At 37.6% G+C, this 72,089-nt stretch overlaps 3 pseudogenes; 1 reads left to right on the forward strand and 2 right to left on the reverse strand.

Annotated features, from left to right (window-relative positions):
* Positions 1-15,827: 15,827 nt before the first annotated feature.
* Positions 15,828-38,058, reverse strand: LOC124964135 (trafficking kinesin-binding protein 2-like; annotated as a pseudogene).
* A 1,383-nt stretch (positions 38,059-39,441) lies between these two features.
* Positions 39,442-39,889, reverse strand: LOC124964903 (stathmin-like; annotated as a pseudogene).
* A 30,569-nt stretch (positions 39,890-70,458) lies between these two features.
* LOC124964136 (transformer-2 protein homolog beta-like) lies at positions 70,459-71,190 on the forward strand (annotated as a pseudogene).
* Positions 71,191-72,089: the final 899 nt, after the last annotated feature.

Below are 72,089 nucleotides of genomic sequence, written 5' to 3' on the forward strand. Positions count from 1 at the left end.
CCCTTACCTAGGTACAAACTAAAGAATGGTTACTAATATCCACACAATTACTGTTCACATGGTACATTGTTTAGGAGCAACAGGAATCAAAAGAGAGCGATTCTTCTTTACATAGGAATAATCATTCTGTATTGTTAAACATGTCACACTAAGTAACTGATGATGGGTACAGAGGTGGGGTGTTCCCATGGGAGAAGTTTATTTCTTACATAACATGGAGACTCAGAGCAAAATGGAGTCTGTTTAGTCATTTCCCTTATAGTTTGACCTATAACATTCTCATGGAGCCAGTTCTGTCAGCCCATCACAATTAATGTTGTAGATATCATAGTAGGAACTATTTGGTTTAATACTGTATATTGTTTGCATTGGTTGCTATTATTTGTCTCTCTAAATGGTGAGGTACTAGAATGTCGGGGTTTCCGGGACCCCCAGCCTTGAGCACGCTCAAGATGGCGCCTGGCACTGAGCCAAAAGCGGCCAGCTATACAGTAAACAACCAACGAATTCCAATGATTGGCTAGTTAACAATGTGATTAGAGCATGCCCCCCTCGTTTACCTATTCTATGCCTGCAGCTGTCCGCGCGTTTACCTCGTGTACTCTCCCCTGATTGGTTGAAGTGTATATAAACTTGGTGGGTGGGGGAGTAAGAGGCTGAAGCACGGAAGCTGGGAGTAAGAAGAAGCTGGGAGTAGGAGCAGAAGCTGAGAGCAGAAGCTGAGGGCAGAAGCTGAGGGCAGAAGCTGAGGGCAGAAGCTGAGAGAAGAAGCTGAGAGCAGAAGCTGAGAGCAGAAGCTGAGAGAAGAGGCTGAGAGTAGGGGTAGAAGCGGAGAAGCGGAACGACCGGCGCAGGCGAGAGTTAAGCGGAGGGAAAGAGAGCAAGACAGAGAAAAGAGAGAAGAAACTGAGAGTAGGAGTAGAAGCTGGGAGTAGAGGCGTGCAAGCGGGCGTGAGCCGAGCGGGAGAAACGAAGCGGCCGGAACAGGCGAGAGCCGAGCGGGAGAAGAGTGAAGTGCAGGAGAGGGAAAGAGAACGAGAGAAAGGGATAGATAAGAAGGAAAGAAAGGAAGACTGTACGCAATAAACTTCCAAAGCTTCAGACGTTTGTCGTGTCTCTCTCTGCGGGCAGAGGGAACGCGATACTAGAAACCTTTAGGGACATTATAAGTCCACCAGATAGAAATTCTACCACCTCAGATCCATAATATCCATACTGTTAGATGGTAAGACACACAGAGAACAAATTGCCCCAAACAAACAAAGATACTCCAATAATAGAATTCATCGACACCACATTGGAAGAAATGTCAGAGAAAGAGTTTAGAATTTACATAGTTAAACTGATCTGTGAAGCAAAGGACAGTATAAGGAATGAAATGAGAGAGAAAATACAGGAAGTGAAAGATCACTTCAGTAAAGAGATAGAGATTCTGTTAAAAAAAAAAAAAAAGCTAAGCAGAAATCCTCAAATGAAGAAAACAATAAACCAAATTAAAAACACAATGGAAAGCATTAGCAACAGACCACACCACTTGGAAGACAAAACCTCAGGCAATGAAGACAAAATATATAATGTTGAAAATAGAGTTGATCACAGAGAAAATATGTTAAGAAACCATGAACAGAACTTCCAAGAATTATGGGATAATTTGAAAAGAACAAATTTAAGACCTATTGGAGATGATGAAGTGAAGAAAAAAACAAAGGAACACACAATCTTTACAGTGAAATGACATCAGAAAATTTCCCAAACTTAAAAAATGAAATGGAAAATAAAATACAACAGGCTTACAGGACCCAAAATATACAAAATTACAACAGCCACACACCAAGATACATTATTATGAAAGTGCCTAACATACAGAATAAGGATAGAATTTTAAAGGCTCTGAGAGAAAAATATCAGATTATATATATATAACATATATAATACAATCAGTATTTTTATATATAATACAATCAATAATTTAGACTAAACAGACGTAGGTAGAATATTTCACCCATCAGATCTCAGCTGATTTCTATCAATTGAGACCCTCAGAGCTAGGAGGTTTGGAATAACATATACCAAGGTGTGAAAGAAAATGGATGCCAAACAAAATTCTGTATCTAGCAAAATTAAAATTTATATTTGAAGATTAAATAAAAATATTCCATGATTTAAAAAAAAGTTAAAGCATTCACAATTAGAAAGCCTGCAATATAGAACATTCTCAACAAAATATTCCATGAAGATAAAATGAAAAAAAAAGTGAAAACCAGGAACTACACTAAAGGAATAGCTAATCAAAGGAGAAACTAATTCAAGTTAAAAACTAGAAATAAACCAAAATGACCAGGAATACAAATCATATCTCAACAATAATGTTGAACATTAATGGCCTAAACTCATCAATCAAAAGACATAGACTGGCAGATCAATTAAAAGAGATCAATTAAAAGACAAGACCCAACAATATGCTGTTTCCAAGAGACTCACCTCATAGGCAAAGACATCCACAGACTGTGAAAAGGTGGGAAAAACATATCACTCACATAGATCTCTTAAACAAGCAGGGGTTTCTATCTTCAAATCAGACAAACTGGACTTCAAGTTGAAGTTAATAATAATGGACAAAGAAGGACATTTCATACTGCTTAAGGGAAATTATTCACCAAAAAGGCATAACAATCATAAATATTTATACTCCAAACAATGGAGCATCCATGTACATCAAACAAACCCTTCTTAGTTTCAAGAATCAGATAGACCATACAGGATAATACTGGATGACTTTAACATACCTCTCTCACTACTGAATAGATCCTCCAAACAAAAACTAAACAAACTAACTACAGAGCTAAATAATACAATCAATAATTTAGACTTAACAGATATAGGTAGAATATTTCATCCATCAGTGAGCAAATACAATTTTTTACCCCAGCAGCACAGATCCTTCTCTAAAATAGACAAAGCAACTCTTAGCAACAAAAGAATAGAGATAATACCCTGCATAGTATCAGATCATAATGGAATGAAATGAGAAATCAATGACAGAATAAAAAATAGAAGCTACTCTAAAACCTGGGGACTAAATAATATGCTTTTGAGTGACAAATTGATAGCAGAAAAAATAGCAGGGATGAAATTTAAAAAACAGGTAAATGAGAATAGCAATACAGTGTATCAAAATCTCTGGGACACTATGAGGGCAGTGATAAGAGGAAAGTTCATTGTTTGGATCATTTATTGAAATAGTACAAAGTCAATTAATAAATGACCTAGGTTCTCAAGATGGCAGACTAGAGGGAGGCTGCATTTCATGTTGCTCCAGGACTCAGGATTCAAAAGAGTAGATATTGAGAGACTTGGGACCAACTCAAAGCCGCCGGGTGAGTCTCTCCCGTTGGGGAGGTGTCCGGATGGGGCGATAGTCCCGGAACACAGGGAACTTTGAGAAGTAGAGTTGCCCGGCGAGACACCCCTCCCCCCGCTGGAGCAGTGAACACGGACAGCTGGGAGCATCCTAGAGGAGGCCGCTTAGCACAGCGCTTGGACTCGGAGCAACCCCTGGGGCTCCGGGCGGCTGCCCAGAGGAGGAGCTGTGCAGCGAGCTGTTTGGACTCAGGGCAACTGCTCCTGAACACCAGGGGGCTGCCTGGAGGAGGAGGAGGAGGAGGAGGAGCGCGGCGGGTCGCTTGGACTCGGAGTGACTGCACCAGGGCTACGGGCGGCTGTCGGGAGGAGGAGGTGCGCAGTGAGTTGTTTGGACTAGTGATGACTGCTCCTGAACACCGGGGGGCTGCCTGGAGGAGGGGGAGGAGAGTGGCGGGTTGCTTGGTCTTGGAGCGGCCGCACCAGAGTTCCGGGAGGCTGCCCAGAGGAGGAGGTGAGCAGTGAGTTGTTTGGACTCAGAGCGACTGCTCCTGAACACCGGGGGCTGCCCGGAGGAGGAGGAGGAGCGTGTCGAGTCACTTGGACTCGGAGTGACTGCACCAGGGCTATGGGCAGGAGGAAGTGCTCAGGGAGTTGCTTGGACTCGTAGCGACCGCACCGGAACTCGGGGCAGCTGCCTGGAGGAAGAGGCGAGCGGCAGGTCACTGGGGCTCAGAGCGTCTGTACGGGGCTCCAGGTGGCTGCTCAGAGAAGGGGCCACACAGTCAGGCGAGGCGATTAGGTGCCGAGCAGGGTCACAGGACCTAGGCGGCTTCTTGGTGGAAGAGATGCACAGAGACAAGCTAAGGGGCGTAGTGAAGGTTCCAGGACTGCAGGCAGCTTCTCTGAGGAGAGGCCTTCTGTGAAGGGCGAGGCTCCCAGGCCCAGGAGGTAGGTCTGGGTCCCTGGGAACGTTGCAGAGGAAGGCAGCCCAGGCGAGGCGGTAGTTGTGGATTGAGGAGAACCTCTAGGAGGGGAACTGACCAGTGAGACCTCCCCACTGGGTGAGTCTTCCCCGCCGGGTGAGGTTTTCCCACAAGGTCAGTAAAACAAGAGACACAGGAACAAACAGGCCATGCCTCAGCCCGCAGCCTAGTTCCTCTTTGGATGACCATTGGTCAACAAGTGGAGGCACCTCTACCCACTAGCAGGGAATATACCCCACCTGAAGGCCACCACCCCTAGAGAGGCAGCTTCCTTGTGGAGCACTGCATTATCAACTTCCTCCAAGACTTCAGGCTACTGAAGGATAAGAGGGGATACACTAGCAATCTTCAGGGACATTATAAGTAAATAGAGGAAATCTGCAATATCTCAATGATCCACTGAGTCCTGAAGAATATAAGAAAACAAAGGAAGAAAATGCCCCAAACAAACCTAGATGTTACATCAATAAAATCCAATGACAGCATGGCAGAAGAAATGACAGAAAGGGAATTCAGAATGTACATAATTAAAATGATCAGGGAAGCAAACGATGAGATGAAAGAGCAAATGCAGGCATTGAATGATGAGATGAAAGAGCAAATGCAGGCATTGAATGATTGTACCAATCGACAATTAAAAGAGCAAATACAGAAAGCAAAAGATCATTTCAATAAAGAGTTAGAGATATTGAAAAAAAAAAACAAACAGAAATCCTTGAAATGAAGGAAACAATAAACCAAGTTAAAAACTCCATAGAAAGCATAACCAATAAGATAGAACAGCTGGAAGACAGAACCTCAGATATTGAAGAAAAAATATTTAATCTTGAAAATAAAGTTGACCAAACAGAGAAGATGGTAAGAACTCATGAACAGAATCTCCAAGAACTACGGGATATCATGAAAAGGTCAAATTTAAGAATTATTGGGATTGAGGAAGGCTTAGAGAAACAAACCAAAGGAATGAACAATCTATTCAATGAAATAATATGAGAAAATTTCCCAAAACTGAAGAATGAAATGGAAAATCAAGTTCAAGAGGCTTATAGGACTCCAAATACACAAAATTACAACAGACCTACACCAAGGCACATTATAATGAAAATACCTAACATACAAAATAAAGACAGAATTTTAAAGGCTATGACAGAAGAGCACCAAATTACATTCAGGGGGAAACCAATATGGATATCAGCAGATTTTTCAATCCAGACCCTAAAAGCTAGAAGGGCCTAGAAAAACATTTTTCAAGCTCTGAAAGAAAATGGATGCCAACCAAGAATCTTATACCCAGAAAAACTTACCTTCAAATTTGATGATGAAATAAAATCCTTCCATGATAAATAAAAGCTAAAAGAATCAACAAAAAGAAAGCCAGCATTACAGAACATTCTCAGCAAAATATTTCATGAGGAAGAGATGAAAAACAAAGAAGCAAATCAGCAAAGGGAGGAACTATCTTAAAGGAATTGTCAAATAAAGGAGGAACCAAGTTGTGTCAAAAATAAATAAATAAATAAATAAATAAAATGAGCCAAATGACTGGGAATACAAATCATATCTAAATAATAACCCTGAATATTAATGGCCTGAACTCATCAATCAAAAGACATAGACTGGCAGATTGGATTAAAAAGAAAGATTCAACAATATGTTGCCTGCAAGAGACTCACCTCATAGAAAGAGATACCCATAGACTAAAGGTGAAAGGATGGGGAAAAACATACCATGCACATGGACTCAGTAAAAAAGCTGGGGTATCCAGCCTCATTTCAGATAATGTTAGTCAGAAGGGATAAAGAAGGACATTCCATACTGCTTAAGGGAAGCATAAATCACCAAGACATAACAATCATAAATATCTATGCCCCAAGCAGTGGCGTATCCATGTATGTCAAACGAATCCTTCTCAGTCTCAGAAACCAAATAGACCCTAACACAATAATATTAGGTGATTTTAACACCACTGGACAGATCTTCCAAACAGAAACTGAACAAAGAAACCATAGATCTCAATAACACAATCAATAATTTAGACTTAAGGGACATTTATAGAATATACCATCCAACGAAGTGCGAATACACTTTCTTCTCAGCAGCACATGGATCCTTCTCTAAAAAGACCACATTTTATGCCACAAAGCTAATGTTAGCAAATACAAGAAGATAGGGACACTACCTTGTATTCTATCAGATCATAATGGATTGAAGTTAGAAATAAATGAAAGAGTAAAAAACAGAAACTACTCCAACACCTGGAGATTAAACAATATGCTATTATATGATGAATGGATAACAGAAGATATTAGGAAGGCAATTAAAAAATTCTTAGAGGTAAATGAGAACAAAGACACATCATATCAAAATCTCTGGGACACTATGAAAGCAGTACTTAGAGGAAAATTTATTTCATGGAGCACATTCAATAAAAGAGGTAAAACTCAACAAATAAATGACCTAACACTATAGCTCAAAACCCTAGAAAAAGAAGAACAGACCAACACCAAAAGTAGTAGAATACAGGAAATAGTTAAACTCAGAGCCGAAATCAACGAAATTGAAACAAAAGAAACAATACAAAAAATTGACAATATAAATAATTGGTTCTTCGAAAAAATAAACAAAATTGATAAACCCTTAGCCACACTAACAAAGAGAAGACGAGAGAAAACCCACATCACTAAAATTTGAAATGAACAAGGAAATATCACAACAGACACGATTGAAATACAAAACATAATTGGAAGCTATTTTGAAAATTTATACTCCAACAAAATAGAAAATTTCGAAGACATCAACAGGTTTCTAGAGATATATGAATTGCCTAAACTGAACAAGGAGGACATACACAATTTAAATAGGCCAATTTCAAGTAATGAAATAGAAGAAGTCATCAAAAGCCTACCAACAAAGAAAAGTCTGGGACCAGATGGGTTCTCAGCCGAGTTCTACAAAACATTTAAAGAAGAGCTCATTCCAATACCCCTCAAAGTATTCCATGAAATAGAAGAGGAGGGAACCCTCCCAAACTCATACTATGAAGTCAATATCACCCTGATACCTAAACCAGACAGAGACACATCGAGGAAAGAAAATTTCAGACCAATATCCTTAATGAACATCGATACAAAAATTCTCAACAAAATTTTAGCAAATCGCATACAAAAGCATATTAAAAAGATAGTGCACCATGATCAAGTGGGTTTCATCCCAGGGATGTAAGGTTGGTTCAACATCAGGAAATCAAGAAATGTCATTCACCATATCAATAGACTTAAAGTCAAGAATAACATGATTATTTCAATAGATGCAGAAAAAGCATTTGATAAGATACAGCACCCCTTCATGATCAAAACACTAGAAAAAATAGAGATAGTGGGAACATTCCTTAACATTGTAAAGGCCATCTATGCTAAGCCCATGGCTAATATCATTCTAAATGGTGAAAAACTGAAAGCATTCCCCCTAAAAACTGGAACAAGGCAGGGATGCACCCTTTTACCACTTCTATTCAATATTGTCCTTGAAACTCTAGTCAGAGCAATTAGACAGACTAAAGAAATTAATGGGATATGTATAGGAAAAGAAGAACTCAAACTATCCCTTTTTGCTGATGATATGATTATATTCTTAGAGGAACCCAGAAATTCCACCAGAAAACTTTTAGAACTCATAAGTGAATTCAGTAAAGTAGCAGGATATAAGATCAATGCTCATAAATCTAATGCATTTTTATACATAAGTGATGAATCTCTGGAAAGAAAATTTAGGAAAACTACCCCATTCACAATAGCTTTGAAAAAAATAAAATACTTGGGAATCAATCTCACAAAAGAGGTGAAAGACCTCTACAAAGAGAACTACAGAACACTAAAGAAAGAAATTTAAAAATACCTTAGAAGATGGAAATATCTCCCATGTTCTTAGATAGGCAGAATTAATATTGTCAAAATGGCCATACTAACAAAAGTGCTATACAGATTCGATGCAATTCCAATTAAAATCCCAATGACATACCTTATAGAAATAGATCAAGCAATCATGAAATTCATCTGGAAGAAAAAGAAACCCAGAATAGCTAAAGCAATCCTTCGCAGGAAAAATGAAGCTGGGGTATGGCAATACCAGAACTTCAACTATACTACAAAGCAATAGTAACAAAAATGGCATGGTATTGGTACCAAAATAGACAGGTAGATCAATGGTACAGAATAGAGGACACGGACACAAACCCAAATAAATACAATTTTCTCATACTAGACAAAGGGGCCAAACACATGCAATGGAGAAAAGATAGCCTCTTTAACAAATGGTGCTGGGAGAATTGGAAATCAATATGCAACAGAATGAAACTAAACCCGTATCTCTCACCATGCACAAAACTAAACTCAAAATGGATTAAGAACCTCGGAATCAGACCAGAGACCCTTCATCTTATAGAAGAAAAAGTAGGTCCAGATCTTCAACATGTCAGCTTAGGACCAGACTTCCTTAACAGGACTCCCATAGCACAAGAAATAAAAGCAAGAATCAATAACTGGGATAGATTCAAACTAAAAAGCTTTCTCTCAGCAAAGGAAACTATCAGCAATGCGAAGAAAGTACCTACAGAGTGGGAGAAAATCTTGGCAATCATACTTCAGATAGAGCACTAATCTGCAGAATCTATAAAGAACTCAAAAAACTCAACACCAAGAATACAAATAACTCAATTGACAAATGGGCTAAGGAAGTGAATAGACACTTCACAGAAGAAGATCTACAAGCAATCAACAAACATATAAAAAAATATTCAACATCTCTAGTAATAAGAGAAATGCAAATCAAAAGTACCCTAAGATTCCATCTCACCCCAATTAAAATGGCAATTATCAAGAATACAAGCAACAACAGGTGTTGAAGAGGATGTGGGGAAAAGGGTACACTCATACATTGCTGGTGGGGTTACAAATGAGTGCAGCCACTCTGGAAAGCAGTGTGGAGATTCCTTAGAAAACTTGGAATGGACCCACCATTTGACCCAGCTATCCCACTCCTTGGCCTATACCCAAAGGACTTAAAATCAGCATATTACAGAGATACAGCCACATCAATGTTCATAGCTGCTCAGTTCACAATAGCCAGATTGTGGAACCAACCTAGATGTCCTTCAATTGATGAATGGATAAAGAAAATGTGGTATATATATACAATGGAATATTACTCAGCCATAAAGAACGATAAAATTATGGCATTTGCAGGCAAATGGATGAAACTGGAGAATATCATGCTGAATGAGATAAGCCAATCTCAAAAAACCAAAGGACGAATGATCTCGCTGATATGTGGATGATGACACATAATGGGGGGTGGGAGTGGTTAGTGTTAGGGTTAGAGTTAGGGTTATGGAGGGGGACAAGAATGGAGGAAGAAAGGACTGTATAGAGGGAAAAGAGGGTTGGGAGGGGTGGGGGAAGGGAGAAAATAATAGAATGACTCAAACAACATTACCCTATGTAAATTTATGATTACACAAATGGTATGTCTTCACTCCATATACAAACAGAGAAACAACATGTATCCCATTTGTTTACAATAAAAAAAGATGACCTAAAATTACATCTCGTAGCCCTAGGTAAAAAACGAATCAATACCAAAAGCAGTAGAAGATAGGAAATAATTAAAATCAGAGTTGAAGTCAATGAATTAGAAACAAAAGAAGCTATTCAAAAAATTAACAGAATAAAAAGTTGGCTGTTGGAAAAAATAAATAAAATTGATATACCAGTAGACACACTAAGGAAGAGAAAGAGAGACAAAACTCGAATTACTAAAATTCATGTGAAAAAGAAAATATAACAATGGACAATACTGAAATACAGATGATAATCAGAGGCTATTGTGAAAATGTATGTTATAATGAAATAGAAAATCTTGAAGACATTGACAAATTTCAAGAGACATATGACCTACCCAAACTGAATCAGTAGGATATACACAATTTAAACACAGCAATTTCCAGCATGAAATACACACCACCATCAAAAGCTTACCAATTAAGGAAAGCCCAGTACTAGATGGAGTCTCAGCCAAATTCTAGAAGAACTTCAGGGAAATATTAACAGCAATAGTCCTCAAATATTCCATGAAATAAAAAAGGAAGGAACCAATGAATCAAAATGCAGTCTGAAAAAATTAAAATAAAAAATAAAAAAAAGAAAAAGAAAAGAAGGGAACACTTCCAAACTCATTCTATGAAACTAGTATCACTCTGATTCCAAAACCAAGGACATGTCAAGAAAGAAAACTTTAGGCCAATATCCCAGGTGAGCATAGACGAAAAATTCTGAATAAAATTTTGGCAAATTGCATACAAAAACATATTAAAAAGATAGTGCATCATGATCAAGTGGGGTTCATCCCAGGGATGCAAGGTTAGTTGAACATATGGGTATCAATAAATGTAATTCATCACATCAATAGGCTTAAAGACAAGAATCATATGATCACCTGAATAGATGCAGAAAAAGTTTATGACAAAATATAGCACCTATTCATGTGCAAAACACCATAAAAACCAGGGATAGTAGGAACATACATCAACATTGTAAAAACTACATATGCTAAACTCAATGCCAACATCATTCTAAATGGAGAAAATTTAAAAGCATTTCCTCTGAGAACTAGATTAAGAAAAAGATGCCCTCTTTCACCACTTTTATTCAACATCATCCTTGAAACTGTAGCCAGAGTAACTAGACAGAAGAAAGAATTTAAAGGGATATGAATAGTAAAAGAAGAACTCAAACAATCACTATTTACCAATGATATTATTTTATACTTAGAAGATGTAATGAACTTCACCAAAAAACTTTCAGAGATCATAAATGAATTCATTCTATGAGGATATAAAATCAACACCTATAAATCAATAATGCTCCTCTGGTTCAGTGACTAAAAGAGAAATTAGGAAAACTACCCCATTCACAATAGCCTCAAACAAAACGAAACAAAACAAACAAACCAAAAAAAGCAAAAACAAAAACAAACAAACAAAAAAACTTGGGAATCAATCTAACAAAGAAGTGAAAGACCTCTACCATGATATCTACAGAACACTAAAGAAAGAAATTGAAGAACTCTTTAGAAGATGGAAAGATTTTCCATGTTTTTGGATAAGCAGAATTAAAATTGTCAAAATGGCTATATTACCAAAAATGTTATGCAGATTTAATGCAATTCCTATTAAAACCCCCAATGACATTCTTCATAGAACTAGAGAAAGCAATCATGAAATTCATCTGGAAAAATAAGAGACCCAGAATAGCCAAAGCAATTCTTAGCAAGAAAAGTGAAGCAAGAGGCATCACAATACCAGACGTTAAATTATACTACAGAGCCAGAGAAACAAATATGGCATGGTATTGGCACCAAAACAGATATGTAGACCAATGCTACAGAATAGAAGACACAGAGACAAACCCACACAAAATACAGTTATCTCATTCTAGACAAAGGCACCATAAACATACATTTTAGAAAAGATAGCCTCTTCAACAAATGGTGCTGGGAAAACTGGAAATCTATATGTAGCAGAATGAAATTGAACCATATCTCTCACCCTGCACAAAACTCAACTCAAAGTGGATCAAGGACCTACACACTAGACCAGATACTCTGCACCTACTGGAAGAAAATTTAGTCACAACTCATTATCATGTTGGCTTAGGAACCAATTTCTCAGTAGGACTCCTAAAGCCCAAGAAGTAAAATCAGGACTAAATAAATGGAATGGTATTAAACTGAAAAGTTTCTTCTCAGCAAAGGAAACAAGAATAGGAACAGAGAGTCTACATAATGGCAGAAAATCTTTACCACATGCACCTCAGATAGAACATTAACCCTTAATTAAATTCAAGATATATAAAGGACTCAAAAAACTTAACACCACAAAAACAAATAACCCAATCAGTAAATGGGCTAAGGAATTGAACAGACACTTTGCAGAAGAAGAAATACAATTGATCAACACATATATGAAAAAAAATGTTCAACATCTCTAGCAATTATAGAAATGAGATTTCATCTCATTCCAGTCAGAATGGCAATTATCAAGAATACAAGCAACAATAAATGTTGGTGAGAATGTGGGGAAAAAGGTACACTCATTCATTGCTGGTGGGACTGCAAATCAGTGTAACCACTCTGGCAAGCCATACGGCAATTCCTCAGAAAACCTGGAATGGAACCACCATTTGACCCAGTTATCCCACTCCTTAGTTTATACCCAAAGGACTTAAAATTAGCATACTACACAGCCACATCAATGTTTATAGCAGCTCAATTCACAATAGCTAAACTATGGAACCAACCTAGGTGCCCTTCACCAAATGAATGGATAAAGAAAATGTTGTATAAATACACAATGGAATATTACTCAGAATTAAGGAAAATAAAATTTTGGCATTTGCTGGTAAATGAATAGAGATGGAGAATATCATGCTAAGTGAAATAAGCCAATCCCAAAGAACAAAAGGCCAAGTGTTTTCTCTGATATGCAGATGCTAATTCCCATTGAGGGTGGATAGGAATAATAGAGGTACTTTGGATTAGTCAGAGGGGAGTGAAGGGAGGTAAGGGGTATGGAGTTAGGAAGGATAGAAGAATGAAATGGACATTATTATCCTATGTACATATATGATTACATGACTGGTGTAACTCTACATCACACACAACCAGAAGAATGAGAATTTATACTCCATTTAAGTATAATATGTCAAAATGCATTCTACTGTCATGTATAACTATTTACGATAAAATTTTAAAATTGGGATAAAAAAGAATATTGAAATGTTTCTCTGTATTTTCTTCAAGTTTATTGAGTTTCTTTAGAACAGCAACTGTAAACTCAAGAGTTTTCCCATAGTGATCGCTGCTTGCTCAGTTTTGGTAGCTTATTTTGAGTAGTAGTTGAGGTTATGGCTTCCTGAAAGGTCTTGATTATTATTGACATAAGATATCATCTGGGCTTCTAAGTGTCAGGTATTTATTCCAATTTTCCTAATCAGTTTGTTTTCCCCTATCATTCCATTCATTCTAAGCAGTCTGCTTATTTTCTGTGATGCTATAGTCACTTCCACTAATTCAGCGCTTGGTGAAGCGCAGGTTCAGCTTGGCCTGGAGTCTGCTGTTAAAATGTTGTCATTGTTTCAGTTCTGGAGGACAATATAAGCTTGGGTTTGTTCCATATATACCATTGATGTATTATTCAGAAAGAAATAAGGGAGCACCTAGAAAAGTAGTCTGTCCCTACAGTCCTCTCATGGGGGCCAGGGTAGGCCCAGATACCTTTCAACCACAGTTACCAGTATGTGATCAGATGGTGCAAAATTCTGCTCTTCCCTGAGCAGAGTTACTGTGGATGGACCAGTTCCAGCCTCCTACATCAAAGTCACGAAGCTGCATCAAACTCTGAGCCCATAGCCCCAGAGACCAACAAAACACTGGGGTAGGACCAAGGCCCACTTAGGAAGATTGCAGGTCCTTTCCAACACCACTGCCACCAGGCATAGGTGATGCTACCTGGAATTGGCAGAGGAATGAAAGGAAAGTAAGAAATTGGTAGGAAGTAATTGCATGGAATTTCCCACCACTGTAGAAGGACCTCCAATCAGTGTTTCCCTAAGACTGTCCCGGAAACCATCAGGTCCCCTGGGCCTTCTCATCCTATCAGGAGCTCTGGAAATCAGATGTAAGTATAGACCCATTCTGTAGTTTCTCTTCATTATGTTTCTTGTGTCCTTTGCTATGCAGAAGCTTTTTAGTTAGACATAATCCCATCTGCCAGTTCTTGTTTTTGTTTCCTGTACTTTTGGGTCCCATCCAGAAAAATCACTGCCTCTCCCAGTGTCTTCAAGTTTTTCCTTTATGTTTTCTTCTAATAGTTCCAGGTCTTACATTTAGGCCTTTGATCCATTTTGAGTTGATTTGAGGGGTGTTACTTCAGTTTATGATAATTTAATGTGCCTGAGAATTTTTGTAAAAGTTCATGTCATCTTTCATTGTAAATACACATAGCACACTTTGGAAAAAGTTAGTTGTGACCAACTTTCCTTACAAGAAAATTTTTATATTTATAAGTACACAGCATAACTTATTTTCTGTTCATTGCACTTTTTGATGAATCCCTTCCAGACTCCAAGGAAATTTGAAAGACATGCAATCAACGTTGTCTTCCTTGGCCACTATGTTATCTAGAAAATATATTCTAAAAACTAGTTTCCTTGATTCCAATTTACCCATAATTTCATTCTTAAATTTTTCCCATCCCAAACTACATTTTGTTTTTCATTTTGATTTGTTTTTGAATGTTACCTACAAATACAAATTTTAAAATGAACTCTCAGTAATCATAAATACAAAGGAATTTGAATGATGTTTCAGTTTACAGTGGGTCAAAGGCCTGAAAAAAGAAAGGAAGAAGGGAGTCTAACCTTATGATATGAGGAAAAAGCTAAAATTCCTTGTTTTGCCAATGCTGTGAGCACACCATTAGGTGGACACATAATTTAACCAGACATTTGCAGGCAAACATTTAAGCATCTCACTCTTGTCTGAATAACAGACTGAGCTCACTATACCAACACTTTTGCAACAAGTTTGTCAGAGCAACAAAATTGCTTCTTTTCTCTTCCCATTCTTCAAACCAGGTTCTTCCTGCTTATGCTCTCCAGAAGTAAAACTTGTCAGTGAATTCTGTTTTCTGGTGTATTTTAATATTACTAAATTTATTTTTTATTTTCTTTTTATTTTCACTACAAGAAAACTCAACTGAAGGAGTGTGTTAAACCTCTTTTCCTTTTCTGACTCCAAACACTCATGGCCCACTCATTTGTCTTTTCAATTACCAGACTTCAATCATGAGGACTTCATCCATAAGGAATTCGTCCCAATTTTATTTGCATCCCTCCACTTTCTCCTTTCCATATTCACAACCCTTCTGAAGCATTCCTGGTCAGACCAGGAAATTTATATGAGTACATGTTATGTTTTAGATATGAAGGTCCCTCAAATTCATGTGTAAGATAATGCAAGAAGTTTAGAAGTGAATGATTGGGTTATGAGAGCCTTAACCTACTTGTTGCATTAATCCACTTAAATGAATTAACTGGGTGGTAACCGTAGATAGGTAGGTTATGGGTGGAAACAGGTAGGTCTCTAGTAGTGTGACATTGGGTAAATATTTTTTCCCTAGTGAACTTAGTCTCTCTATCTTCTTGTTGCCATGTCCCGAGCTGCTTTTCTCCTCCACATTCTTCTGCCATCATATTCTGCCTTAACTCATGGACTGAGACTGCTGAAACCATGAGCACCAAATAAATTTTTCCTCTTCTAAAATTTTCTTGTCAGGTCCTTGGTAACAGTGGCAAAAAAGCTGACTAAAACAGTGCATACCTATTCTTCATTTGCTAGTTTGTACAAAAGACCAAATAATGCTGAGCTTCAGTCCTCCTTCAGGATACTCATTTTGGGTGAGAATAACCAACTGTGTCACTAAAGCTGCCCATCATGATTGGAAATCTCTGATTCCTCCTCATTTACCCAATGAATGGCTACGTGGACTTAAATAGCAGAGTCTGTTTGTGCAGACTGATTTCTGCCTCTTGACTCTTTCCATTCTCCTTGGTGTCAGGGATCTTGACTGCTCTGACTATCCCCAGTTGCTTCAGCCTGTCCACTGAGTTCATCTTCAACTGGCCAACAAGAGGGTTCCAGGAAGGTCTCAAGGCATACATCTCCTGGAAGAATGTTTCAACTATTTGGGAGGCTTAACAATTTTAGAGATGCACTTGGGGCTCAAAGGGCAAGGGAGAAGGGCACAGTGAGTAACATAGGAAATTTGGTGGTGTGGAAGGGATAGCCAGGACTTTAAGGAAAGGCCAAAGAAGTGGGTTTTCTGAAATTGGGCTGTGGTACACTTTAGCAGAGATGCCACACTCACTCTTATAGAAATTTGGCCAAACTCATCATGCTACTGAAGTAACAGATTCTTGTCAGTTTGTGATGGATCCACCAATGCTTAGTCTATAGGACATGGCAGGAGAATTCACAGCCATGGTTGATGGCATGATCACATCACTTCCACAGGAAAGTAAAGTGAACTCAGAGATAGGGGTAACCTGAGATGAAATCAGAGGTGTGATATCATACCGGTTGGTGAAGGTAGATGTCAATTACATGCATGACAGACACATTCCTGGGCTTGAGGTTGAAGGTATAATTGATCCACCTGTTGAAATAATGGGTGGTTGGAAGATCCCTGTTACTAGGTGGTTGGAAGATGCTGTATGCTTCTGCTCCACATGAAGAGAACCTGAAAAGTGATACTTTCCTCTCTCTTCTCCTCTAAACTGGATTAAACCTTTAGTAATGACACCAGTATGGTTCCCAAGATTTGTTCAGCTAGTTGTTGCCAGTGATATAGAGTCTGATGTTTCAAGGGCCTTGACTATTTGTAATTTTTCTGGCATAAAGTCTCAAGGACAACTGGCACTTCTGAGATCTGTGATCTCTGATTGATCAAGTGCAAACAGAGGCAAGGCTCTCTGCAGGTGTCATAGCTACTAACAACCTCTCTTTGTTCAGCTAGAACTTGAATCTTCTCTTATCACTGTTCAATAAAATCTTGCTTTTCACTGAAGTAGCTCTTTCAATGCAGACCAAGGTAAAACAGTGTTGTAACCAAATCACTATCTTTGGAGTATTCTGGTTGGCTCACTGACAGAGCTCTCTGGAATCTCCTCCATGTTGCTTCCTGGGTTCAGGAGTATTTTGTTCTCTGTTTGCTGTACATCAGACTCAAAATGTTTTGCTATCATGATGATCCTTGAATGGTGCCTGGGATGGGTAGCCCAGCTGGAAATGGGACAGAGCAGCCTCATGTGTTATTGGCAATCTTGACAGTAGCAAATACTCTCTCTCTCTCTCTCTCTCTCTCTCTCTCTCTATATATATATATATATATATATATATATATGGTTTTTGTTTTTTTGTTTGTTTGTTTGTTTGTTTTGTCTGAAGAGCAAAGATACCTCATCCAAACTTAACTTTTTACACATGGCCCCTTCAATGTCAGCTGCCAAAGATTCCCCAGTAAAATCACCATAAGACTGAGAGAAGTAGAGATGAACCTCAGTGCCAGACCTGCTAAAAAGTTCCTTTATTTAATCTTGTGATTCATGTAACATTCCCAGACATTCCATATTCCTGTCTCTTAAATTGCGTAGCTCCATTATCAGTTGTCCCTGTGCAACTTTGGAAGCTTGTTGGTAAAGTCTTAGATTTTCCTTCTCAATCACACCTTCGTTAAGTTTGTGCTTCAGATCTACAATCTGAGATAAGAGTAGGGAGATTTCTTCTTGGTATTGAAGCAGTTCATCACTCTTCTCTGACAATTCTTCGATCATTTGGACATCTGAGACTTTGTTTCATGACGTTCTTTAACATTGTCATTGGCAAGCTGTTGTTTCTTCTCTTTGTAAATAAAAGTTTCTGTCTTTTTGTGATAAGCCTTGGATGGAAGGATCATATTCTCTTCTTCCAGTTCCTTGAGCTTTTCTTGCAGCATGTTCATCTGAAGCAAACCTTGAGATAAACTAAAGGGCTCATTGAACCTAAGAAGTTTAGAACAGCTGGAATTAGTCTCACTCTTTTTGGAAGCAATGGAGACTATGTGAGGTCCCTCATCTTTCTTGGATAGCTCATGTTGAAACTGATTAAATTGATCAAAGCCTTGTCTCCAAGGCTTCATACTTCATGTTCAGATAAAACATGGTTTCACATTAAGAGAGTTTGTCCAATTCAAGAAGTTAACTCGAGATTATGATTCCTCTCTGCCGGGAGATCATAATCAACTATGTTGATATCATTGTGTGTTTTGGTCATCTGCTCTACCCTGTCTGTGTAAAATCATGTAAAAGCAAGTCTGTTCAGTAACGACTGAAGAGAGGCATCAGAAGCATGCTGCTGCTGGTGTGGTGACTGTGCCCAGACTTGATTTTCACGTAGAAAGAGAGTCTACTCTTAGCTTTTACTGTTGTAGCTGTTCTTCTAGCAGATTCACCAGTTCAACTTCAGAGAGAGGCTCATTGGAGCAAGCATCAGGGATGCTCTCCAAGTGTCTGTGATTGTTGCTCATGAGGTTTTCTTCACCTGTTGGTAATGTAAAAAAGGCATTCTGGGTTGGACTTATTCATAGAAGTTCTCCACAAAGAAAAAGAGAGTAGGAGGAATGGTAGCTTAGAAAAAGGAGCTTAACCTCAGAAGATCAAGGACGGTAAGTTTTCTCTCATATGTGAAAGCTAGAGAGAAAAAGGAAAAGAAAGATGGGGTGGATCTCATGAAAATTAAAGGAAGAGCAGTAGAACAAAGGGACCAAGCAGGGAAGTTGTGAGGAGTGGGGAAGTGCTAGGGAGTGATATCAGCCAAATTATACTTAAATTATGTTGCATGTATGAATAAGTAACAACAAATTTGAACATTATGTACAACTACAATGCAACTATTAAAAATGTTGGAAAAAAAGAAAAAGTAGTTTGAACAAAGACAGGACCATGTGTGCCAAACCCAAGAAGTTGTCATTGCTCATTCTATTGATGGAGCAAGGGATTCCTCACCGAGAGGGACTTCGTGTGTGTGTGTGTGTGTGTGTGAGCACAGGGGTGGGTACTAGCGTTTGAACCCAGGATACTTTACTCCTGACTATATCCCCAGTCCTTTTTATCTTTTATTTTAAGGCAGCATCTTGCTGAGTTGTCCAAACTGGCCTCAAACTTGTGATCCTTGCCTCTGTCTCCCACATAGCAGGCACTACAGGCAAGTGATACTATGCCTGGCATCTAAAGGACTTTTTAAGAAATTAGCCTAGTGGCACAATTCAACTCCTGGAGGCCATAGGATGTAACACCAAGGACTCCCAGACTCTCTTGAGAGTGATGTGAGTGAAATAATCCAATTTAAGATTTTATTAGGCTTAGTGGGTTATAGGGAAATAATCCTAGAGCTCAAGTAATGAGGTAAGATGGCATGATGGAGTGGTCCCCCTGAGACATGAACAGGGCCTGAGTTAAAGCTATGACTTTGAGGGTGCTTTTAGGAATGTCAAAAGAGAGAGTAACAGGACTGGGAAATGAGTCTGAAGTCATAAAGGGAGGAGAAAATTATTTTCTTTCATTTAATCTTCATGGGTTAACTGGCTCTCTGGAGAACATGGGAATAAATTCAATCATGCTATCCAAACTTTCCTGATATATTGTAGCCAGGGCTGAGTGCAATTTTGTGGCACCCTATAAATGTTGACCTGGCTAAGGACATTACAGATTTGTGCTGCTGTGCAACATTACCAGACCCTGGGTCCCCTTGGGACTACCAGGCCATTCACTTGTATTGACCTTTTATCTTGGCATTGAAATTGAGTTTATTCATAATTTTATCTCAAGACAGACACTGCTGATAAGCACACTCACACATGCACTTATGCTTTTATTTGCTTTCAATTTATATAGAGAGGCAAAACCAAAGTAGAGTCATTAATCTAATGATGCAAGGATACTAAAACACAGTCAATTGCCTGTGGTATTGCTGACATTCCAAAGCATTTCCTCTCTTATTATACACTGACTTTATATTGTGAAAGGAGAAACAAATCAATTATGACATTCAAGCTACTTCTAGGTCATTTATATTAATTAAATACTTCTATACACTTTTTAGTATTTATTATTCATAAGCCCTAATTACCTACTAAACCTACCATCTTTCCAATACTGAAACTTACTTAGTCTTCACTCAACTAACTTACAATCAACACAAATTTTTGTGTTGTTCCAAGAAGAATGAGGAAATAAATATAAGAAATTATGTTAGGAGAAGAATATGAAACTAAAGTCTGATTATGAACAAATATTTAAAACTTAAACTAAAAATAGCCTCTATCAATGTCCTTGTGTGTAATTCGTAGAAAAATCTTACTCCCACCACCTGTGACTGCCCCTTCCCAAGACAGTGTTGGCCCAGACAAAGCTATACAGACTCCCCTACATGTAGAAGTCATCTCAATTATGGCTGAAGGGTATAAATATGGGTCCAGACATGTTCTGCAACAGGAAGATCTTTCTCAGCCAAACATTTTATAACAGTAAAAAGGCAGTTTATGATGTTATAGTACCTAACTGTTTTGAATATTTAAAATCTTCATTCAAGCGAGAGAACTCTGCCCCATGTTAAAACAAAACCAATAAAACTGGTTTAAAATGACAAAGAAATCAAGTTTATATGGTAGTTTCCAATCCCAGTTTGTATTTGGGGGTAATGTTAAAGTTTCCTTTAGGTGTGGTGCTCATGGCATTTTATAAAAACCGTGGTGGGGCCCATAAGTAACTCAAAACAGTTTTAGTTTACCATTACTGAAACTATAGTCAAGAATGTTGAAGATCAAAGGAAAAAAAACTTAGATGCATTGTAGTCCAACCTTCCATTTTATGAGGAAATGGAGACCCTCTATGATTCACTCAAATTTCTATATCAGGAAATAGTAATTTGTCCTAAAGCCTTGGTGTTTGGTATGATGGGCAGGATTCTTTTCAAAGCAAAAGTGGATAGTGGCAAAGTCAAAATTAAAAGTGATTTAAAAACAGTCACACATGGTCTTGGGATATAGTTCAGAGGTAGAGCATTTATCTAGCATGCTTGGACAAGGTTCAGAGTTTGATCCCAGCACCAAAACCAAAACAAAATATATCCAGCCTTGTTGCCATGCAATGTCTGGAGATGGGTTAGAAGGTCCTGATTAGGGAGAGAAACCAGAACAGGGAAACCTAAGTCAGGCACAAGGAAAGTGAGGGGATAAAGAAGTGAGAAAGAAAAGAGCAGTGAGAAGTCACCAGGTATTCTTTTGGATGTCTCTTTGGGTTATTATGTCATAAATGACATAAATGACATAATCATACAATTATTTGATCACAAAGCATTGATTATAGAAGTTGTCCTCTATCATTAAAGAACTTATAGTTGACCAAAGATACACTGAGAGGGTAAACTGCTTTGGAAGGAATGCAGGGCAGCATGTAATTTAATGCTAAGTCAAGGGCTGTATAAAGTACTGTCGATGTTCAGTGAGGGGATGAAGGAAGACTGAAATGTTTGATGATTCTGTGTGAGCGATGAGATTTTAGGTGGAATTTGAATTGGATTTGTAAATTGTGTAGGTGGAAAGAAAATTCATATTTACTAAGTATGTATGTAAGTGGTCATATTTGTATATACTTTATTTCATTTAATACTAACAATTCTGTGATGATATTGATGCTTTTTTATGCTTATAATGGATAAAGTTAAGAGCAGATTGATAAAGTAACCCACCAAAAAAACATTGTGCTGGAAAGGAATTTGAATTGAGGTCTCTGTCTCCAGAGTCCAACCAATGTGTTATGAAAGAAACTCCTGGGAACTGGAGAAGGGAAAATACTGAGGAAAACTGCAGAATAGAAATAATAATGACAGGAAACAAATCATTTTGGGGAGTAGTGGAAAACTAGTTTTGTGATAAATACATTGATTTGGAAATTCTTGCAGAGGAGTTAGGCTTATTGTGCAAAAAGTAAGAAACTTTTCAGCAGGGGACAGATGCAAAGAAAATGTTTTTGGACTGTTAGATCAGCAGCAGTAGATAGAGAAGATTTAGGTTGGAGAAAAACAACATAAGAAACTTATGGTTATCTCCAGGTTTAGGTTGGCATGAATGGAACAATTCAACAAAATGTGACAGATTTGAGATCAATTCAGAGGAAAGATGGCTCTGAAGTTTCAAACTTGAGTACATAGGAAATGGTGTACTTTGTTAGGGAAGGTGGAAAGGGAAGTATGATGAGTCTGTGGATGCCTATGCTTTTGGTATTTTCTTTTGGCATATCTGCTAAGGCTCTGTCAGGAACTCTGAAGCATTTGAGAAGTATGCCAGAAAAGACCAATGCCAGAGCAATGTTCAGAGATGGACCCACCCAGAACTTCCAGAACATCTCCCTTTGTTTGACAAGAGATAGTTGGTAATTAATGGAAGACTTTTAGGATGGTGATCCCTATATAAGGTGAGGTGCCCATGGCTGTTGTCCAACCCCTGTTCCGGGACACCATGAGCTAGACATGCAAGTCAAATGCTGAGCTGAAAAAGAGGACTAGATGATACCACCTAAAAGCAAAGACCTTTCTCTTTTACTCTCCGTTTCCTTCCATTCATTTGCCTTTTGATCATGGGGAGAATTTGACATTTATTCATTACTTAGAGCTCCCAAGGGACTTAGTACTTAGATCCCCTAGACAGTGATGGCTTTCAACAATGAAGGGGTGAATGACTTTTTGAGCATTCTGAGAAGGTCATTGTTGCTCTCTGCAATTCATGTGGAAAAGATTGACTAAGATGTGTAAAAGTTAAATAATGTGAAGTTCTGTTCTCAGAATTGGAGAAAGGCAATGCTACCATTATCTTCCTATGTTATGTTTCTAAGATTCTAAGTGGGATACTACAGCGGCATTAAATAGTATTAAAGTGTCATTTTAATTATTTTGACTCTAGCTAGTAATAGTTTTGTTCTACCCAACGATAAGGACCCCTTAAGTTTAAGTCAGGGTTGTGTGACCTTGGGACCAAAATAGAAAGAAAGAAATAATTTATGTTTGCCTGGTTCCTGCTATTGGTAACCAGGTTGTAGTGGTCAGAAGCCCCAGCAAGGAAGCTAGAAACAAATACCCCTGTTCCTCACAGTGCCAGTGTGTTTATAGTTATAGGGCCACACATCACTGATTTCTGAAAGAAGGTTTCAGTGTACTATCACCAAGAGGTTAAGCACAAAGCTTATGTGTGTGCATGTGCTTTATTGTGTACACATGTGTGTGCATGCATATGTGCTATTTGATTTTGAGTTACTGATAACTCCCGAACAGATTATGTTGTACCCTTGGTTCATCATCCTACCCTCCCTCTCTCTTTCATTCTCAATGTGGGAAACTCCAGACAACAAGGCACTTCAGATTGAGTGTCTGAGCAGAACTGACCCTATATGTAATGTGTGTGAGACCATATAAGGTAATGCCTCCTTCATTTGATAATAATCTGTTGAGTCAATGCCAACACTGTAAAAACTGCTTTCTGCTGAAGGCCTTGATGTCCTGCCTCTCTATGCAAGAATCCTGCAACATTTCTTGGGGGATCACCTGGGATGCAGAGATGGTGATTTCACCTCCCTTGTCACCTGGGTGTGGGCCCTTGGGACACCACAAAAGAGATATAAAAGGTTATAGGTATGAAAATATATTTTAGTATAAAAAATTAGGAGGAAATAATATTTGTGGATGAGAAAGTATTTTGTATGTTAAAGTAAACAGGCTATAGAATGTCTAGTAAGTTGCACAAGGTTTTTGCAGAATAAATCTCAAAAAAGTTTGTGAGTGATTGTTGGCTATAATTAGCATCATTAGTTGAAGTTATTAAAGTGTTTTTCCTAAGTTCAAATATTAATGTACTGATATAAACCAAAATTTAATTCTCTTTGTGTTGAAGTAACAAGGGTTTCTTAAAATATTGATCTTCTCTTATTTAACAAGATAATTTTTTATGTCTGTTGGGTTTCATTCTTTAGGGGAACTCATCTTAAAGGAATTAAGATTTGTACAACTCTGGTTAAACAAGTGACTGTTATTTTAGTTTTGCTAAATTTTCTTTAAAAGCTAAACTTGGTTAATATAAAGACAATGTAATTGTTTGGGATGCTGTTATTGGCTTCTTTGTATATTAGATGTATTCATGTCCTCCAAGTATACAAGTGGTTATAGAGCACTTTACAAAGCTGGTGTTCTTCAAACTAAAGTTGTCTGTAGCAGTACTCTCTTTCAGACGTGTATACAAATAGCAAATTTATTTAGGAAATTATGTCATTTGTTTTTAAATTGGATTAATAAATTTGTCAGCAATAAGTGTTATATGTAAGTTTTGTGTTACTCTTTACACTGGGATGGGAATTTAAATGTACTTTTGGAACGTAAAAAGTATATCTTGGTTTGTTTAGAGGTTTACAATGTGTAACATAAAAACGTTTACCTCTTTCCTGCAAAAGGAAGGTTGGAAGATCTCTTAGCTTTGGTTTGATTCATGCTTCAGATGAAATGTTGTATTGTGTTAATTGATATTCATATAGGCTCAGGAAACAATATATGAGAACATTGTAAAATGATGTTGAAGAGGCAAAGATCAGCTTCAGAAATAAAATACTTCATGTAAGACTTGTCAAGAGGCCTCCTTACCTGAATTAAAACTCTGCCTCTCACCTTATTCCATTTTATTATGACTCTAAAGTAGGCTAGACTTAGGTTTATTTAAAGTTAAGTTCAAAAGGTAAATTTTTGTTATAAAAATTACTATGATCTCAAAATAACCAAAAAATATAATACAAAACTAAGTAGAGTTTTGGGTAAATTATAAAAGGTATGTACATTTGTAAGAGTTTTTTTAAAAAGTAAAATTAGTGAAGGATCTCATAAGATTCAATGAATAGTATTTTCATCTTTATGAAGGCAAAATAAATACGAAAGCCATATTAAAGATACTATAAAATTATGTTTTTTGATTTATAACTATTGTGCAAACTCAAAATGAATTTAGCAAAGTAGCAGGATATAAAATTAACACCCATAAATCAAATGTGTTCCTATATATCAGTGATGAATCCACTGGAAGAGAAATTAGAAAAACTACCCAACGCAAATAACCTCTAAAAAATTAAAATATTTGGAAATCAATGTAACAAAAGAAATAAAAGATCTCTCCAATGAAAACTACAGAACACTAAGGAAAAAAAAATAGAAGACCTTAGAAGATGGAAAGATCTTCCATGCTCTTGGTCAAAATGGCCATACTACCAAAAGTGTTACACAGATTTAATGCAATTCCTATTAAAATCCCAATGACATTCTTCATAGAACTAGGAAAAGCAATCATGAAATTCATTTGGAAAATTAAGAAACCCATAACAGACCAAGCAATCCTCAGCAAGAAGGATAAAGCAGGAGGCATCACAATATTGGACTTTAAATTATAACATAGTAACAAAAATGTCATTGTATTGGCACCAAAACAGATATATAGACCAATGGTACAGAATAGAAGACCCAGAGACAAATCCATATAAGTACAGTTATCTCATCCTAGACAAAGACACCATAAACATGTATTGTAGAAAAGATAGCGTCTTCCATAACGGTGCTGGAAAACTGAAAATCTTTGTAGCAGAATGAAATTAAACCTGTTTCTTTCACCCTGCATAAAACTCAACTCAAAGTACATTAAGAACTTAGACACTAGAACAGAACAGAGACCCTGCACCTAGTAGAAAAAGGAGTAAGCCCAAATCTTCACCATGGCTTACCATGTCAGCTTAAGAACTGACTTCCTTAGTAGGACTCCTAAAGCACAAAAGTAAAATCAAGAATCAATGAATGGGACGGATTCGAACTAAAAAGCTTCTTCACAGCAAAGGAAAAAATAAAGAACATGAACAGAGAGCCTACATAATGGGAGAAAACTTTACCATATGCACTTCAGAGCACGAATCTCTAGGATATATAAAAAACTCAAAAAACTTAACACCAAAAACACCCATATAATCCAATCAGTAAATGGACTAAGGAACTGAACAGATACTTCACAGAAGAAATATAATCAACAAATATATGAAAAAGTGTTCAAAATCTCTAGCAATTAGAGAAATGCAAATTAAAACTACACTGAGATTTTATCTCACTCCAGTCAGAATGGCAATTATCAAAAATACAAGTGACAATAAATATTGGTGAGAATGAGGGGGAAAAGGTACACTCATACGTTGCTGGTGGGGCTGCAAATTGGTGCAACCACTATGGAAAGCAGTACAGAGATTCCTTAGAATATGTGGAATGGAACCACCATTTGACCCAGCTATTCAACTCCTTAGTTTATACCCAAAGGACTTAAAATCAGCATACTACAGTGAGGCAGCCACATCAATGTTTATAGCAACTTAATTCACAATTGCTTAACTATGGAACCAACCTAGATGTCCTTCAACACATGAATGGATAAAGAGTATGTGATACATATACACAATGGATATTACTCAGCCTTAAAGAAGAAAGAAATTATGGCAGGTATATGGATGGAACTAGAGAATAATATGCTAAGTGAAATAAGCCAATGACAAAGAACCAAAGACCAAACATTTTCTGTAATATGTGAATGCTAATTCACAATGAGCAGGGGGGATAGGGAAGAATAGAGGTAATTTGGATCAGACAGAGGGTAGTGAAGGGAGGGGAGGGAGTTTGGGGGTAGGAAGGATAGTAGAATGAATTGGACATTATTATCCTGTGTGCATATCTGTTTACACAACCAGTGTAACCACATCATGCACAACCAGAAGAATGAGAATTTATACTTCATTTATGTATGATGTGTCAAAATGCATTCTACTGACATTCATAACTAATTAGAACAAATAAAAAGTATCTTACAAAAAATTGTGTTTGCTCTTGTTAATTCCATTTTGCATTTTCCTTGTGAACTTTATAACTGCTTTTGTGCTTTACAGAAGTACTTCTTTTTATATACATTTTAATTTTTAAATTTGTTCTAATTAGTTTTACAGGACAGTAGACTGCATTTATGCATTTTGATAAATCATACATAAATGGAGTATAATTTCTCATTTTTCTGATTATACATTGTAGGATTGCATCAGTCATGTACGTACATGAGATAATAATGCCTGTTTCACTCTACTGTCTTTCATACCTCCATACCACTTCCCCTCCCGTCACTTCCCTCTACCTAATCTAGAGGTACAACTTCTAATATAACAAGCTGAGTTAATTGGAGATAATAAGCTGTCACCTATAGAACATACAGGATATAAGGCTAATTTCCAGTACTAATACAGAACCCAATTAAATGGAAGGGATAAATAACTGTAAAGTTATAGACATTAAACCACAACTCAGTACTCATACTTGGTGAAACTGGTATGCTGGATGTTTAAAACCAAATCAAAGTCAAGGAAGTTAAAGAGTTAAAAAAAAAAATCACTGTTTTGCTTCTTGCCTTCTGAAGTCTGCTCAAACCCAGGGAATGATGGAACTTATTTCTCTAAGGGCTTTACAACTCTGGGTCATGTAAACTCCCAGTCAGGGGAATCAAAGGACCCTGGAGAACAGGAAGCTAAACAGTGCACATTGTGCAAAGAGGAGGTTCATTGGAGAGAGGAATGTCCCTAGTATATCCAAAGGAAGCCACATGTGGTCAGCAGAATTCTAACCCATTCTTGCAGATGGCACAACTGATAGAGGAAGCTAGAGGAGCTAAGAAGTTTCTCATTAGTCTCCAAGAACAACCCTAACCCCCTGAGGAATCTCGGTTGACTCCTAACAATAGAGTGGAGCAAGTTCAATTTTGGTCAACTCAGTCTTAAGAGCCTTGCAGGAGAGTTATAACCAAAGCACAGCTGTACATGGGCCAACATTCATAGCTTAGGTGGTACATTGGTGATAAAGGGGTTGAAGATCACCTAGAAATTACAACTAAGCAAACTAGTTAGGAAACTCAACTATACTGGGACTAGATGTTGCCAATTGCTTTGTTAAGGATTAGTTCTAGCCCTACTTGACAGATAGGGTTCTCCCCTTATGAGATTCTTTATGGACACCTACCTCCAATTATATAAGGTTTATGAGGAGATCTAAAAGTATTGGGCAACATTACTCCTAGGCAACAGATGCAGGATCTTGGTTTGACCCTGACCACTACACCATTGGGTTAGTGAACGGCTTCCTGTGAGTCTGACCCCAGATGCTCACCCCTTTACACAGGAAAAGCTATATAAAATAAAAGAATAAAATGTCCAATCCCTAAAGCCTCTTTGGAGGGTTCTACTCACTGTCATTTTGTTTACCCCTAATGCAGTAAAGTTGGTGGAGATGATCCCTTGGATTCACTACAGCAAGGTGAATCAAGCTTCTCTTGACTAGAAGTGCCTTCCCAATCCAGCTACACCATGCAAATTGACCATCCAAAACAAATAAGCTGCACTCTGAGAAAACGCCAAAGACAACATCCCTTCTTTAGTCACTCTGGAAGATGATTAATATATGAGTAATCAACTTCCTGATGAGATAAATGAACTATTATTGTTGTTTCCTATATTGGCTTCCTTACTGTAATGCCTTGGCACTGTAATCCCTTACCCCTATCTGTGACCAAAGTTTTAGCCTTAGATTTTACCATTTTCAACATTTGGGAGATTCAAAACTCTCATAAGTGTTGTGGTTTTAATCCTGGGGGCCTGCCTGCTCCTACCTTGGCCATCACCCTGGTTATGAGATCTGTCTCCAATCTTCCAGATGACATGGTTAAAAGGAAAATGGCCACACATGTCATGATTTTGTGGAAATATCAGGATGATGCTCTTTGACCCTGAAGGGACATAAGCATTAAAGGGGGGAGTGCGGTAGGGACTTTCTCAGAAAGAGAACATGGCACCATCAGCATCAGTGTATATTCCACAACTTGGTTGTAACACTGTTGCAATACTACTATTGAAATAGAATGCCCAGTCAGAATGTGTATTACCTTATAAGGAAGACAAAGAGCTAGCATAAAAAGAGGAACTATTAAGAGATATATAAGGCAATCCTCCTGCATTAGGTCCTCAGCCTTTGGATATTAATTTACTGAGCCAATTCCAGCACTAATAAATATTGTTTCATTCTGGAGACCCTGATGTCCTTTCTTGAAAGGTATCCTGCAACAGAAGCATACCAGCTTGCTCTAAAAATTTATAAACTTTTCTTTTTATTTTTGAATTGCTCACACTAATGCTTTTATTATTTCACCAAAGGATAAAAGTCAAGAATTTCTATGTTCCTTCCTTACCTTATTTTAAAAATAATCCATTATTTTAAAAAAAAAGACCCAACAATATGCTGTCTCAAAGAGACTCTACTCATAGGCAAAGACATCCCCAGACTGCAGACAAAAGAATGGGACGAACATGTCATTCACAAGAATCCCATAAATAAGCATGGATTTCAATCCTCCTATCAGATAAAGTGGACTTCAGGCCAAAGTTAATTAGCAGGGACAAATACTACTTAAGGGAATTATACATCAAGAAGACTCAACAATCTTAAATATTTATGCCCCAAACAATGAAGCATCTATGTACATCAAACAAACACCTTTCAATTTCAAGAATCAAAATAGACTATAACACAACAATATTGGGTGACATTAACATGACTTTCTCATCACTGGATAGATCCTCCAAACAAAAACTAAAAGAAGCTATAGAACTAAATGATACAATTAATAATTTAAACTTACCAGACATGTAGAATATTTCATCTATCACTGAGTGAATATACTTTCTTCTCAGCAGCATATATGAAAAAATAGAGAAAATACCTTGCATTTTATTAGGTCATAATGGAATAAAATTAGAAATCAACAATATAATAAAAAATAGAAGCTATTCTAACACCTGAAGACTAAATAATACCCTATAGAATGACAAATTGCTAGCTGAAGAAATCAGGAATGAAATAAAAAATATTGAGGAGTAAATAAGAGTTGGGACACAATATATCAAAATCTCTGAGAAACTATGAAGGCAGTTTTAAGAGGAAAGTTTATTGCAGTGAGTTCATTTATCAAAAGAATAGAAAGTCACTAAATAAATAACATAACATTGCATCTCTCACCCTGCGCAAAACTCAACTCTAAGTGGATCAGGTCCTATACATTATACCAGAGACTCTGCACCTACTGGAAGAAAATTTAGGCACAACTCTTCATCAAATTGGCTTAGGAATCAACTTCCTCAACCCAAGAAGTAAAATCAAGAATCAGTAAATGGGATAGTGTCAAACTAAAAAGCTTCTTCACAGCAAAGGAAACAATCAAGAATGTGAACAGAGAGTCTACAGAATGGGAGAAAATCTTGACCACTTGCACCTCAGGTACAAAATTAATCTCCAGGATATACAATGAACTCAAAAAACTTAACACCACAAAACAACCCAGTCAATAAATATACAAAGGAACTGACCAGGCACTTCACAGAAGAAGAAATACGTATGGTCATCAAATATACAAAAAAAGTTCAACATCTCTAGCTTTTACAGAAATGCAAATTAAAACTACACTTATATTCCATTTTATTCCAGTCAGAATGGCAATTGTGAAGAATACAAGTGGAAATAAATGTTGGCAAGGATGTGGGGGAAAAGGTTCACTTATACATTGCTGGTTGGAAAGCAAATTGGTGCAGCCACTATGGAAAGCAGCATGGAGACTGCATAGAAAACTTAGAATGGAACCACCATTTGATCCAGTTATCCCACTCTTTGGTCTATACCCAAAGGACTTTCAATCAACCTACTGTAGTTATGCAGCCACATCAATATTTTTAATAGCCACGTCATGGAACCAACCTAGGTGCCCTTCAATTGATGAATGAATAAAGAAAATCTGATACACACACACACACACACACACACACACACACACACACAATGAAATACTATTCAGCTCTAAAGATGAATGAAATGATGGCGTTTTCCAGGAAATAGATGGAACTGAAGATTATCATGCTAAGTAATATAAGCCAATCCCAAAAAACCAAAGGACAAATGTTCTCTTTGATATGCAAATTCTAACACAATAAATGTTGGGGAAGAATGTAGGTTCATTAGATTAGACAAAGGGGAGTGAAGGGCAGGGCAGAGACATAGGAATAGAAAAGATAGTAGAATGAATCAGACATAACCTTCATAAATTCATATATGAATACACCACCAGTGAAACTCCACACCATGAACAACCACAAGAATGGAATCCTAATTAGAATAAGTTATACTCCATGTATATATGTCAAATACATTCTACTGTCCTGTGTATCTAAAAAAGCAAAAATAACTGAAAATAATTCACAAGAAGAAATAAAGAACCAGATGAAAGATGGCAGTCCTTTGTTTGCTAGTGACTGGAAGTAACCCTCCCTTTAGGGTGGGAAGTGGGGAGGTAGTATTTGGAGACTATCTTGTGACATATGCACAAGGAGAGATATTCTGCTTCTAGTCAGAGGAGAAGAAATAGTTTAACACTGATGCATCTCAACTTCAAAAATTCCTTCATCAAAATGCCCCATTAGATTTAGAAACACAGGTGGATGAAGGAACAGATAGTGGCAGTGAATAGCCTCTGTATATCTGTCAATTTGCAAGAACAGGCCTGGCCTTGTTTTCAGCTCCTACATGTGTGAATCAGGTCCCAGGTAATGTTTAAGATGAATGTTCCATTAGCTGATGGCATTTTAGGATTGTTTGTAACTGAATGTCCATCTCCTATATATTAGTAGACTAAGGATGGAGTCTATAATAAATTTTAACATGACTTTTTAAAAAGTTCAGTTTTAACTAGTGACCCTGGGCTCTGATTATGATATATTAGAGGGTACGAGCCCCCTTAACTCTTGAAGACCCTGAGACCCTCCATGTAGTACTATAAACCTTTATATTTGCAAATGATAAAATGACTGACCCAGTGTCTTTGGGTTCATTAGCTCCAGCTTTGTTTAGTAGAATGCTCAGTATCTCTGAAAATCTTAATGCCTGTTCAGCTGTACTTCTGTTACTCTATTCTTCTCAGCATTAACTTATTGGCGACTAAAATAGAGCCTATAGGAAGCCAGGTGTCAAGTTAAGAAAGGAAAAGTGAGGAGTCTCTGCTTGTCAAAAAGACATTGTAAGTCTGTCTGTATGAAATTTCAAGAAAAGTCTTTTATGTTGAGTTCCCTTTTCCAGACTTAATGTTCTCTAACTCTACTTCAATCAGGAATCTGTAACTTCCATTGTGGAGAACACATTTCTAACACTCTTCAGAAGTCTTAGCTCATCCTCACACATGGGATAAGATTTTTGCCCACCTGGAAGCCCTTTTCAGTTTATTTCTTGTAGAATAGTCTGCTGATACATGTTTTCTAGCAGATTTTCTATATATTTTTGCCTAGTAGGATGGAAGGAAGAACAAAGGTTACATAAGGAGATAAATACTTGTGTTACAGTTAATTGAAGAGAATATTCTGAGAAAAGGAGCAAGATATTTCTGAAAGTCTCCAGGTCAAATTCCATAGGTGGTTATTTGGGGTGTCTTTAAAATACTCAACAGGCTGAATGCAGGTGTTTGTGTTTATAATGTGAGTGTACTTAGTTTTGGTTTACAATTTTGTTAACTAATTTGGGATCCTTTATTCCTTAGCACCCATTTTCATTAAAGCAATGGTATGACATGAAAATGCACTATATTTTATATTATTTTGGAAAACACTGGGCATTCAGAGAAGTATAGTGGCACCTGGACAATACATGGTTGAGCACGGCTGAAGTTTTGAAGATTTTTACCTCCCAATCTTGGTTGTTTGTGTTCCCAAGTGGTGAGGTGAGATAGTGGCTGAGGGAGGAAGAAGGATGGGATGAAGAATTACCCTGCCCATGTTCAACCCTTCTAAAGAACTTAATGAGGGCAGTTTACATCAGCAGAGACTTTCAGGTCTTCAGATAACAGATGTGTTGCTGAGGAATGTAACAAATTCTACTGACTGAAACCGAGCAGGGTGGCAGGTAAATTGCTTTTTTAAAGGACTCTATATTTATGTATGATCTATCAAAATGTATAATAAATGCATTCTAGTCATGTACAACTAATTCGAACAAAGAAAAGATAAAATTCAAAATATTTTGAAATGTATACTGACAGCCTAAAAGAAAGAAAGGAAGAAAGAGAAAGAAGAAGGGAAGAAAGGAAGAAAGAAAGAAAGAAAGAAAGAAAGAAAGAAAGAAAGAAAGAAAGAAAGAAAGAAAAAAGGAAGAAGGAAAGAAAGAAAGCATGTGGGAGCAGAACAGTAGGTTCAGTATATAGAATTCACTCTTAACTTCGTGTTCTCACTGCTCCTGCTTTTTGCTACTTATTGGTGATGATGCCTGACCCTGGAACACCTACCCTAGGCTTATTATTTAGCATTTAAAAGCCTGGGGTAAGGCTGATTGCAGTAGCACTTTGGGAAACTGAGGCACTCTCTGGCCATGCTTCAGAGAGACGCTATACTTGGTATTCCACCAGGGTAATCAGGAAGTGTACAAAGTTCCTGTTATTCGAAAGCAGGATAACCTGCCCTGGAAAAGTCCATTGCCCAAAGGGAGTTACTTTCTGGTGTTTTTAAAAGCTTGGCAGGACCAAATAGCTCAATTTTTCTTAGATGAAAATAAGTGTTGCTTTTTTTTTTTTTTTTCATGAATATGGGAGTGGAGAGAGGGAGCTAGTGTGATAGTACAGTGGGTAAGGAAAGAGTAGACTTGGACACTTAAACTGTTATCCAATTAAAAATGGGCATGTGATCTGGAAAAGTATTTCTCAAAAGAAGTAATGCAAATAACCAACAAATATATGAAAATGGCCAAAATCATTAGCCATCAGGGAAATGGAAACAAGAACTACAATGAGATATCATCTTACCCCCATCAGAACGGCAATAATCAAAAAGACAAAAAAGTAAATGCTGGCAAGAATGTGGAGAAAAATAACTCTTATACATTGTTGTTGGGAATGTAAATTATATCCAGAAAAGTACAGAGGGTCCTGAAAAAACTAGAAGTGGATCTACCACATAATCCAGCTATCCCAAAAGAATAGAATCCAAAGGAAGTAAGATCAACACACCAAGGAAAGGCTTCCAATCCAATTTTTTACTGAGACCCAATTTATAATAGCCAAGGCAAGAAACTAACCTATGTGGCCACTGACTGATGAACCGACACACAGTGGAATGTTTTTCCACCATAAAGATGAATGAAATCCCATAATTTGTAGGAAACTGGATGGGACTGGAGGACAATATGTTAAGTGAAATAAGTCAGTCATAGCAAGACAAGTACCACATGTTCTCTCCCATATATGAAAGCTAAAAATAAATATGTCTATCTAAATACAGAATACTGACTAGTAGAGTCTTGTAAGATGGTGGCGGAGGATAAAAAAAGTTGGATAATTAGGAGCAAAACACATTTAGATAGAAGGAATAAATTCTGTTCTCTTGCACACTGGGGTGACTATAGATCACATATATTATGAGGATCTAGAGGAGAGGAGTTCTAAGACTCCAAACCTAAAGAAATGTCATGGAGAGGGAAATGCATATTACCCTGATTTGATTAGTGTACTCTAAACACATGTGTTGACAAATTACACTGTACCCCACTAATATGTTAATAAAAATCTTAAATCTCTCTCTCTCCCCACCCCCTTGAATAGATTATGTTCTCTGTAAATAGCAGAATCACTAAAGCAATGTCTCATAGGTGCTGATAGGATAAACATCCAACTCTGTTCAGCTTCTGAATGATGCCTGCAGAATCCTCCCTCTTTTGCAGCCAGCTATGATCGGTGTTAGGGACCAGGCAAGACCAAACAGACTCCATTTTTCCCTGAGACTCCATTTCACATAGGAAATGCTTCTCCCGTGGAAACACCCTGCCTCTGTACCCATCAACAGTTGCTTAGCATAGCATGTTTGGCAACCCAAAATGACAATTCTTATATAATGTAAAATTGTTCTCTTTTTGGTTCCTATTTTTCTTGGACAACATACCCTATCAGGGAATGATTGGATGTTAGTAACCATTCTTTAACTTGTACCCAACTATGGTCGTTTTGACCCACTTCCCCTTTTGCTTATGATTTTAGATCTCATGATGTTAGTTTATAGTTTTGAATCATAGCAACAGACACTTATGATTGGTGTACCGATATACTTTACTTATGGCATAAAAACCCCTGCAGCCCTACCCTCAGAGCTGTCCATTTTGGGTGTTGAGCGAGACTGACTAATAAGGAGTCTCAAATTCGAACTTCTCAGTGGTGATGGGTCTGTTCTTAAGTTGAGCCCCACAACACTCAGCATGTAAAATTTTCTCCTGATTCTCCCCAACTCATGGTCTCAAGATGGCTGCTTCAGTTCCCTTTCTCAGCGTCTTTTCAGGCAAGAAAAAGTGGAAACAAGAAGACTTAGTTTCTGGCTTTACCAGAAACCTCCACATGTGTTCTTAGACTCTATTGGACAGAACAGTGCCAAATGAACACTAATGACTACAAGAGATCTTGAGAAATCATGACCAGCACTTAACAGCCTCAAGAGTCAAGGGGTTTTCACCTTCAGTGATTCTTTCAAAGATATTGATCTGTGTCTATTAGCCTTCACTACTCATGTTTAACTCCACTTGGAACTGGACTCAAGGGATACAGCGTCACCAAGGAACAGGAGCTTTCAAACCTTGTAGACATGGGTAGGAACCCTGCTCTACCACTTGCCAGTTGTATGCATGATTGTTTACCTTTTCTTCTTAAAAAAGGTTTTCTGTTTGTATATTTGTTTTTCTACATAAAGACAAGAAATATCTTTTATTTGTGCCTATAAAGGTTGTGAATCCTGCATTTCTCTGTTACTGTAGCAGTAGTAAACCCACATCCCACATGTGCTGCCCAAAGTATGTGACCACTCTCAATTTATTCCTCTCTCTGTAAAATGGGAAGGTGGCCACTTCATTGGACAGTTGTGGGGACTCTATAAAAGCATCCAAGCAAAGTAAAAATTAAAACATTCCTGGAAATTTACATTTTGCAATGAACAATTCCTTTGGAAAATGGCTTTGCAAATGGATTGTTTTTGCAAGGACTCTTAAGCCCCTTTTCCCCCCAAAATACTTTTAAACCTCAACTTTGAGAAGCCTCTCCTAAACGACTTGTCTTAGTGCAACACTATTTTTTAAAAGCAATGCCTCTACCTGTTCCACATTTTCATCAGATATGTTTTAAGTAATTATATGATGTTTGGCATTTCAACAATGTTGACTAGGCCCTATTGAAACACTAGAAATTAGAATTATTTTAGTCCATAGCTCTAATTGAGTTAGTTTGACTATGAATGTGAGCAAATAAATTATTGGAAAAATGAATTTAATTGCACTTAAAAATTCTACGTATACCTAAAAGGGTTGTTTAATGAGCATATTACCTGAAACTCTGTTGAAAAGAGAGTGTAAGAGGTTTCAAAATGACCTCTTATAAATACAGCAAACATAGTCTACAATTAAAAAATGTCTATGCATATAAGTTTGGTGCTATAACATGTTATCACAATAGCTTTTCAGGGATGTGAAATTCCATTGCTTTATTCTTCCCTTTTTGTTCTCTCTCTCTCTCTCTCTCTCTTTGTTTTCCAGTCTCTTAAGATACAAAATATAATGTAATATCACATTACCACATTATAATATTCAGGTAGCTGGTTACAATCAAGCTCTCTCCCAGAGGAGAAGTCAAGGACACTACAGAAACTGTATTATAAATTTAAGACATTAATGTACAACCCTATGGTGTGGTGTTTTAACCAGGATTCACAGTAACTGTCTTCAGTTTTTCTCTCCTGTCAACAATTTATCCATTTATGCATCAAGGTTTTATGAATTGATATGCCAGACACTACTCTATTAAATCTAACTATAATCTTGTTTAGGCTAGAAGGTAATGTGATAAATGTTCACATTGGAAAACTTTGGGTTGTAAGAAGATAGGTAATTTCAATGTTACTTTTGGCAGTGTAGTTCAGTGTAATGGCCATTCCTTGTTCCAAAATAAAGGAAAGTCTGTGAATATAGAATAAGGTTAGTACACAAAATGGTTTGAGGGTAAGAGAAGAGAGAAAATCAACCATAAAAAAAGGACAAAGTTCACAGGCAAAAGGATGGGATAATGGAGGAAAGATGGGAAGGATGAACAAGAGTTGAGAAAATTCCACGGAGTGGGTGGGGAAAGTGTGGAGCTGGGACCATTTGCTCAAGAGCCCAGAGAATATAACAACCTGGTAGAGCCAGGTAGGAAAAGCAGCCTGGAGCCAGAGAAACCACATGGCTCAGGTGTGTTGGGGAGATCTGCTGCAGTCCCCAGAGAAAGGCTGCCAGGGCAGGAGAGAGAGGCCCAGATGTCTCACCTGTTCTTGATTCACCTCCTAGGAGTCTGGCTGCTGCGGAACCAATCAGATTGGTGGGATACATTTATTAAATTTTGTGATCACTGATTATTCCACAAAAAGCTGCATGTTTGCTACGGAGTCGTTCTGGAAATGTCTCTGGGACCAGAGTCTGAGGTCTGCAGGTGAGAGCTTATTTTCCCAGTGCCTTTCAACACTTCCCATTGGTTGCTCTGAGGCTTTCAACCTACTGGAATCTGGGTCTGCACAGCTGGGTTGAATATCCCATTGGCTACCAGAGATCAACCTTGACTCAAGGTGTCTGTTGCCCAAAGCTTGAACTTTCCTTTGTAACTTGCTTTTATTGAAAGAACCTCACTGGGAATCTTGCCAGAGGGAGGGGAAATGTAGGGATTGCAAAAACCTCACCCAAAAGATACTTGGTGTTCTTCTCACCTGGCAGCCAGGTCAATGGTGTGGGACGTGGGGATGCCCAGAAGAGGTGATGCTGCCCAAATTTCAGCAGGAGATATGTACACACCTGAACCCCAGAGGAAAAACTGGGCAGGCCAGATGGCAGGCATGATGGTAACCTGGCCCCTCGGTGGGACATCTCTGATTGAACAGAAAGGGGGCAAAAAGTGAGCTAGCGAGTTCCTTGTCAAGCTTGTTTTTGTACCAAAGGGCACATGGCAGCATCTTGAGACCTCTGTCGGGGTCCTGAAAAGTGAGACAGAAAATGTCTTAGATTTAGTGACCATTATTCCTATCAAAGAACTGGTAGTGGCTATGCCATGGAGAATACCTCCATCCCTTATGGGAGAAGCCTGTCCTCCCCATCTTTTGGAATTTGGTCTTATAGTTCAACTGCAAGAGAGGTGATGGAAGAGAAAAAAAAGTGACTGGATGAGTTCAGAAAAAACTATAAAGGGCAGCAGGGACAAGGGAAGCTTGCCTTTTAGACCATGATAGCTGAAGATTTTATTGATGCTTTTGAGTTTTGGAAATTATAATGGAGCTATTTTTAAAGCAAGATCTCATAAGTGGGTGCAAATGCAGAACGATTCTTTAAAATATATTTGTTAGTTCTAAGGTACTTAGATAGTTTGGAAACCAAGTTAAAGGAGCCATGGAAACTCACAGAGACATAGGATAATCAATGTAATGGGTTCTACTAAATTCAGAAAAGTTCAACTACCAATAATCATTTTGCATTTCATATGGTGTATGAAATTTATGACAGACCACAAGTAGGTTTTATAGGTTATTTGTATATGTTGTACACTCCTCATGCAGAATCATTGTGCAAATAAATATATTTACTGCTCTTCATGGGATATAAAGTATGATTATAAAATTATGTATTTTTCTACATTGTGTGTCAGAGATTGATTTAATACCTTTATTACATAATTTTTGTATAAAAGTAATCAGTGTGCAATTGCTGCTTCTGATGATCTGGCCATTTTTCTTTTAATGTGGTCCCTTCAGTCTGTCTTTTCTCTCCACCTTTTTTTTTTTCCTTTACCAACAGCACTGTGCAGGTCTATCAACCATTCAAGTGCAGTGGCATCTAATAAGATTGGGACAGAATTGGGATTGAAGAGTGAACAGATATTCAGCATCTAACAATTTGAAAGAAGTCACTGCATACTCTTCACAAACATGTTTTCATAGAGCCAATAGAGTCCTAACCATTAACCCAGCACACCAAGTGCACTGAAGTAGAAAACATGTGACAGTGAAAATAGCTATATTTTTAAAGACCAACAGTTTAAAATAAGGTTAAAAAATGTCCAGTTTCTCCCCTTTATCCCCTAAACAACATCTTACAGTCTGGATCTACCTAACAGTCCTATATCAGCTTTTAGAATACTTGTCAGGAGGGAAAAAAATAAAATTAAATTGACCAGTACAGTCTGCATATTTAAGAAGGGGAAGGGGAGAAAGTCAGTTCTCAGAAAAAATTAGTCAGCTTCAGTCTCATCAGCAGGGTCTTTGGATTCTTTGTTCTTCTGCACTTCCTCAATGTGCTTATCCTTCTCTCGTACACACTTCAGTTGGCAGCCATGTGTGCCTCTCAGTTCTCTTTGCTAGCTTCCATTTTGTGGGTCAGTTTCTCTTCCACCATTTTACTGAAGTTGTTGGTTTCTACTATTGGTTCCTGAAGTACTTCTTTCTCATGCTCTTGTTTCTCGGAGAGCTGCTTCAAGACTTCAGCTTTATGGGACTTGCATCTTTCTTCTGTAGCTTCTAATTTCTTCTAAATTTTCTCCAGGGAAAGATTCTTCTTCTTTGCAGGAAAAGGAGGACATCTGGGATGAATTCTTTTGACCCAGGGCTGAGAATCAACTCAAAAGCCTGGCCTGAGGCATGCTTTTCCAGTTCTTTCACCTAAATTTCAGAAGAAGCCATGGAGAATAGAAAACGAGAGACTAGCATTGTATTCTACACAATCCACTGGTAAGGAAAGCCCTTCTCAGTCTGAGCTGCCTGGCCACACTCTCTCATCTTTGGGGTCTTATGCATAAAAAATATTTTCCACTACTTGAATAACAATAGTTTAAATAAGATGATAAATGGTAACTAATATGTGACCATGGCAATAGGGTGGCAATAAAAAGTTGGCAGAGGCTGCAGTGAATTGGAGATTTCTTACCCCTCAAAAAGCAGAAAAGATAATCTGTAAAATAGCAAAAGATAATCTGTGGTTATCCATCTACTACCAATTCTCAACCAGTTAGCATCTTTAATATATCTATTGCTTGTGCTGCTAAAGTCTACCTGAATGTCATGAGAAACTGATCATAGTACCTCAATGCAATTCTTATATAAAATTACTATTCAAATACATGTATATTGTGTATGGTGTTCTCTGTGAAAAACAGAAAAAACTAAAATATTGGTTTAAACAACGCTTATGAAATAAGCATCCAACACAGGTTAGCCTCTGAATGATGCCAGCAGGATCCTCCCACCTTTACAAAAGTCAGCCACTCTTAGCATACAGGGCTCCTTCCTGATACTCTACACCTTTTGGTCCCAAGATAGCTGTTTCATCTCTCTTTCTCAGGTTCTGTTTCAGGCAGGTAAGGAAGAGAAAATAATAAAGCTTAGTGATGGCTGAGAAGGAAATGAAAATACTCCACAGTTATGTTAATGTTGTATCAGGCAAAACTATGTCACGTGGGCTCTGCTGCCTGCAAGAGACAGTGGGAAATCATATTCAACACTTGTGAGCTCAAGAGTTGAAGACAAGGGAGAAGGTTCTAGTGAAAAGTGAAAAGTGCCCAGAAAAACCACTCTGGATGCAGGAACTCATGCAAGAGAATTTATTAAGCAGATAAGCAGAATGTCTGCCCACAGGGTGTGTGTGTGTGTGAGAGAGAGAGAGAGAGAGAGAGAGAGAGAGAGAGAGAGAGAGAGAGAGAACACCTGGCGGTGGAGCTTTTCTTAAGTAGTGGAGTTTTGTGGGCTAAGAAAAACGGACCAATTACTGACCAGGGAGTTTGCAGGCTAAAAATCTGGACCAATGACAGCTGAGAATGTTAGCAGGCTGATAAGTGGTGATGAGTGGACCAATGGCTGGCTAGGATGTTTGCAGACTGACATCTGGGTTGTAAAATGGTGTGGCTGGGGCAGACTGATGACCATTGATGCCAATATCTAGGAAAGCAGACTGGGAGTTAACCTGTAGGGTCACACATGTTCTCTGTTCTTGTATCCATAACACCTCTTTGAAAGATGATAGTGTTCATTTATTAATCTTTGTCAGTAAATTAACTTTAAGTGGTAATGGACCAAGTGATACTCAGCAGGGAAGGGGCTCTGGAATCCAGTAGATATGGGTAGGAATCATAGCATATGCACTAACCAACTATAAGCATGGACAAATATATTTTCCCATTTCAAAGTGCCTTGTTTCATTTGTTTTCGTGGAAGACATTTTTTATTTTTAAATGATTAATCAGAAGTAATTACATTACATGTTTACAGAAAAATATACTGGAAAGTAGAGTTCCCTGATTTCCCCCCTGAGCTCACCATAGAAGTAGTTTCTCTATTATTAGCCTCTTGCATTAGTGTGGAACATTTGCATCAATTTATGAACTAACATTGATCTATTTTTCTTATTAAAGTTTTACAGTTTATTCTAGGTTCACTCTTTGTGTTGGACTGTCTGGAGTTTTGATTCCCTGCTCACAACTCATCTGGATGAACGTTTTGAAGTAGAATTGCTGAATCGTGTGGCCATAGCCCTTATAGTCTCAACTTGTTCAAGAATCTTATATTCCCACTAGGAATGAACAAAGCTCTCAGTTTCTCCACATTCTTGACAACATTTGCTATTTCTCTTTGGAAATGACAGACATCCTAATAAATGTGTAATGCTATCTCAGTATGCTTTCTTTGTCTTTTGTTATTTTAATTAACAAAGCACAATTATAGATATTTAGGGGGTACAATGAGATATTTTGATACATGTGTGCAATATAGAATGCTAAGACAAATTAATTAAAGTCCTTATCATCTTGATTACCTGTCCTTTTTTCACAAGGTCCTTGAAGTTTACTCTCTTACTTATTTTGAAAATATCTAACACATTATTATTATTATTGGCTTCTGTCACCCTACTGTGCAACAGATCTCAAACTTTCTTTCTCCTATCAGAAATTTTATACTCTGACCAACAGCTCTCCATTCTTTCTATTCTCAAGCCCTCCCCTGACCTTGGTACCTATCGTTTTGCTCTGTACTTCTGTCTCAGATTCCATGTATAAGTGAGACTGTATGGAATTTGTCTTTCAGGGCCCATTTTATTTCACTTAATACTATGTCTTCCAGGATCATTCCTTTTGTATCAAATAACAGGTTTTCTTCTTTTGTGAGACTAAGTAGTATTCCCTGGTGTATATATACACCACATTTTCTTTATTCATCCATCCATTGGAAGGTAGGTTGTTTCCACGTCTTGGCTCTTGTGAACAATGTTGCAATGAACATGAAAGTGCAGATATCCTTTGGATTACTGTTTTTCTCCCCATCCTTCCCAATGATTTTTTGTCTTTTTGATAAAAGCCATTCTAAGGTATGAGATGCAATATTCTGGTTTTAACTTACATTTCCTTTTTGTCTGGTGATGGATGACGTTTATTTCTGTGCCTGTTGACCATCTGTATGCCTTATTTGAGAAATACCTATTCAGATTCTATGATGGTTTTAAAAGAAGGTTGTTCATTTTTTTGCTGTGAAATTGTTCAACTCCTTATGTATTTTGGATGTTGACTCCTTATTGGATGGATGGTCTGCAACTATCTCCTCCCACTCTGTGAATTGCTTCTTCACCTCACTAATAGTTCCTCCTGCTGGGTAGAGCTGTTTTCTTTGATGTAAACTGTTTGTCTGTTTTTGCTTTTCTTGCCTAAGCTTTCAGGGTCAAATCAAAAGAAATCGTTACTGAACCAATTTGTGGAGCCTTTCCTCAATTCTTATTCTAAGCTCTTTAATTCATTTTCATTTAATTTCTGCATATGGTATGAGATAGGGTCTAATTTCATTCCTTCTCAGTGGACAGCCATCTTGCCCAGCACCATTTGTTGAAGAAACTGTCCCTTCCCATTTTGCTCCAAACGGTCCCTTCCCATTTTGCTCCTAGTACCTTTGCTGAAAATCAATTGACCACAAATAAATATGCTTCTGTCTGGACTTTAAATCCTCTTCCAGGAGTCAGTGTGTCTGTTTTCAGTCAGTACAGTACTCTATTGATTACAATTGCTTTATAATGTGTTTTGATGTCATGAAGTGTGATGCCTACAAATTTGTCCTTCTTCCTCAGGATTGTTTTGACTATTTGGGGTTTTTAGGGGCTCAATTAAAAAAATTCAGTGATCTAAAATAACAATCAATGATGTTTTTCAACGTTTCTGAAAAATGACATTAAATATTTGATCAAGATTCCTTTGAATCTATAGATCACTTTGGATAGAATAGACATTTTTTGTGGTGTTTGTAAAAGGTTTTATATTTCTCTTTTCCATAGTTTTAGTTTTTGCAATATAATTATACAGAATGGTGGGATTTATTTTTACATATTTGAACATGTAAATGTAACAATATAATTTGGCCTTTATCATCCCCAATTTTTTCCTCTTTTTCTCTCCTTTTACAAAATCCTCTCTGTTCTCTTTCTTCCATTCTACTGATCTTCCTTCACTTTTCATGAGGCCTATCCTCACCTTTCTTTTATTTTTTACACTCTATTTTTCACTCATAACATAAAACATGACCCTTAACTTTCTGAGTTTGGCTTTTTTCACTTAACATAATGCTCTTAAGTTCCACCCATTATCCTGCCAATCACAAATTTCACTCCTTTTTTATGGCTGAGTAAAAATGCATTGTGCATAGACACCACATTTTCTTTACCCATTCATCTGTTGGAGGACACCTGGGGTGCTTCACAGTTTGCCTATTAATTGTGCTGCTATCAACGTGGGTGTGTATGTATCACTTTGGTATGCTGACTTCGATTCTTCAGGATAAATACTGAGGAGTGGTAGAGCTGGGTCATAAGGCAGTTGCATTCCTGGTCTTTTCAACAATCTTCATACTGATTTCCACAATGCTTGTGGTAATTTACAGTCCCACTGTGGACAGTGGACAGCATTGTAAGTGTTCCTTTTTCTTCATAAAACTCCAGCATTTATTATTGTTTGTGTTCTTGATGGCTGTCATTCTAATTGGAGTGAGATAAGTCTCAGCATGGTTTTGATTTTCCTAGAACAGACACTTAGACTACATTATTTTCCCCAATCTGCGAAGGTGGCTTGTCTTTCCATTCATCTGTGTTTTCTTTGATTTCATCAGTGTTTTATTTAAGCTCTCCTTGGTTTATTGACACTTAAGAATTTTATTTTATTTTTGTTGCTACTATGGAATTCGTTTTCAGATTTTTCTTTCCAGGTAGCTCATTAATAGTATATAGAAATGCTACTGATTTTTGTATTTTGTGTTTCTGTCCTCCAACTTTACTGAATTGGTATATCAATTCTCCCAGTTGTCTTTCTTCTTTTTTATTTTTGGTGTGTTCTTCAGGATTTTTTATATCTGGCACATCATATCATCTGCATATAGGAACAGTATCATCTTTTCATTCTTATTGGGGTCCACATTCTTTTTTCATAATTTTTCTGGCAAGGATGTTCAATACTATTTTGAATAGAAGTGGTGAGAGTGGACATTGTCATTTTGCTCCTGATCTTAGAGGAGAAGCTTTCAAAATTTCAACATTCAGAATGATTTCAGTGATTGAATTGGCTTATTTATTTTTTATTCTATTTAGATACATGTGATAGTATAGTGTATTTGGGCATATTGTACATACATGGAGTATAATTTATACTAATTAGGATCCAATTCTTGTGGTTGTACATGATGTGGAGTTCCCCTTGTAGTGTATTCAAATACAAGAATAGGAAAGTTATGTACAATTCGTTCTACTGTCCTTCCTATTCTCCTTCCCTCTTTCATTCCCTCATTCCCCTTTGTCTAATCCAATGGACTTCTATTCCCCACTCCACACTTCCTTGTGGGTTACTTCCACATATCAGAGGGAACATTCAGTCTTTGATATTTTTGGATTGGCTTATATCACTTAGCACAATAGTTTCCAGCTGCATCCACTATTTGCGAATGCCATAATTTCATTCTTCTTTATGTCTGTGTAATATTCCATTGTGTATATGTACCATATTTTCTTTATCCATTCATCTTTTGAAGGACACCTAGGTTGATCCCTAGCTATTTGAATTGAGCTGCTATAAACATTGACGTGGATGTGTCACTATAGGAGGCTGGTTTTAAGGCCTTTTGTTACAGACCAAAGAGTAGAATAACTGGATAAAATGTTTGTTCCGTTCCAAGTTTTCTAAGAAATCTCCATACTGTTTTCCATAGAGGTTGCACCAATTTTGTTCCACCAACAATGTATGAGTAAATATTTCTCCCCACATCGTCACCAACATTTATTTCCACTCGTATTCTTCATAATTGCCATTCTGACTGGAATGAAATGGAATATCAGTGTAGTTTTGATTTGCATTTCTTTTAAGTTAGAGATGTTGAACATTTTCTGTATATTTGATGACCATATGTATTTCTTCTTCTATGAAGTGCATGTTCAGTTCCTTTGTACATTTATTGATTGGTTTATTTGTTTTTATGGTGTTAAATTTTTTTAGTTCACTCTGTGTCCTGGAGATTAATGTCGTACCTGAGGTGCAATTGGTCAAGATTTTCTCCCATTTTGTAGACTCTCTGTTCATATTCTTGATTGTTTCCTTCACTGTGAAAAAACTTTTTAGTTTGATGCCATCACATTTACTGATTCTCGATTTTACTGCTTGGGCTTCAGGAGTCTTACTGAGGAAGTTGGTTCCTAAGTCAACATGAAGGAGCATTGTACCTAATTTTTCTTCTAGTAGATGCAGAGTCTCTAGTCTAATGTCTAGGCCCTTGATCCACTCTGAGTTGAGTTTTTTGAAGGGTGAGATACAGATTCATTCTATTACATATGGATTTCCAGTTTTCCTAGCATAATTTCTTGAAAAGGCAATCTTTTCTCCAATGTATGTTTATAATACCTTTGTCTAGAGTGAGATAACTATATTTTTGTGGTCTTATCTCTGTGTCTTCCCATTCTGTTCAATTGGTCTTCATATCTGTTTTTGCTTCTATTGGTCTGTAGCATAAATTAAGTTCTGGTATTGTGATACTAGTTAATAATTGCTTTGTCTATCCTGGGTCTCTTATTTTTCCAAATGAATTCCATGATTGCTAATTCTAGTCCTGTGAAGAATGTCATTGAAATTTTAATAGGAATTGCATTAAATTTGTATAGCATTTTGGTAGTATGGCCATTTTGATCATTTTAATTCTGCCTATTCAAGATCATGGGACATCTTTCCATTATCTAAGGTCTACTTCAATTTCTTTCTTTAGTGTTCTGTAGTTTTCATTATAGAGGTCTTTCACCTCTTTCGTTAGATTGATTCCTAAGTATATTTTTGAGGCTATTGTGAATGGAATAGTTTTCCTAATTTCTCTTTCAGCTGAATTGTCATCGGTGTATAGAAATACAATTGACATATGGGAGTTGATTTTATACCATGTTATTTGCTGAATTTGTTTATGAATTCTAGAAGCTTTCTGGTGAGTTTTTAGGGTTTCTAAGTACAGAATTTTTTTGTAGCTTTTTCACTGCTATGAATAAAGGACCTGACCAGAATAATTTTAGAGAAGAAAAGTTTATTTGAGGGCTCACAATTTCAGAGGTCTTAGTACATACAAATCCAGCTTCATTCCTCAGGACTTGAGATGAGGCAAAACATCATGGCTGAAGAGCATGGCAGAGGGAAGCAGCTCACATGTTGATCAGGAAGCAGAGAGAGAAGTCTCCACTTGCCAGATACAAACATACATCTGAAAGTCACACCTCAATTCCCACCTCCTCCAACCACAGACTACAATTCAGTTACCAATTAATCCCAATCAGGGGACTAATTTGCCCATTAGATTAAGGTTATAACCCAATCATTTCTCCTCCAAACTTTCTTGCATTGTCTCACATGTGAGCTTTTGGGGGACACCTCAGATCCAAACCATAACATTCCACCCCTGATCCCACAACCTTACAACTACCTCACAACACAAAATATATCTTGTCCATTTCCAAGAGTCCCCTAGTCTCAACAGTTCCAAAATTGCTCAAAGTTCAAGTCCAAAGTCTTCTCTGAGGATCAAGGCAATCTTGCATTGTGAGTTCCTATAAAATTAAAAGCAATTGACAAGTATCCAGTATATTATGGTACAGGGTAAACATTTCCGTCACAAATTTAGGGGTATAGAAAGAAGGGATAGGACCAAAGTAAGACTGAAATCCAGTTGGGCAAACAAGTCCTATAGCTCCATGTCTAGCAACTAGGACACATGCTCTCTCAAAGGCCTGTGTAGCCCCACCCCTGTGGCCTTGCTTGTTGCAGCCCGAGTGGCCTTTCTCTTGGCTTGTCTAGGTTCAATTCCTGTAGCTCTCTGAGAATGATGTCCCACATTACAGACATTTCTTAATCTCGGAGATCTCCACTGGAACTTTGGCTTCCTCCTCACATCTCCACATTTTAACTTCTCAGGGAGTGCCCACAAAGACATGCCCCCACCCCACGCTGCACTTTGCCTGGCCTCCCAGGCCTTCCTTTGAAATCTTGATGGTAGCTTCCATGATCCCCTAACTCCAGCATCCTACATTCCTGCAGAACCAGCACCGTGGGGTTGAAGCCAAAGTCTACCACCATCTTGAGCAGTAGCCAAGCCTCCAGGGACCCTTGCTGCAGCAGCCTATGAGGGTCTGGGTGACTGAGCCCGTTGGAAAAACTTCCTAGGCCCCGGTGTGCAAGAAGGGTTCCCCACTGGTCTCTTAAGAGAATTTTCACCTTTACTCCCTTGAGCTTGAGATGGGTGTGTTTTTGCCAGTTGAGATGCTCTCAAGTCATCTTTCTTATTGTCTCTGGGCAAAGTCTTCAGCATTTCCTTATTGGTGGAAATGTCTTCAACAACTTCAATTTCCTTAGCCCCAGTTTTACTCCTGCCTTTCAAGTTCAAGGTTTTCAAATATTTCTGCTCTGCTTTCTGCTCCTGATTATCACAATAAATTTGGCTATAAGTGGCCAGCAAAATCCATGCCATCGCCTGAATGCCATGCTGTCTAGACATTTCTCCCACCAGATTAAGAAGTCCATCACTTGGACTGGGAACATAGTTCAGTTGGTAGAGTGCTTGCCTTGCATGCATGAGGCTCTGGGTTCAATTCCAAGCACCACAAGAAGAAGTGCATCTCTTTTAAGATGAGCTTCACAGAAAGTCTCAGAACATAGGCAAAATTCAGACAACTTCTCAACGCGAACATAACATGAATGGCTTCTACTCCAAATTCCAACAGAGTCCTCCTTTTCTGAACCCTCTTGGGCCAGGACTCCACTGACCACAGTCCTATTGCCATTCCGGTCTTCTGAGCTCCCACCAGAATCTGTCATTAATCTCCACTTACAATAGTCTAAAGCATTTCCAGCTTATACTGTTAAGCATCTCAATTCCTCTCACCAATTCCAGGAAGCTTCAAAAGTTTCTGAACCACATGGTCAGGTTAGTCACAGCAATGTCACCACTTCTTGGTACCAATTTCTGTTTTAGTCAGCTATTTTACTGCTGTGACTAAATGATCCAACCAGCACAACTGTGAAGGAGGAAAAGGTTTATTTAAGGGCTCACAGTTTCAGAGGTCTTACTCCACAGAAGGCTGACTCCATTCCTCAGGGCTCAAGTGAGGCTGAACATCATGGCAGGAGAGGGTGGTAGAGGGAAGCAGCTTACATCACAGTGATCAGAAAGCAGAAAGAGAGAGTGAGAGAAAGACTGGAGTGTCTCTCCAGATACAAAATATATACCCGGAAGCCATACCCCAATTTCAGTCTCCTCTAGCCACACCCTACCACTTCAACTAATCCCATCAGGGATTAATTCACTGATTGGGTTAAGCACTTACAAACCCAATCATTTCTCCTCTGAACCTTCCTGCATTGTCTCCCATGTGAGTTTTTGGGGGATACCTCACATCCAAATCATAACAGGTGGGGAGCTGAAAGTCATCATCTAACTCTCTTTTTGAAAGGTAGAAACTATGGGACCCACTGGACTCTGCCAAGTGTGACACTGTGCCATCTTGTGGGAGGAGCATACAGTTAAAAAGAAACAATTCCTCTTATCAGTCAAACATGATTTTATTTTTTGTCAATCCTGCTGTCTAAACAGATGTCTTAGCTTCACTTCTGAGTTCTGGGATATCAACAAAATATTGCCTGTGGGCATTTTATAATTTGATTCTGTGGGGAGTGGTAGTGAGACTGGAGAAATATTTCAACATCTTAATGACATCACTCTCCTGCCTTATTTACTTACTTATTTATTTATTTATTTTGCATTTCCCTATTGATCCTGTTTTCATGTGCTTATTGGTCATATTCTTTGGAGTAATTCTGGTTCAAATCACTTGCCTATTTTTTTTTTTTTTTTATGTTGTCCTTAAGTAGTTTTGAGTGCATTCTTAATGTTAGTACTTGGTCTGGTATATAATTCTCAGCTACTTTCTTCCATTTATGGGTTTGCATTTTCCCACTCTTGATTGTGTGTCTTTTGATGCTCAAATGGTTTTCATGTTGATGTAGTCAAATTTATCTATTTTTCTGTCTCCTGGGATTTTTGGTGCTTTATACAAGAAGTCATTACCAAATTCAACATCAGAAAGCTTTCTCCCTGTGTTTCTTTCTAAAGTTCCTCTAAAGTTTTATGGTTTTAGCCTTTACACTTAGTAACAGCTAAAGATTAAATTTTCCTGCTCTAGGCTGGCTCTAACAGAATGTTTTTGCTCCTGAACTTTTGTTCCAGTGTTCTGAGGTCCACTGTATCCTCTTGTCTCTCCAACTAGAAGGAGTTGTCCTTTCTTGGACTTCAATTCTCTGGTGAATCTAAAGAGATGTTGGTTTTTGAGGTCCTCAGTTCTTATTTTGTTGTGAGAATGGGAAAGACAACTTGGAAGCTCCTTACATGTCTTCACAGAAGGATGAGCCCATACCAGGCCCAACCAGCCACTGTTGCACTGAAGAAGAATATGAGCATTTTCAACATGCATCCTTTCTCTGAAACGGAAAAATCAACACTGGACACAATGTGAAGGCACATTTAAGACTGAACATATAGAGTCTGGTGCAAATGAGTTCTCAAGGAATGTGCACTCTTTTCCCTTCTTTCTCTCCATTTTATGGTTTGCTTAGAGGTCCTCCAAGATCCATTTGGCTCTCATGCATCAAGAATCAAGGCACAGGATGTATGTCTAAATAGAATCTATGGGTCTTGAATTGAGACCTAACTTTTATCTTCTTTAAGAATCCTAGCATATATAAGATATGTCAGAAATTATTGCTAGAACAAATAATTCTTTTTTTCTTTCTTTCTTTCTTTTTTTTTTTTTTTTTTTTTTTTGGTACTGGGGATTGAATCCAGGGGTGCTTATCCACGGAGATGCATCCCCATTCCTTTTTTATATTTTATTTAGGGACAGGGTCTTGCTGAGTTGCTTAGAGCCTCACTGAATCACTGATGGTGGCTTTGAACTTGAGATTCTCCTGCCTCACCCTCCAGTTGCTGGGATTACAGACATGTACCACTGCATCCAGCTCTGAACAAATAATTCTTGGTACTTTATTCAATTGTTTCTTATATGCAACTATGTTGATGCTAAAATAATTGACTCATCCAATGTAAACACTAATTACATGTAAAATTTAAAATGTGCTAAATTCAAAAAGAAAGCTTTCCATTTTCCTTAAATAATAAAGTACTATTATCTAAGTATTCTCTCTCTTACTTTTAGTCAAGCTAAGTGATTGTGTAATTTGTTTATCCTTCTGAAAAACTAGCTTTTTGTTTCATTGATCTTTTGCATCATGTTTTTAGCCTCCATTTTATTTATTTCTGCTCTGATCCTTATAATTTCTTTCATCTGCTAACTTTGACTTTGGTCTGTCCTTGTTTTTCTAGTTTCTTGAGATGTAGTGGGTTGTTTGTTTGAGATCTTTCTTTTTTGATGTGGGCTTTGATAGCTATAAACTTCCCCTGTTAGTACTTCTTTTGCTGTATTCCATAGGTTTTGGTATGTTGTGTCTCTATTTTCATTTTTTTTTTTTAAGAAATGTTAAATTTCCTTCTTGATTTCTTCCTTATCCATCCACTGTTCCAAAATAAGTTATTATGTGCTTGTATACTTTTCAAAAATGTTCATGTTATTGATTTCTGGTTTTCTTGCACTGTGGTCAGAAAATATGATTTCAATTTTCTTAAATTTGTTAAGACTTGTTTTGTGGCCCATCATGTGATCTACCCTGGAGAATATTCTTTGTGTGATGAGAAAATTGTTTATCTAGCAACTATTGGGTCAAATGTTCTGTAGATGTCTGTTATGTCTATCTGTTCTAGGGTACAGTGAAACTGTTATTTCTTTATTGATTTTCTGCCTTTTATTAATGACCTTCCATGTCTCTTTTTAGTACGTTTTTCAAAAGCCCATATTATCTGGTATAATTATGGTCATTCCTGAATTCTTTTGGTTTTGTTTATCCTTTTATTATAAAAGTGAATTTTGTATTTTCATAGTCTCTCTCTCTCTCTCTCTCTCTCTCTCGCTCTCTCTCACTCTTTCCCTCTTACCTTCCATCATGTGATGACACAGCAAGAAGTCAAATGTAAGCATTGTGTAACTCTTCAAATAATATCTGTCACAATAACAACATAAACATTCAAGAAGACAGTCAATATGTATAATCAGGAAAATGAGAGATTACACTCTATGTATGGTCTATCAAAATGTATACATTCATTCTACTGTCATGTACCACTAATCAGAACAAATAAAATTAAAAATTAAAAAAAAGAAGACAGAGTCCTTATTATAATATCACTCTTACAGGTCCCAACTCTCAACATTGTAGCATTGGGGATCAGATTTCCCATATATGTACATTGTGGGATAAATTTAAACCATAGCAACACTGAATTCAGCAATGATTTCATGGATATGACACTAAAAACATGAGAGACTAGGAAAAGAAAAAAAAAAGAATAAAACCTAATGGTTATATTTGACTTCGTCAAAATTTAAAACATTTGTGTTTTAAGAACATTACCAAGATAATAAAACAAAAGTTCACGTGCTATGAGAAAACAATTGCAAATCATATACCAGATAAGGGTTTAATATTGAAATGTTATAAAACAGAACAATTTTTAAAAAGAGCTCTTTTACAATATGAATGGACATCTGGAAATTCATTTATAAATAATCAATTACTTTTTCAAAGAGCATTGCATATGGACTACTCTCCAAAGTCTGACCCATAAAATCATCTCTGCAGCATTAATTTTGAGGTGCCTCATGAAACTACCTTGCCTTAGTGAGAACACAGCTAAAATGACTGACTCTAATCATGATGTAAGCCTAGACAATTATTATTTGAAGTGTTACACAATGCTTAACATTTGACAAATGAATGGCACTTCTAAATAGGAGGAAACTACATCATATTTTTTTATGGGAACAAAGAGAATTTATTAGTTTATTTTAAAAGTGCCAAAACTTCCATCAAACCTTCAGGCTTACTTGAGTGAAAGGCATCTGGTCTGACCAGATTTTCAAGTTGAACAAATCAGGTTTATAAACATGTGGTCCTATTTGGACTTAAAATTTATCTATACTTTAAGAGTTATCTGATATGTTCATTGCTTCTGAACTGTTGACATGCCTTAAGACTTATTTGACATGTTTATAAAAATTTATGTTCACAAATTAGAACTGATGCAGTGTATGGTAAATTAATTGTAGAGATATAAAATTTTATGCATGAACATGTGTTACAACATGGGGATTCTAATTTTTTTGTTTTTTGTACCCCCTTCTGTGTGTGTGTGTGTGTGTGTGTGTGCGTGTGTGTGTGTTTGCCCTCTAGTCTCTAGAAATAGTAATTATAATTGTAAATTAAATATTCAGACAACTGGTAACAATTCATCAAACACCCATTGGAATTCAAAGGGAAAAATAGATGGAAAGATTTAAAGTCTGATTTCTTATTACTGTAAAAGACCTCCGGTGGATGCTCTTTCAATACTTAGGAGTCAAACCCATAGATTCTGGATATTTTCTCATCCTTGCCAGGATCCCTGGATTAACTATGGAATTTTTCTGCAATCATAAACTGGTTTAAAACATTATCATACAAGCCTAAAGTGATGTTATTGCTATAATGCTTTTCACATGACTGCTGTAAAAATCATCAATTTTTTCTTTTGTGAAGAATTAATGTATCCAATTAGCATGCTATGGATGGACACATAGGAATTATTGAAATTGATTTAGTTATAATCTTTTAATGCATTAAATCAATACAAATGTCCAGGATTTAGGAAGAATATTAGAAAGTTATACAACACGTTAAATGAAATCATCTTTAGTGATTAACTTAGAAGTTGATTTTATTTTTGCTTTACCAATCAATATTTTCCATAATGATCATGAGATGTCTTTATATAATTGTAAAATAACTATGGAAGTGGAAAAGTAAAAGGAAATAGAAAATTCAAAATAAAACCAAAGAGTAGTAGAACTGGTGAGCATGGAGGGACATGGGAAGGGAAAGAAGGGAGAGTAAACATTGCTGAGGGAAAAAATTCTTTGTAGATGATCAAGAAAGGGGTGGAGCTGGGGCCATTGGCTCAAGAGCTGAGGGCCAACTCCAGGGAAAAACCTAAAAACCTCTTTGGACACACAGAAAATCAGCTTGAGAACCAGGATAGATATCCGGGCACAGGACTATAGTGAAAGTCCCTAGAGAAAGGCTGTGATGCCCAGAGCAGGAGAGGCTAGATCCAGGATGCCCAACCTGTTCTGGTCATACCTGCCAGTAATCTGGCTGCTTTTGAATCAGTTCCCGGAGTAAGCTTCACCAAATGGTAGGATAATGAAAAGGTGATACTATGTGACTGATTTCAAAGGGATCTTATTAGTCTTGTGCCCACAATCTATATGCAAAGAATCTCCAAAATCCAGGAGGACCAACTACAAGCATCTGGATCATTCCACAAGTGAGAGCCCTCTCTGGCACTGGATTCACTCCCAGCAGCTGCTGATGCCTAAAATTTGAGATTTGATTTGTAATTTGCTTGTATTTAAAGGGTCTCACTGGGATCTCATGGGGAGGGAGGCAAAGATAGGGAAGAGCAGTGCTAGGTGCCCTTTCCACCTGGCACCCAGCATGATAGAGTGAATAGAGGGGATGCTGCAGAGGAGGTGAAACACCACTGCAAGACCAGCAGTTGGTGGAGCTCCTCCTCAGACCCCAGAGGAAGACTGGGCATGTCTACCACAGAGGGAGCAAAGGCTGGGCACCTGGCATGGGCATCTCCAAGCCTATTTATGCTGAACTGGGAAGGAGGATAGCACTCTGTGATCTCCTGTCAGAATCCTAGAATGAGTGACAGGAAACGACTCTCCTCCTTGTAGAGACACTGGGCCGTGGCCATGGACTGAGAAAGTCCTCTTATTTTACTTTTTTTTTAAGTTTATTTTTGGTCCCCACAGAGAGAGACTTGCCTCTCAAATGTTTGAATTAGGTCTTGTAGTTCCATTGAGAAAAGGGATGGATGAGAAACAAGAGTGTATGGTGACTGAAGAGAGCATTGAAAGAGACCAGAGAGACAGGAGCTTGCCCTTCACTTTATCCTATCTGATTAACACTTTCAAGCTTTTGAACTGGTTTTGTTGTTGTTATATTTTTTGTTTTGTCTTTTTAAGTCTGAGGACAGTTTGATTCCAGAACAGTTTTTAAACTTTTCCAAATCACAGGGTATTCATAAACTGGAGACTGTGTTAAATATAACTGGCAAGGACAGCTTTCAAAAGAGACAGAGATTATTCTATTCAGTCTAAGAATTCATAATAAGTCCTCAAAACCAAGGTAAATTACCAATTATTGTTTTACATTTAATATAAATGACAGTTTCTGCATAGGCAATGTGTAAATCCTACATTTTGTAAGCTACATGCATACACTACATTAAATCATTAAAGGATGGCTACCAAAGTCATCTTAAACAGTAAATACACCTCCATTTTACAGGATTTACAGCATGGTTTCAAAGTTATTTACTTTTTCTATATTGTTTGATTTGATAAATCAATGTTTGATTTATTTTACTATCAGATAAAGGAAATATACAATAGACCTAAGAAAAATTTTGATGCAAACTAAAGAAAAATCAGTTGTACTATAACTTTCATTTAAATTCTGCCCTTCTCTGAGTAAATTAAAATGCTTATTTAAAGTCTGAAAAATATTGATGAATTTAATAAGAAAAATAAAAAAGTATTTCTGGATATCCACACTTAACATTTGATATAGGTATGGATATGAATATAAGTACATAGATTTATGAAGCTATCTAAATATCTGAATCTTCTTATTGGAGAAACTTGTAATTATAAAGTAAATCTCCCAATTGCAATGAAATGCACATTTCAGTTGGAAGTTATCAATCATAATCATGTAAGGGAGAGTCAAAAGTGCCATGGAATAAGCATTTAGAGGATGATGGGAAGAATCCACAGAGGGGGCAGGGTAATATTGTAGCACCTCGAGCTGCCCAACTCTTAAGTCACCCAAGTTGTTTAAGTGTTAGGAAACTTGCTGATACTGTTTGATGTTTAATTATATTAAGGCAATGGTTACATTTTGGTCTAGGAAAATTTTTGTAATTTTTCTGAGATCTCTTTTTTAACAGAAATGGTGTCATTCTCCAATAACAAAGAGGCAGAAACCTTAGACATGAGGTCAGAATTTGCTCCTGGAATGTCACAGGAGCTAAAGGTCATGCTGTATGAAAGTCAGTCAACATTCAGGAAGGAGCTACTGTCCCTGGAAAAAAGAGATACATTTGAAAATATCGCTAAAATACATTCTAAAGAAGGTTGTGACCAAAAAAAAAAAAAAAAACTTTCCTTAAAGTTTGCAATCCATAGAGTGATTATGGACTTCTCAAAAATGTGGATTCCTCAGACACTCACTGATGCACAATTCAGTCACTACTGATCGTTAGAACGTAAGAAATCCTTATTAGGTTTTACATTTTTCATTTGGCTCATAGTCTTTCCATGACTGTATTTTTCTCTTAAGAACTGATCTTTTTTTCTGCTCATTCTGTCTTTCTTATTGATAGTATAATTATATCAGTTGTTTTTAAATTTTATTAATTTATAATGATATTAAAACTTGTATCTCTTTTACCAACATGATGACTTCTAAAATACATACCTAATACCACATATATATAAAAGTTATTACATTTTTATGACCTCATCAATATAGGCCATTTGGGCACAAAACCACAAATGTTGAGATTTTCTACCTTCATTTAATTGGGTTTTGGGGAGTTATACTGAAGCATTATATGAAAACAAACTGAATAAAAAATAAGTAAATTTCCATTTCTGTGCCTAAATTAGCTCAAATGCTTTTCAAGTAAGGTTTCTCTTATGTTTCTAAGAGATTCAGTAAAGGGTTTTCTTTTTTTTTTTTAATTTTTTTATTATTGTTTTTTCCTTAGTCATGTTCTATTCTTTTTTTTTTTTTATTATTGTATACAAAAGGGATACATGTTGTTTCTCTATTTGTACATGGAGTCAAGGCATACCATTTGTGTAATCATACGTTTACATAGGGCAATGATGTTTGATTCATTATTTTTTCCCTTCCCCCCACCCCTCCCAACCCTCTTTTCCCTCTATACAGTCCTTCTTTCCTTCATTCTTACCACACTCCTTATCCCTAACCCTAAACCTAACCCTAACCCTAATGCTAACCCCTCCCACCCCCCATTATATGTCCTCATCTGCTTATCAGCGAGATCATTTGTCCTTTAGTTTTTTGAGATTGGCTTATCTCACTTAGCATGATATTCTCCAATTTCATCCATTTGCCTGCAAATGCCATAATTTTATCATTCTTCATTGCGGAGTAATATTCCATTGTATATATATGCCACAGTTTCTTTATCCATTCATCAATTGAAGGGCATCTGTGTTGGTTCCACAATCTGGCTATGGTGAATTGAGCAGCTATGAACATTGATGTGGCTGTATCTTTGTAGTATGCTGATTTTAAGTCCTTTGGGTATAGGCTGAGGAGTGGGATAGATGGGTCAAATGGTGGTTCCATTCCAAGCTTTCTGAGGATTCTCCATACTGCTTTCCAGAGTGGCTGCACTAATTTGCAACCCCACCAGCAATGTATGAGTGTTCCTTTTTCACCACATCCTCGCCAACACCTATTGTTGTTTGCGTTTTTGATAATCGCCATTCTAATTGGGGTGAGATGAAATCTTAGGGTAGTTTTGATTTGCATTTCCCTTATTACTAGAGATGTTGAACATTTTTTCATATATCTGTTGATTGCTTGTACATCTTCTTCTGTGAAGTGTCTGTTCATTTCCTTAGCCCATTTGTTGATTGGATTATTTGTATTCTTAGTGTAGAGTTTTTTGAGTTCTTTATAGATTCTGGAAATTAGCGCTCTATCTGAAGTATGGTTGGCAAAGATATTCTCCCACTCTGTAGGCTCTCTCTTCACATTGCTGATAGTTTCCTTTGCTGAGAGAAAGCTTTTTAGTTTAAATCTATCCCAGTTGTTGATTCTTGCTTTTATTTCTTGTGCTATGGGAGTCCTGTTAAGGAAGTCTGATCCTAAGCCAACAAGTTGAAGATTTGGACCTACTTTTTCTTCTATAAGATGAAGGGTCTCTGGTCTGATTCCGAGGTCCTTGATCCATTTTGAGTTGAGTTTTGTGTAGGGTGAGAGATAGGGGTTTAATTTCATTCTGTTGTATATGGTTTTCCAGTTTTCCCAGCACCATTTGTTCAAGAGGCTATCTTTTCTCCATTGCATATTTTTGGCCCCTTTTTCCAGTATGAGAAAATTGTATTTATTTGGGTTTGTGTCCATGTCCTCTATTCTGTACCATTGATCTACTTGTCTATTTTGATACCAATACCATGCCGTTTTTGTTACTATTGCTTTGTAATAGAGTTGAAGATCTGGTATTGCGATACCCCCTGCTTTTCTCCTGCTACTGAGGATTATTGCTTTAGCTATTCTAGGTTTTTTATTCTTCCAGATGAATTTCATAATTGCTTGCTCTATTTCTGCAAGGTACATCATTTGGATTTTAATTGGAATTGTATCGAATCTGTATAACACTTTTGGTAGTATGGCCATTTTGACAATATTAATTCTGCCTATCCTGGAACATGGGAGATCTTTCCATCTTCCAAGGTTTTCTTTAATTTCTTTCTTTAGTGTTCTGTAGTTCTCATCATAGAGGTCTTTCACCTCTTTTGTGAGATTGATTCCCAAGTATTTTATTTTTTTCGATGCTATTGTGAATGGGGTAGTTTTCCTAATTTCTCTTTCTGAAGATTCATCACTTATGTATAAAAATGCATTGGATTTATGAGCATTGATCTTGTAACCTGCTACTTTACTGAATTCACTTATGAGTTCTAAAAGTTTTCTGGTGGAATTTCCAGGTTCCTCTAAACATAATCATGTCATCAGCGAACAGGGATAGTTTGAGTTCTTCTTTTCCTATCGTATCCCTTTAATTTCTTTGGTTTGTCTAATTGCTCTGGCTAGAGTCTCAAGGATGATGTTGAATAGAAGTGGTGAAAGAGGGCATCCCTGCCTTGTTCCAGTTTTTAGGGGGAACGCTTTCAGTTTTTCACCATTTAGAATGATATTGGCCATGGACTTAGCATAGATGGCCTTTATAATGTTAAGGAATGTTCCCACTACCACAATTTTTTCTAGTGTTTTGAGCATGAAGGGATGCTGTATTTTATCAAATGCTTTTTCTGCATCTATTGAAATAATCATGTGATTCTTAACTTTAAGTCTATTGATATGGTGAATGACATTTATTGATTTCCGAATGTTGAACCAACCTTGCATCCCTGGGATAAAACCCACTTGATCGTGGTGCACTATCTTTTTAATATATATTTGTATGCGATTTGCTAAAATTTTGTTGAGAATTTTTGTGTCGATGTTCATTAGGATATTGGTCTGAAATTTTCTTTCCTCGATGTGTCTCTGTCTGGTTTAGGTATCAGGGTGATATTGGCTTCATAGGATGAGATTGGGAGGGTTCCCTCCTCTTCTATTTCATGGAATACTTTGAGGAGTATTGGAATGAGCTCTTCTTTAAAGGTTTTGTAGAGCTCGACTGAGAACCCATCTGGTTCCGTACTTTTCTTTGTTGGTAGACTTTTGATGACCTCTTCTATTTCATTGCTTGAAATTGATATATTTAAGTTGTGTATGTCCTCCTCGTTCAGTTTAGGTAATTCATATGTCTCTAGAAATTTGTTGATGTCTTCGAGGTTTTCTGTTTTGTTGGAGTATAGATTTTCAAAATAGCTTCTAATTATGTTTTGTATTTCACTCGTGTCTGTTGTGATGTTTCCTTGTTCATTCCGAATTTTAGTAATTTGAGTTTTCTCCCTCTTTCTCTTTGTTAGTGTGACTAAGGGTTTATCAATTTTGTTTATTTTTTCAAAGAACCAACTATTTATTTTGTTAATTTTTCCAATTGTTTCTTTCGTTTCAATTTCGTTGATTTCAGCTCTGATTTTAACTATTTCCTGTCTTCTACTACTTTTGGTATTGGTCTGCTCTTCTTTTTCTAGGGCTTTGAGCTGTAGTGTTAAGTTGTTTATTTGTTGATTTCTACTTCTTTTGTTGAATGTGCCCCATGAAATAAATCTTCCTCTAAGTACTGCTTTCATAGTATCCCAGAGATTTTGATATGATGTGTCTTTGTTCTCATTTACTTCTAAGAATTTTTTAAATTCCCTCCTGATGTCTTCTGTTAACCATTCATCATATAATAGTGTATTATTTAATCTCCAGGTATTGGAGAAGTTTCTGTTTTTTATTCTGTCATTTATTTCTAATTTCAATCCATTATGATCTGATAGAGTACAAGGTAGTATCTCTATCTTCTTGTATTTGCTAACAGTAGCTTTGTGGCATAAAATATGGTCTATTTTAGAGAAGGATCCATGTGCTGTTGAGAGAAGGTGTATTCGTTCTTTGTTGGATGGTATATTCTATATATGTCGGTTAAGTCTAAATTGTTGATTGTGTTATTGAGATCTATGGTTTCTTTATTCAATTTTTGTTTGGAAGATCTATCCAGTGGTGAGAGAGGTGTGTTAAAATCGCCTAGTATTATTGTGTTGTGGTCTATTTGATTTCTGGAATTGAGAAGGATTTGTTTGACGTACTTGGATGAGCCAATGTTCGGGGCATAGATGTTTATGATTGTTATGTCTTGCTGATTTATGCTTCCCTTAAGCAGCATGTAATGTCCTTCTTTATCCCTTCTGACTAGTTTTGGCTTGAAGTCCACATTATCTGAAATGAGGATGAATACTCCAGCTTTTTTGCTGTGTCCGTGTGCATGGTATGTTTTTCCCCATCCTTTCACTTTTAGTCTGTGGGTATCTCTTTCTATGAGATGAGTCTCTTGCAGGCAGCATATTGTTGGATTTTTCTTTTTAATCCAATCTGCCAGTCTATGTCTTTTGATTGATGAGTTCAGGCCATTAACATTCAGGGTTATTATTGTGATATGATTTGTATTCCCAGTCATTTGACTCATATTTGTTTTTTTTTTGACATGATTTGGTTTCTCCTTTATTTGGCTATTCCTTTAGGCTAGCGCCTCCTGTTGCTGATTTGCATTGTTGTTTTTCATCTCTTCCTCATGGAATATTTTGCTGAGAATGTTCTGTAATGCTGGCTTTCTTTTTGTAAATTCCTTTAGCTTTTGTTTATCATGGAAGGATCTTATTTCGTCGTCAAATTTGAAGGTAAGTTTTGCTGGATATAAGATTCTTGGTTGGCATCCGTTTTCTTTCAGGGCTTGGTAAATGTTGTTCCAGGCCCTTCTAGCTTTAGGGTCTGGATTGAAAAATCTGCTGATATTCTTATTGGTTTCCCTCTGAATGTAATCTGATTCTTTTCTCTCGTGGCCTTTAAAATTCTGTCTTTATTTTGTATGTTAGGTATTTTCATAATAATGTGCCTTGGTGTGGGTCTGTTGTAATTTTGTATATTTATAGTCCTATAAGCCTCTTATACTTGGTTTTCCATTTCATTCTTCAGATTTGGGAAATTTTCTCATATTATTTCATTGACTACATTGTTCATTCCTTTGGTTTGTTTCTCTAAGCCTTCCTCAATCCCAGTAATTCTTAAATTTGGCCTTTTCATGATATCCCATAGTTCTTGTAGATTCTGTTCATGATTTCTTACCATCTTCTTTGTTTGGCCAACTTTGTTTTCAAGATTAAATATTTTGTCTTCAATGTCTGAGGTTCTGTCTTCCAGGTGTTCTATCCTATTGGTTATGCTTTCTATGGAGTTTTTAACTTGGTTTATAGTTTCCTTCATTTAAAGGATTTCAGTTTGTTTTTTTTTTCAATATCTCTAACTCTTTATTGAAATGATCTCTTGCTTCCCGTATTTGGTCTTTTAACTGTTGATTGGTGCGATCATTTAATGCCTGCATTTGCTCTTTCATCTCCTCTTTCAATGCCTGCATTTCCTCTTTCATCTCCTCATTTGCTTCCCTGAGTGTTTTAATTAGGTACATTCTGAACTCCCTTTCTGACATTTCTTCTGCTGTGCTGTCGTTGGGTTTTATTGATGTAGTATCTAGGTTTGTTTGGGACATTTTCTTCCCTCGTTTTTTCATATTGGTCAGCTGTCAGTGGGATCCTGAGATATTGCAGATTTCCTCTATTGGCTTATAGTGTCCCGGTAGATTTCCAGTGTATCACCTCCCAGCCTTCAGTAGCCTGAAGTCTTGGAGGAACTTGATAATGCAGTGCTTCCGAAGAAAGCTGCCCCTAGCCCCCTACTGGTTCCAGGACTTGGAACTGGCTCTGTGCGGAAAGGCTCTCACTGGGGGCCTGCACCGTGCAGCTGGCCGTGTGGGAGGAGCCCACCGCCGGAGTGTGAAAGACTACCTGGGGAAGACTCTAGCTGCCCTGCCCTGCTCTGATAAGCCACCCCTATCTGTGCCTGCCGCCCAGGCCAAGTTTTACCCAGTGGGGAGACTCACCCCATGACTCTATTTTTGTCCAAGTCTCTCAATGCCTCCCCTTCTTGAGTCCTGGGTTCTGGAGCGACTGGAGATGCAGTCACCCTATAGGCCGCCATCTTGGATCGCCCCGTGGAAAGACCCTGTGGCCGGAGTGGGCAGAGCCTCCTGGAGAAGTCTCTGGCTGCCCTGCTCTGATCCCAGAGGCTGCTTGCGGATCAAAGTTCTCCGTTGGCTCGGGGACTTGTGACTGGCTTTATGTAGAAAGGCTCCCACTGGGCCGTCTGCTCCGAGAAGCTAGCCTTGAAAGGCACCTCCCACCACAGGGGGCCGGGCTGTTTGGGGAAGTCTCTGGCTGCCCTGTCCTGGTCCCTGAAGTCACTTGCGGGCCAGAGCACGGTGCACTGGCTCCGGGACTTGGAGCTTGTTCTGATCAGAAAGGCTCTCCCTAGGGGCCTGCTCCAAGAACCTGGAGAAGCTGGCTGTGTGGGAGGGACCCACTGCCGGAGTGCACAGGGCTGCCTGTGGAAGACTCTAGCTGCCCTTCCCTGCTCCGATAAGCCACCTCTATCTGGGCCTGCCACCCGGGCCGAGCTTTACCCAGTGGGCAGACTCACCCTGGCTCTATTTTAGTCCGAGTCTCTCAATGCCTCCCCTTCTTAACCCCTGGGTTCTGGAGCGACTGGAGATGCAGTCACCCTCTAGTCTGCCATCTTGGATCACCAGTAAATGGTTTTCATTGATATAAATAAATGATCACATAGGTTACCAAATAAATAACTCAATGTTTTATGTTAGAACTACTTAGTATACTTCTCAATATTTTATCTTAGAATTACTTTGGTAAGAGAATATATTCAGGGTCACTATTTATAATTTACAGAATATTTATGTAAGCAAAATAAAGTGAGTGATGATATGAACTTTTCTTAGAATGGTGAACCATCATAGCATCATCTTAAATTTTTATTAGTTTCTTCAATCTCTATACTCATACATTTTTAGTCTGCACTTTTAACAAGTTAATCTTCCTGATTAAAGTCGGTAAAGAGAATTACAAGAGATGAACCCAGAAGTTTCTATATTCCAAATCTCCATGCATAACTAATGATAACCAAACCTCTGAGATCTATCATGTCCTCCCTGAGGCCCTCTTGAAGAGCTGCTTCTCCTTGAGGAAGCAGCAACCAACAGAATGTAACTCTTAAGGGAAACCATCAATATGTCCACAGTTATGCCTTCATTCTGTCACCTGTGTGACTGATTATCATCCTTGTATTTAAACTGATGTATCTGGAGCATGTTGATCATTGTTAACTCCAGAACTTCATTCTCTCTAAGGTCTCCTTCCCATACACTTGTTTTCCACCAAGTACTTAACTAATAATACTGAGGTCTTTCACTATTATCCAGTGACTCAGTTACTTTCACCTTTATCAGAACATACCACTACCAAAAGGTAATCCCTCTACCTGACCAAGTGCCATGTGACCCATCTTTCTTTCTCCTAACAGACTGCTTATGTGTAACAGGTATGAACTTATAAGCACATTCTCTGGTGTACAAGAAATATCCAGCTTCTTCACTTTTAACATGTCAATAGAAATGCAAATTCTGTCACTGGGTGAGAAAATCCAATATTATTTTAATGGGGCTCCTCTACTACCGTGTGTACTGAACCTGGGTCTTAGCATTGAAGTATCAAGATCCTTGGCGTTCACTACCCTCAGTGGTACCAGTACAACACTTACGGCACAACCCTGCATGAGTTCTCAACTCTGTGCTTGCTCCCTTCACTGGTGGACTAAGGGAACAATGCCAAGAATGAGGACTTTTATATTTTGGACATGACACCATCTTCCATTCTGAGGTCTTCAACTCTCTAGGGTGGGGCTACTGTGCAGTGCACAGCAAAATCCACCTCGAACCTCAGTACTGTTTTAAGGAAAATAGCACATTCTCTCTTCCATCTCCTTTTGTGTCTATCTCTGTCTCTATATATCTTTATCTCTGGCTCAGGTCCTACCAGAAAGATATATATAACATTTCACCATAATTAAGCATTTACAAAGAGTGGGAAGTGCAGCGTTAAACATCTGCTTATAGTGCTTCAAAACTCACCAGGCCCAGGCAGGCAAAAATCAAGGAACAGGTTGCCTGCTCACACTGGGCTCAACATATATTGAGACCTCACCAGGGAAACATCTCAAATGCACATTGGTTGCCCACCCTTTTAGAATTTTGTTTCCATGGGCATATTTTCCAATTTTCTAATGCTTTTCATAAATAAATACCCTCCTATTGCCAATTCTGCAAAACTTCAAAATATTCACCTGAAACTCTTCACCTCTCATTTCCTTTGTGACTAGGATTCTACAACCCACTCTGACCCTGTCAAATGCCACTATGATCTTCCAGTGCCCAAATGCTGTGGTGATGCTTGGCTCTTGTCCTCTTACTTCACTGACATTTCACCCATTTTTGCTAATGACTTGTGTGTGTATGTGCCTATATATACATAATACATAGGTATATATGTATGTACATAAATGTGCATATGTGAATGTGTATTTACACACATATGCATGTATGTGTATATGTCTACATATACATAATGCATGCATACAAGTGTAAGTACATGTATACATATATGTGCATATGTTTATAGCTACAGATATGTGTGTAACTACATGTATGTCTATATGTGTATATGTGTATATATAAAAGTTTAAACATTACAAATTTTGCAGAGAACAGGCAATAAATAAATTGAATTATTCCTAAAGTCACAGGGTCATTGGAGAGTAGTGAGATGATGACTTCCCAACTTTTCAATGTACTAGAAACAATTAGGAATCTTTATAAACACTGAAGTCTGGAGCCCACAACCACACATATTGACTTGTTTCAGAGTGCAACATAGGCAGTGGGAAATTTTAGACATCTCCAGATGATACTAAGGTGCTACTACACTGGAGAACTATTGGAATAGGATAAGGACTCAGATTGCCAGCGGGGACATATTCTGAAGCTCTAATCATCCTATTGAAGACTAAATTCCAGGGTACAGATGGTTGAACTCTAATAGAAAGTTAGTTTTCTCTAATAAAAAGTTTAGTTTCTAAATTTTGTGGAAATATGACAGGCTGAATGTGAATGTGAGGCAGATATGCAGGGAATAAAGGCATATTTAAAAACACCTACACGAGCTGGGCCAGGTGGCACACACCTGCAATCCCAGTTACTCAGGAGGTGGAGGTAGGAGGACTGTAAGTTTAAAGCTGGCCTAGGCAAGTCAGTGAGATCCTGTCTCAAAATAACTTTTAATAAAAGAACCAGGATGTGGCTTTGTGTAGAGGGCTTGACTAGCATGTGTGAGATCCTGGATTCAATACTAGTATTGCAATCAATCCATCAATCCATCCATACATACATACATACATACACACATACATTCACATACAGGTAGATCTCTCAATACAGTATTTCCCTCCTTTCTAGAGTAGGAAGAATGTATTTTAACGAACTTTGAATTAATACCATGAAATATCTGAGACAGCTAACTTATTTTTAAAGAAGGTTTATTTGAGTGACAGTTTTGGAGGTTCAAAGTCCAAGATCAGGCACCCCATTGATTTGGCCTTGGTTGAGGGTGGTAGATAGAGGCACTTCATGGTGGCCACTGTGGTAAAAGAAAGGTTCACAATTCCAACAGGAGCAGAGGGAGAGAAGAACTGCAGATCCAGAATTGATCTTTTTATAACAATCCTCTTGGGAGAATTGTCAAAGTAAATACCAAAGGAATCCCACAAGAAATAACTCATGCCCCCACTGTCCTCCCACTAGACACCAATTCCCAAAGACTCCACCACCTTCCAACAGTAGCACCTTGTAGACCAACACTTTAATTACAATATACCCTTGGGAGAAACATGCATATTCAAATCATAGCAGAATACAAGAGTTAGGGCAATAGCTTTCCTTTGTTTAAAATCAGAACTATAGAGGATTAAAAAAAAAATGAAAGTGGCAGGTGTTGGGAGAAGTTAAGCATGATAACCCAGGAAGAGCTCTACAGTCATCTCTAATCCCCATATCCATGGATTCTTATCAAATACAGAACCTCCTCCTGCATCCTGCTCCCCAGCTTCCTAATCCACAGATTCCCTCGTCAAAGAGTTAAGTCACCTTAATCTTCCTATACCATTCCCGCGCTTCTCAAGAGGGTCACAGAATTTTTAATCATAGAAGCTTGGTGTTATCTAATCCTACTAACCTGGGCACTCAGTGCATTTTCAGTCTTTAGCATGTTCTAGTAACTGCATACTCCCTTCACTACAGAAGCTGCAAACACCTCCTCATCAGGTGCGACTTCTTTTAGTAGCAATGTTGTGAGCCTGAGTAGCTTACCTGCAAAGGACCCCACTCTCAAGTCACAGGAGATTACAGTCTACTGTGGGAGACTGATGAGTAAGGGGAAAATAGATCCTGTGATATCAGTAGAGCATCCTTGAGAAAGAAATCAACCCAAGGAAGTAGGGTCTTGTTTAGTGTCACCATGGCAAGGAGGAAAACAGGAAACAATGGGTAGCAGAGAAGAGAACTTGAAAATTGTTCCTAACAGAAGCAAGACTCAATTGGATCTTGACAGGTATCCAAGCAAAAAACAGGAAAGACTAGGGACACAGAAAAGCACAGGAAAGAGCACACAGCACGGCATGGACACAACTGCCCATGAGTCAGTAGGATAGCAGTGTATGAGGATTATCAAGGTGTTGCTGCACATGGAGGCAGGGAGGCAGGATCTTTAGTCATGAACTTCTTCCTGGATATGGAATTTAGGCTGCATCCTGGGGTGTTGAAGAATACCCTGATCATGATTTGTCTCTTAATAAGAACACTGGGCAGAGACTGGGCAGAATGGTGGGATGGTAAGGGCACACACCTCAAAACTGCTTACAATGTACTGCAACATCTGAAATGAATGTTCTGCTTTTCCTGAGGTACTCTATGTTGTTCTTTGAGAACAAGAGGAGGAGATTCAATTCATAATTTGACTTAATAATGATCAATAATCAGGGCAGGGTTGAGGAGACTCTATTCATTCAGGACACTAATTCAGTTCCTTTTACGTCACAAGCAGTGTTCTGTGTCCTTAGGTCTCAGGTGTGCAGTACAAACGTAATGCTCACAGTGAGCTTCAACCTGGACAAGTGACCGCTACCCAGCTTTACCTTGCCATGTGCACTTTGCATATAACTAAGTCATAAGTAAATAGCATGGGAGAGAAAGCTCCATAATCTTAGATTGTATAAAAAGTATAAAAATTCCTTCTCCATAAAACATCCAAAATTTGCTTCCTGAAGGATTTTAGGAGATGCAAATTTCCTTTATTCTCTGTTTCATGGTTCCTTGTAAATCAGTTTGATATCTGAAGTGAGAGGTCTATAAGCACTTAGAGTAGTTTGAAGCTCTTGCGTTCATTTCTGAAGGCTGATGGACACACAAACATCAGTGGGATGGCTTACCACAAGAGAAGTCAGTGGTTTCATCATTCTGGATGCTAAAAGTTGAAATACAAGTGTTGGCAGTGCCACCATCTTCCTGAAATCTTTGGGGGAGGAATCTCCTTCCTCACATCCTGTGCAGTTTTAGGATTCCTAGGATGAAGCTGTGGCTCTTCAGTGCTGCCCTTGACACACGGTGTTCTTCCATCTTCACACAGTCTTTGTCAGTCCTGCAGGATTCCACTATCCAGTAGGACACATGTGACTCTAGTGTGACCTCACTTTAACTAATCTTATCTGTGATGACTCCACTCCACACATGTGCCACTGTGCAGCACTGGTGTTTATGATTTCAGTGTGTCTATCTAGGAACACAGTTCAACCCAGAACAGACATTGATGAAAAAAACAAAAGAGAATGGCCCAGGAGAGTGAAAAGAACACACTCACTATATTAACTCTTCTACTTCTCTATATATGCTGAAAGGAAGGAAAAGAAAATGGTGTCAAAGGCATACTGTGCCTATTTTGACTATAGTATCTTTGTAGAAAATATTGGAATTAGGAAGTTGAGTCCTCCAAATTTCTTCTTCTTCTACAAGAATGTTTTTACTTCTTGGGAACCCTTGACATTCCCTATTAACATTGAAAAGGGTATTTCTGCATAAAAGACATTGCATAAAATAACACTGGGATTTTGATAAGGATGGCATTAATTTTACAGACTCCTTTGGATAGTGCTGACAATATTAAGTCTTCTACCAATTCAAGAAACTATGAATACGATGTTTATTCCTTCCATTGTCATTTTAAATATCTTTCAGAAATGTTTTGTACATTTCTCAAGTATATTCCAAAGTTTGCAATTGTTTTAGGCAAACAATTAAAATGCAACTGTTACCGCCATTTTGTTTCTGGATGTTCACTGGCAATCAATTTTTGTATGTATTTTAATTCACTTTATGAAAATTATTTACAAGTACTAAGAGTTGTTTATTAATTTTTAGGTTTCTGCAGATAAGATCACATCATCTGCAGGCAAAGAATATTTTACACCTTTTCTTCCAATTTTCAAGCCTCTTCCCCAGGTCATTTGTTAACTAATTGATCTGGTTAGGGTTTACCATACTCTGATGAACAGAAGCCATTAGGCAGGCATTTTTGGTTTGTCCCAGTCTGAAGAGATAAGCTTTCATCTCTTTGCCATTCATGAATGACTTTGTGTATTTTTTTATATGCAAAATTAATTGAGCTCACATTTATTAGTTTTTCTTTGGAGTTTTAGGAATACTTTAGTAACATCTGAATTAACTATTTTTAAAGAGCAAATCTTATGAACTTTTATGTCACATCCAATATCTTTCCAGCTACCTCTTCTCTTCCATGTATTCTTAATTTTATACATGATTGACAATAGCAAATAGCTCATGTCCAATTCTCATGACTTTTAGGCTTTTGAGAAAATTGCTGTGTTAACTTTTAAATTTTGGGATAATGTATATGCACAAATATGAAGTCAGAAACAATGCAGAGAAATTCTGTGTTTCCCCCAAATAGGGCCTCCCAATAGTGACACCTTGGGAAAATACAGTACATATCACAACTAGGATATGGACAATGAGGTAATGAAGAGTCAAGACAGACTCCCAATTCCACTTCCATAGCAGAGGAATCCTCGTGGCCCACCCACTTTGCTCCCTCACTCCTTCTGGGGTTCTTAACCCTTGGCAAAATGCTTCCCCATTACTATAAACTTGTAATTTCAAGAATGTTTAGTAAAGTTTACAAGATGTAACCTTTAAGAATTGGCTTTTTGCTAGGCAGAGTGGTGCATGCCTGTAATTTCAGCAGCTCAGAAGATTGAGGCAAGAGGATTGGGAGTACAAAACCAGGCTCAGCAAAAGCAAAGTGCTAAGCAACTCAGTGAGACCCTATCTCTCAATAAAATACAAAATAGGACTGGGGATGTGACTCAGTGGTTAAGTGCCCCTGAGTTCAATCACCGGTAACCCCTGCCCAAAAAAATAATTGACTTTTTTCACCCAGCCTAATTCTTTGGTGAAGTAAGTATGCACCAACACTAGGTTGCTTTCTATGGATGACTCTTATTCCATGATACGAATGTATCACGGTTTATTCAATCACTCACTGTATTTTATATCTACAACTATATTTTACAAAAAGGTAACTTTCCAATGGATTCATACTCAGTAATCTGGACTCTGTTCCTCAATAGTATAATCTGTGTTTCAGATCAGTCCAAGTTCTCCACACTCAACAGAGGCAGTAAATATGACCAGTGATTCCTCAGCATTAAGGCACATTTGATTTCCTTAGAAAGATTTTAAGAAGACTTTCAATGCTTAAATTGCATGCTGAAACAATTAAATCAGAGTCCCTCTCCTGTCTGATCCAGGTATAAATATTGTATGCAAAGTTGACAATGTACTGCCTAAACGCTGCTCACAGACTGCTGCAATATCTGAAGAGTATTTGGGTTCCAATAGAATTAGAGTTCATGTGAGGGTGGCGTAGTGTGTTTATACTTTGAGTGGCTAAGGAAATCTGCACCTTGTGAGGTTGAGGTGGAGCCTCCTTAGAGGATGCAAGAGGTTGGCAGCTTCTGTTGAAGCACAGTGAACTGTGTTATCAGTCAGGAGTCATGAGCAACAGCAGAGAGCAGAACTGTGGCCAGCAGGAATCCCATTCTGCTTCCAGAAGTGCAAGTGCTCACGATTTGGGGAAATCTGTAAGGCATACCCTTGCAAGCTCTCACTCCAAGACAGTTTGCAGATGTTCCACATCAAAGTTCAGGTTCAGATCTCAATCTAGGTCTAGATTCAGAAGAAGCTTTCAGAGGCATTATGCAAGGTCATGGTCTTGATCTCATTCCCAAATATGCTCCTCTATCAGGTGTTACAGTCAAGATTATCACAGTCAGTCATTCTCCCATGTCCACTGGAAAGCCTCATGTTGTCAGTTGGCCAAATTCGACCCCAAGAGTTGTCTTGGAGAGTTTGGGTTGAGCTGGTATATTACAGAAAGAAATCTAAAAGAAGTGTTTTGTAAATATGGACCTATTGCTGATGTTTCTATTGTATAGGACCAGAAGTCTAGGTGTTCAAGATTTGCCTTTGCATATGTTGAAAATGTAGATGATGTCAAGGAAGCCAAAATATATACCAGTGGAATGGAGCTTGATGGACATAGAATCAGAATTGATTTCTCTATAACAAAAAGACCACACACCATACCACCAGGAATTTACTTAAGGAGACCAACCTCTGGCAGTTCACAGTATGGGAATTACTATGACAGAGGATATGATGGAGGCTGTGATGATTTTAACAATAGTAATTCATACAGAAGAAGAGGTGGAGGAAACATGCTCTAGAAAGGGATCTGATTCATAGAGGGGTCCACCTTTCCCGACTACAGTCATGGAGCATAAAGGTCACATTCCAGATCTTGATCCTACTCACATCCTTGCTATTAAAGCATGAAACTGAAGATGTTCTGTTGGGACACTGTTTGGGGTATTTTTTATTGTCTCCTATTTAAAAGGTGAACAGTGCCTAGTTAAGGCAAGTGACTTTTACAACTTTTATGAGGACTAAATTTGGTAGAGTTGAAATGCTGTTTTCTTTCTGCAGTTGTGTAGTTTAGTGCTTTGTTCAGCAAAGCATTTTCAGTAAAGTATATTTTGCATGTATTATTTTATAGTCTAAATTTTGACTGTTGAAATTTTCTATTGCACAAAATGTCGCTTCAAAGGTTTTTTTCTACAGAATCCATTAAATTCTGAAGACTGAAGCCTGTGTGTAAAATGCTGCCAAAGAAAAAAGCAAATATAAACAATTTGATTTTTACTTTTCTTTTTAACTTATGGGTGCTTATAACTGTTTAAATTTTAGTTGTCACCAGTCCATTTCATTTTTCTGTGTGTGTCTTTGTAGTACAGGGGATTAAACCCAGGGCCTCATGAATTAATGAATTCAGCAAAGTAGCAGAATACAAAATTAATACCCATAAATCCATTGCATTCCTATATTCCAATGATGAATCAGCTGAAAGAGAAATTAGGAAAACCATCCAATTCAAAATAGCCTAAAAAATATTTAGTAGTCAGTGTAAATATTGATGAGAAATCAGTTTAACAAAAGAGATGAAAGTTCACTACAATGAAAACTACAGAGCAGTAAAGAAATTGAAGAAGACATTAGAAGATGGAAATACCTCCCATGTTCTTGGAGAACAAGAATCAATATGTCAAAGTAGTCATACTACCAAAAG

This window comes from Sciurus carolinensis, chromosome 14, assembly GCF_902686445.1.
Source record: "Sciurus carolinensis chromosome 14, mSciCar1.2, whole genome shotgun sequence".
Classification (NCBI taxonomy): domain Eukaryota; kingdom Metazoa; phylum Chordata; class Mammalia; order Rodentia; family Sciuridae; genus Sciurus; species Sciurus carolinensis.